Source organism: Mytilus trossulus, chromosome 6 (genome assembly GCF_036588685.1).
Source record: "Mytilus trossulus isolate FHL-02 chromosome 6, PNRI_Mtr1.1.1.hap1, whole genome shotgun sequence".
NCBI lineage: Eukaryota > Metazoa > Mollusca > Bivalvia > Mytilida > Mytilidae > Mytilus > Mytilus trossulus.
The window spans coordinates 64,712,008-64,784,096 of NC_086378.1; the positions used below are offsets into that span (position 1 = coordinate 64,712,008).

The 72,089-nt window shown below is 32.2% G+C and overlaps 2 protein-coding genes across 2 annotated transcripts; both read left to right on the top strand.

The window, feature by feature from the left end:
- Positions 1-17,555: 17,555 nt before the first annotated feature.
- On the top strand, positions 17,556-18,518 carry LOC134722907 (uncharacterized). The gene is made up of 2 exons (XM_063586541.1): positions 17,556-17,667; positions 18,160-18,518. The coding sequence occupies exons 1-2, from the start codon at positions 17,556-17,558 to the stop codon at positions 18,516-18,518; spliced, it is 471 nt and encodes a 156-aa protein (XP_063442611.1).
- A 22,305-nt stretch (positions 18,519-40,823) lies between these two features.
- On the top strand, positions 40,824-42,489 carry LOC134721678 (complement C1q and tumor necrosis factor-related protein 9-like). Its single transcript, XM_063584835.1, has 3 exons — positions 40,824-40,896; positions 41,571-41,651; positions 41,963-42,489. The coding sequence occupies exons 2-3, from the start codon at positions 41,597-41,599 to the stop codon at positions 42,418-42,420; spliced, it is 513 nt and encodes a 170-aa protein (XP_063440905.1). The 5' UTR covers positions 40,824-40,896; positions 41,571-41,596; the 3' UTR covers positions 42,421-42,489.
- The last annotated feature ends 29,600 nt before the right edge of the window (positions 42,490-72,089 follow it).

Below are 72,089 nucleotides of genomic sequence, written 5' to 3' on the forward strand. Positions count from 1 at the left end.
ATATCAAAATTATAGAAAACTTCGTTTGCTCTAACTCAAAATATAGATAATTATATGTTAAGTGAACCCTTTTCAACTGGACCAAATCACTACTTTACTTTAAAATTCATGACCCAATTGGTTTTGACAGTGTCATATCATCCCTTGAGTTGCTATTTGAGGCATAGACATGGAAAAATACATTTGGAAGGGATATACAAAAAAATAGCAAGAAACACACTGTCAACACTAGGGTCTACATTCGTGGACAACGAAAATCAAGGGACGACAATTGTGGTCTCGGACCAAATGGTCGTTTACTTCAGATTTCGAAAGTGTATTTATGTTCACTTGGAAGTAAACACGCGTTCACTTGTCGCGTTAACTGATTGTTTAAATTAAGAAAGAAATTTAGTGTTCATGTACATTTATTTTATTAAAACGATTTCAATCTTTATATTTTACGTAAATGTGTTTCATACCAGAACACATCAAAAACGCTTTTAATTCGAAATATTATCTTTTATTATTTACAAAAAATAAGTTTCAATGAATCCTCTGAGTAGTGGATTGTTTATATTTTGTTTTTTAAAGTTACATGGGCAATCATCGAGGATAGAAAGGTTATCCAACACATCGGAAAAATATTGTTATATGATGGGAATGAACATCATGGTTTACGTTGCTTCGTAACCCATTTTCACAGTCTCTTCCTCAATATAATATTTGCATTCAATACATGGATTTTTATGCGTAATTCACATTGTTTGCCTTGGATTTACGTGATTTAAGATTCTAATTTGCAATATTGGTTTAAAATGAAGGAAATATTTAAATAAAGGGACAATAACTCTTGGACTCGTAAACATACTATCATATACTGAATTACTGATTATTATGCTAATTACAGAACATGGTTATAGTTCCATGTCCCGTTATCTATTCCACTTTTCAAAAAAATAATTTAATATGATCTTTTTAAACAAAAATAGGCAGACATGTTTTCGGCTTTTTTTTTTACTTTGATGCTTACGCCTATTAATTAATTCCCTAAATTTGACAGCTTAACACCAAACTATAAAACAACCTGACATTCTGTAGGATCAATATATAAATGAGATAGCTATACAGTTATATGAAAATCTAAGTTGATTTGAAAAACTTCTAGAAAAAATGAAAGTGACCATCTGAACTTGGTCTAAACATAAAATTGTAGTTTTTTTAACCTATTAACTAAATCCATAAAAATTACAGCAAAAAAAAAAAGAGCACTAAACAGCCTGGCATTCAGTTAGATCAATATAAAAAAGATAAAACAGTAGAGTTTTATGCAAATGCAAGTTGATTTGAAAAAAAATATGAATATATTAAAAAATCACTATCTTGAAATACTAGTAACCAAGAACTGAAACTTTGAGCTTTTTTTTTAAACCTTTTTCTTACATTCATAAGAATGACAGCAACACACAAACAACCAAACAACTTGGCATTCTAGCACCATGTGTTGCTCATGTTATTACAAACCCGTTAAAAAGTCAAAGGGTATCACCAGGCCAGTAGTCTGACATGAATTATCAGTATTGTGGTCATAATTATAAATGTGCTGTTTACAAAAACTTTTTAATTTTAGAAATACTAATGAAGTTTCTTCCTCAGGAAAAGATTACCTAAGCTGTATTTGGAAGAACTTTTAGGAATTTTTGGTCCCCAATGCTCTTTAACTACGTACTTTATTTGGCCTTTTCAAAAAATATTCGAGCGTCACTGAAGAGTCTGTTGTAGACAAAACTCGCGTATGGCATAAATATAAAATTTTAAAACTGATATTTTTTTTTATTGTGAATTGATTCTCATGCTTTTTTTTTTTATCTTGTCTTTCATCATTTATATTTATATAAATAAAATATTTATAAATTTTGTCCACCAGTATTGCTGGGCTATCGGCTATGTATATAGTGTTTAGTATTCATTGAGATGACTAGAAATAGTATTAGAAAAGTTGACACTTATATTTACTCAATTTCAACTTAATAAAAACATTGTAGTTTTCAAACAAGTTTTAGATATTTAGCAAATTAGTAATCAATGTTATTATTCATAAATATGTTGCACAAAATGAATAATTCAACTGATTAAACGTCTATAAGACCAGCTGTACATATCTATTTTATCTTATGACTAAACGCAAGTCAGGTCAATGGCTAATTTTGGCTTTGAAATGTATTACTTCTTCAGATAAATTCAAATTTATTATTTGTTCTGATTCACTTTCATGCTTACAAGCTATACAAAATACTAAAATTATAAAGGCAACAATTCTCAAAGTTTATATGTAAGGAGGAATTAAAAAAATCTTCTGAAAAACATAATATTTCTATGGGTTCCGAGTCATTTTGGAATCCTGGCAAACACAGCTGTAGACTTTTAGGCAAAGAATGCCCTGGGTGACCCTTTACCTAACTGTGATATACCATATACTGATTTTAAATCTAATATAAGAGAATATGTTTTTAATATATTGAAAATTGAATGGAGTAAAAAAGATGATTATAAATTACATGATTTTAAACTAAATTTAGACAAACCTTTTTTTTTTTTTTTTTAAAGATTATATTTTTTATTCATCATTCATATCTATACATACTCATGATACAATCGTTATACACATCATATTTTAAATATTATGAAGATAGTCCAAACAACACTACATACATACATACTCTCACACATTACATCATTTTCATTAAGAATTTTTATCTTTTTTTTTTCTGATCTTTAAATTTAAAAGAAGTTTAATAAAAAAAACTATCTCAAAAACAACAACAATCAATCGAATTCATATTTCACAACATTACTCTCAGTCACAATGGTTATTATAGCATGAACATAAATATTGTATATATATATGCAGATGGTTTTCCAATTCCGTCACATATCAACTTTTTTTTACATTCTAAGCTGTTTACTAAAAGACTTGTTAGTTGAAATATTACAGAAAAGAAAGTTATTCGAAAGCATGGAAATCAATATTCTCAAAATTTTAAATTTATCTGCTATAAACATCAATCATTTCATACAAACGAACAGTTTTTTGTCAAAAGCAAATTTAGCCATCAACAAAAGTTTATCGTTAGTATCATTCGGACGGAATCCATAAGTTCTCACGTCCATAAAGTCATGTTCTACATTTTTCTTATATATTTGATAATCTACATCATTTGGATTCACTTGTTCTACTTTATCAGATCCTCGATCATATTTTATAATATTTCCGGTTCCTTTCAATTTCGCGATGAATTTATCAGAAAACAGTCTACTTTTCTTTATCACCGCTTTTGAAATGATATCGTCGATTTCAACTGCAATTATATCATCATTATGACCATCGTCGTCATCTTCATCATCATCATCGTCTTCATCGTCGTCGTCATCATCAGTATCATTATCATCATCATTGTCGTCGTCATCATCATCATCATCATCATCATCTCCATCATCATTTTTATCAGATTCATATGACTGCTCTGGATTTTCATTTCGAGTTGGTATTGTTGTATCGTTATCATCTGTTATCATAGTTTCGAATAATTGATGCTCACTAATTTCCTGTTGTTTTGTTACTTTGTTTAAATCTTCCAATTCAACTTTTTTGGAATGTATGTTTGAAAAAACTGCATTCTTTTCCTGTAATGTAAGGTCACCATTCTCTACTATAGTGTTAGTTTTTGCGCTCCTTATATTTGCAGTTTCATTTTCAATTAATTGATCATCATCGATATTGACAGTTTCTTGTAAAATACTTTTATTGCTATCTTGACTTGCATCTACTTTTGTAATTTTTTTAATATATTCAGCCATTCTTTTGTTATTTCGGTGTTCCGTAGATTTTGATTTTCGTTTACTTTGTTTATTATCACTTTGTCCGAACATTATTGATATTCGTGCTTTACTTTCATCCCCGTGTATTGTGAATGTTAAATTGTCAAATATACTACATGCATTTTCTATAGACTTCATCAAATAAACAGGTAATTTATCCATATTGATAATAAATCTCAAGGTTAATATCTAGGTCGATGTTACAGTTATAATAACTCGGCTTAAAATGTCTTTGTGAAACAGGGACATCAAAGTTTTCAACATAGAAACACCACTTACTTTAAACTAGTAAGCTCTGCTGCCAAAACATGAATACGGATCCTGGAAATCCTACATATATTGGAGATTTGTTTTCCTGATGAAATTACCGTCCTTGCTTATCAAAGGTGCCTGTGTTCTAGACAAACCTTTTAATAATTTTATGTGCAGAAAAGATCAGTGTGTTATTTCTAGATGTCGTATTGGTCATACTAGAATTACACACGAGTATCTTTTAAAACATGAAGATGAACCCCAATGTGTACCTTGCAACTGCAAGTATACTATAAAACATGTTTTAATTAATTGTATTGACTTTGCTGATATTCGTGAGAAGCATTTCAATGTTAATAATATGTATGGTTTATTCCATTATGTTCCATTTACAAATATTGTTGCATTTTTAGAAGAAATTGGAATTTATTATGGAATATAAAAATGTTATTATATTTAAGTCGTTTTTTAATTTTCATCACGTTATCTTGATGTTGATTTTTATTTGTAAATACTCAATTTGCTAAAGTCTAGAATTTTAGTATAATAGAGGACCTTTGTCTTATTTTTAAAATATGCTCTAAGTTGTAAAAATATTCGAATTAGCTCTCGCCGCGATATAGCCTTTTATTGCAAATGCAGCGTTAAGCAAACAACAATCAAGTCAATGACTTTTCAAAGTTTTTTACTTGTTTTTCAATAACGTACTTTACAGTATTCGTAGAGCTGATAAGTTAAAAAAAATAAAAATACAGCAACAATTGTACGCTGAATGCAAATTGTTCATTGGCTTTTGAATCACTTTTCCTAAGTTAATATTCTTTTTATGTTTGGCAGCTGGCTGAATTTCGAAATCCTGTGAAAATCATAGTCATGCCCAAATCAAGAACAAATAGTGTAATATCAATTGGTTTTCTACCAGTATTGCATTGGACGTGATCTTGTGGTTCACAACTAATTCAACAGATCCTGTTATAGATCATCTTGATTGTGTCTTGCCTTGTCAAAAACCAAAAAAATAGTATATAAAAATTTGAATCAAATTTAAATAGATGTTCTTGATTAAAACACATTTGAACATCCGAATGTTTTAAACCTAATATGTTTAATCATTAATTGAAATTTGTCATAATAGTTATCAAAAGTACCAGGATTATAATTTTATACGCCAGACGCGCCATAACTTAGACATTGACATATCTTTTCTTATTTAAAACATCCAGCTCAGAAAGTGTAATAATGCTACATCAGTGGTTTCGAAATGAAGTATTGTTTATTTTTTTTCTTCTGTCGAAAACCAGATATTTTGCAAATAATAATTTATTCATTATATAACGTGAATATGACATCATGGAAGCATTTTTTCGGGGCAGTTGAAAGACCTGTAAATATATATAGCTTTAGGGTTGGAAATATTTAACTCAATAATTTAACCTTGAACATCGTAGGTCATGAAAAATAAATTCAATTATTTTGACCTTAAGATCAACGGTAAAAATTGATATAAACTGATATCTCTTGGTTTTACACCTAATGCCAAATATCACAGGTCAATGTCAAAAACTGAAACGTCGTATTTGACATGTGTATAACAATAAAACTCAGAAAAGGAAGATAAATCAGATCAGAGAAATTTGACAAATCTATGGATGTTTACCAGTAAAGGGTTAAAACTTTAAAATATAGTATTATGGTTTGTGGCTTGTAACTTTTGAGTTGGATAAAAATTAGAGGATGTTCTCTTGTGCATGTGTACCTTGTCATTTGATAATGTCATCACAAGTAAATGTATTGGCAAAAATTCACATAGAAATATCAAAAAGGTAATATGTCCCTTTCCCCTTTGTTACTACTTCACCATATATTATTTTATTAAAAAAAAAACAATTGATATTTTGTACTTTTCAGCAAATTTTGCAAAGAAAATGCATAATCAACGTTATTAATCTCAAATGTGTTACAGAACATGTGATCATAAAACCAATCCCAGTTGTATAAATTATTTCGTATGTTAATTTCGTCACAAAATTCAGATCAGTCATTGACATTGAAAAGTATTTTACTGGTATTTTTATGGTACACTGCATGTACTTTAAGGTATCCCTGAATGCTGTTTTATGAGGGGTAGTTGCTTCAATGGGAGATTTTTTGTTTGTTGAAGTATTGTCTCTTGCAGGATGTATCTGAAGTATCTTGCAAAAGTACCGATGGTAATTGATAATTCCTATTTATTTATTTTTTGTTGATTTGTTCTCGTCCTGAACATACATGAAACAATTGCAACTGGCCGTTGAGCAAGCAATAACCAATCAATCAAAACGTGAGAGTCGTTTTAAGGTCTTAGATAGTAAAAACATGAGAGTCGTGTTCAGGTCCCAGATAGGTAAAACACGAGAGCCGTTTTAAGGCCTCAGATAGTTAGAACATTAGAGTCGTTTTAAGGTCTCAGATAGTTAAAACATGAGAGTCGTTATAAGGTCTCAGATAGTGAGAACATGAGAGTCGTTATAAGGTCTCAGATAGTGAGAACATGAAGGTCGTTTTAAGGCATCAGATAGTGTGAACATATGAGTTGTGTTAAGGTCTCTGATAGTGAGAACATGAAGGTCGTTTTAAGGTCTCAGATAGTGAGAACATAAAAGTTGTTGATATAATGTTTGCTTTTATAAGGCCAAAAATAAGGACGAATACCAACGAAACAAATTGTTATGTTTATCCTTAGAACAAAACAAGTCTATAGATATTTGAAACCTTTCAAAAACCTTTTAAAATTCTCCTGATTCAAAGATTGAGTAGTAGTCTATAGCAAATCTATATTTTCATTGAGGGAATATGTATATTCAATGTTCAATCTAAACCTGAATTGGTGCCGTTAATGAGATCTTAGGTTTCCAAATGATTAAAACAATTTTTTTTTCAAGTTTCGTGAATATCGATTCACAGTCTTATGGTCATGCCCAAATCAAGAATAAATAGAGTAATATCACTTGCTTTTCTTCCATTATTGCCTTGGATGTGGTCTTGTGGTTCACAACTAGTTCAACAGATCCTGTTCTAAATCATCTTGATTGTGTCTTGCCTTGTCCAAAACCAAATAATTAGTATATACAACTTTGAATTAAATTTAAATAGATGTTCTTGATTAAAACCCACTTGAACATCCGAATCTTTGTCAAACTTAATATGTTTAAGCATTAATTGAAATATGTCATAACTTAGACATTGAAATAGGTTTTCTTATTGAAAACATCCAGCTCAGAGAGTGTTATAATGCTACATCATAGGTTTCGAAATGAAGTATTGTTTATTTTTTTCTTCTGTCGAAAACAGATATTTTGCAGATAACAAACTATTCTTTATATAACGTTAATTTCACATCATGCATTTATTCTTTCGGGGCAGTTGAAAGACTTGTAAAAATATTTATAGCTTTAGGGTTTGAAATATTCAACTCAATTATTTAGCCTTGGACATCGAAGGTTAAGAAAACAAACATCAATTATTTTGACCTGATGATCAACGGTAAAAATTGATATGTATAGATTATTACATGGCATTTTTCATATCAAACCCTTTATCGGCCCAAGGTTGTGATATCAGCCCAAGAGCCGAAGGCTCGAGGGCTGATATCATGAACGAGGGCCGATAAAAGGTCTGATATGAAAAATGACATGTAATTATCTTTTTATCATATACTTCAGCAGAAGATATTCAGACAAGAACTATTAAAACTTAATTTGTCTTTGCACTTTCAAAAAATATTTTCAGACAACCAAAGCAAATTCTTTTCTTTAATTGTTTTATTGATATAACAAGCATTTTAATTGTTTTGTCATGTTCTTTATTAATATTGTCACCTCATTTATATCTTTCAAATCAACTTTAACTTAATTCATGTATGCTCCTCAACTATTTTGGGAAAAGTCTGATCACTTGCCGTTTTCCGCGTTCTGTTGTCGTTTTCAATCAAATTTCCGGAAATGCACGAAGTTGCATGTGATAAACGTCACGGAAATTAACGGAAAGGCATGTGATAACATTCCGGAAGCAGTCAATAAAGGTACCTTTATCAGCCCGCTATGGAAATTCTTAAGAATCTGGTCAATAAACCTAGTAATCCTTTCATAGCCTTTTGATATTTTCAAATGTTATTGAACTGTAAAATTTTAGTAATAATGTATACAAGTATATGATAAAAACTGATATCTCATGGCTATACACCTTATACCAAATATCACAGGTCAGTGTCAAAAACTGAAACGTCGTACTTGACTAGTGTATAACAATAAAATTCAGAAAAAGAAGATAAATCAGATCAGAGAAATTTAACAAATCTATGAATGTATACCAGTAAAGGGTTTAAACTTTAAAGTATAGTATTATGGTTTGTGACTTATCACTTATGAGTTGAATAAAAATTAGAGGCTGTTCTCTTGTGCCGGTTGTACCTTGTCATTTGATATGGTCATCACAAGTAAATGCATTGGCAAAAATTCACATAAAATTATCAATAAAGGTAATATGTCCCTTTCCCCTTTGTTACTACTTCACCATATATTATTTTATTAAAAAAAACACTATGGATATTTTGTACTTTTTAGCAAATTTTGCAAAGAAAATGAATAATTAACGTTATAACTGTCAAATGTGTTACAGAACATGTGATCATAAAACCAATCCCAGTTGTATATATTATTTCGTATGTTAATTTCGTAACAAAATTCAGATCAGTCATTGTCACTGAAAGTATGTTACTGGTACTTTTATGATACACTCAATATACTTTAAGGTATCCTGGAATGCTGTTTTATGAGGGGTAGTTGCTTCAACGGGAGATTTTTTGTTTGTTGAAGTATTGTTTCTTGCAGGCTGTATTCGAAATTATATTGGAAAAGTACCGATGGAAATTGATATAACCTACCTAATTTTATTTTGTTAACTTGTTCTCGTCCTGGACATGCATGAAACAATTGCAACTGACCGTTCAGCAAACAATAATCAATCAATCAAAAGAACGTGAGAGTCGTTTTAAGGTCTCAGATAGTACAAACATGAACGTCGTTTTAAAGTTCCAAATAGGTAGAACACGAGAGCCGTTTTAAGGCCATATAAAGTGAGAACAGGAGAGTCGTATTAAGGTCTCAGACAGTGAGAACAATAGAGTCGTTTTAAGGTCTCAGATAGTGAGAACGTGAGAGTCGTGTTAAGGTCTCAGATAGTGAGAACAGGAGAATCGTATTAAGGTCTTAGACAGTGAGAACAATAGAGTCGTTTTAAGGTCTCAGATAGTGAGAACGTGAGAGTCGTGTTAAGGTCTCAGATAGTGAGAACAGGAGAATCGTATAAAGGTCTCAGATAGTAAAAACATGAGAGTCGTTTTAAGGTCTCAGATAGTGAGAACGTGAGAGTCGTGTTAAGGTCTCAGATAGTGAGAACAGGAGAATCGTATTAAGGTCTCAGATAGTGAGAACAAGTCGTTTTAAGGTCTCAGATAGTGAGAACATGAGAGTCGTTTTAAGGTCTCAGATAGTGAGAACATGAAAGTCGTGTTAAGGTCTCAGATATTGAGAACATGAAAGTCGTTGATATAATGTTTGCTTTTATAAGGCCAAAAAATAAGGACGAATAGCAACGAAACAAATTGTTATGTTTATCCTTAGAACAAAACAAGTCAATAGATATTTCAAACCTTTCAAAATCCTTTTAAAATTCTCCTCATTCAAAGATTGAGTAGTAGTCTAGAGGAAATATATATACTCAATGTTCGCTTAATATATTGAAATGAAATCTTAGTATGAAATGATATACAAATAAAACCCGCATGGTTATAAAATTATCTAAACCTGAATTGGTGCCGTTTATGATATCCTAGGTTTCCAAATGATTAAAACAACTTTTGTTCAAATTTCGTGTATATCGATACACAGTCTTATGGTCATGCCCAAATCAAGAACAAATAGAGTAATATCACTTGGTTTTCTACCAGTATTTCCTTGGACGTGAGCTTGTGGTTTTCAACTAATTCATCATATTCTGTTATAAATCATCTTGATTGTGTCTTGCCTTGTCTAAAGCCAAATAATTAGTATATAAAACTTTAAATTACATTTAAATAGATGTTCTTGATTAAAACCCATTTGAACATCTTAATTTTTGTCAACTTAACATGTTTAATCATTAATAGAAATTTGTCATAACTTAGACATTAAAATATGTTTTCTTATTTTAAACATCCAGCTCAGCTAGTGTAATAATGCTTCATCATGGGTTTCGAAATGAAGTATTGTTTATTTTTTTCTTCTGTGGAAAAACAGATAGTTTGCAGATAATAAACTGTTCATTATATAACATGTATAACGTGAATTTGACATCATGGAAGTTTTCTTTCGGGGTAGTTGAAAACCCTGTAAATATATATAGATTTAGGGTTTGAAATATTTAACCGAATTAATTAACCTTGAACATTGAAGGTTAAGAAAAAATACCATCAATTATTTTGACCTTAATATCAACGGCAAAAATGATATAAACTGATATCTCATGGCTATACACCTTATGTCAAATATCACAAGTCAATGTCAAAAAATGAAGCGTCTCAATTGACATGTGTATAACAATTAAATTCAGAAAAAGGAAAATAAATCAGATCAGAGAAATTTGACAAATCTATGGATGTACACCGGTAAAGGGTTAAAACTTTAAAATATAGTATAATGGTTTGTGGCTTATCACTTTTGATTTGAATAAAAATTGGAGGCTGTTCTCTTGTGCTTGTTGTACCTTGTCATTTGATAAGGCCATCACAAGTAAATGCATTGACAAAAATTCACATAGCAAAATTAATAAAGGTAATTTGTCCCTTTCCCCTTTGTTACTACCTCAACATATATTTTTTTATTTAAAAAAGCCCAAATTGATATTTTGTACTTTTAAGCAAATTTTGCAAAGAAAATGAATAATCAACGTTATTAATCTCAAATGTGTTACAGAACATGTGATAATAAAACCAATCCCAGATGTATATATTATTTCGTATGTTAATTTCGTAACAAAATTCAGATCAGTCATTGACATTGAAAAGTATTTTATTGGTACTTTTATGTTACACTCAATGTACTTTAAGGTATCCTGGAATGCTGTTTGATGAGGGTAGTTGCTTCAATGGGATATTTTTGGTTTGTTGAAGTATTGTTTTTAGCAGGATGTATCTGAAATTATATTGCAAAAGTACCGATGGTAATTGATATAACCTACTTAATTTTATTGTGTTAATTTGTTCTCGTCCTGAACATACATGAAACAAATGCAACTGGCCGTTAAGCAAGTAATAATCAATCAATCAAAACGTGAGAGTCGTTTTAAGGTCTCAGATAGTAAAAACATGAGAGTCGTGTTAAGGTTCCAGATAAGTAGAACACGATAGCCGTTTTAAGGCCTTAGATAGTGAGAACAGGAGAGTCTTTTTAAGGCCTTAGATAGTGAGAACATGAGAGTCGTTTTAAGGTCTCAGATAGTGACAACATGAAAGTCGTGTTAAGGTCTCAGATAGTGAGAACATTAGAGTCGTTTTAAGGTCTCAGATAATTATCTAAACCTGAATTGGTGCCGTGTATGATATCCTAGGTTTCCAAATGATTAAATCAACTTTTGTTCAAATTCGTGTATATCGATACATAGTCTTATGATCATGCCCAAATCAAGAACAAACAGAGTAATATCCCTTGGGTTTCTACCAGTATTGCCTTGGACGTGGGCTTGTGGTTCACAACTTATTCAACATATCCTGTTATAAATAATCTTGATAGTGTCTTGCCTTGTCTAAAACCAAAAAAATAAGATAGAAAACTTTGAATCAATTTTAAATAGATGTTCTTGATTTAAACCCATGTGAACATCCGAATTTTTGTCAACTTAACATGTTAAATCATTAATTGAAATTTGTCATAACTTAGACATTAAAATATGTGTTCTTCTTTTAAACATCCAGCTCAGCGAGTGTAATAATGCCACATCATAGGTTTCGAAATGAAGTATTGTTTTTTTTTCTTCTGTCGAAAAACAGATATTTTGTAGATAATAAACTATTCATTATATAACGCGAATTTGACATCATGGAAGTTTTCTTTCGGGGCAGTTGAAAAACCTGTAAATATATTTAACCGAATTAATTAACCTTGAACATTGAAGGTTAAGAAAAAAAAAACATCAATTATTTTGACCTTAAAAATATCAACAGCAAAAATGATATAAACTGATATCTCATGGCTATACACCTTATGTCAAATATCACAAGTCAATGTCAAAAAATGAAATGTCTCAATTGACATGTGTATAACAATTAAATTCAGAAAAGGAAAATAAATCAGATCAGAGAAATTTCACAAATCTATGGATAAATACCAGTAAAGGGTTAAAACTTTAAAATATAGTATTATGGTTTGTGGCTTATCACTTTTGATTTGAATAATAATTGGAGGCTGTTCTCTTGTGCTTGTTGTACCTTGTCATTTGATAAGGCCATCACAAGTAAATGCATTGACAAAAATTCACATAGCAAAATCAATAAAGGTAATATGTCCCTTTCCCCTTTGTTACTACCTCAACCTATTTTTTATAAAAAAAAAACCAAATTGATATTTTGTACTTTTTAGCAAATTTTGCAAAGAAAATGAATAATCAACGTTATTACTCTCAAATGTGTTACAGAACATGTGATAATAAAACCAATCCCAGTTGTATATATTATTTCGTATGTTAATTTCGTAACAAAATTCAGATCAGTCATTGACACTGAAAAGTATTTTACTGGTACTTTTATAATACACTCAATGTACTTTAAGGTATCCTGGAATGCTGTTTTATGAGGGATAGTTGCTTCAATGGGATATTTTTTGTTTGTTGAAGTATTGTGTTTTGCAGGATGTATCTGGAATTATCTTGCAAAAGTACCGATGGTAATTGATATAACCTACTTATGTATTTTTTGTTAATTTGTTCTCGTCCTGAACGAACATGAAATAATTGCAACTGGCTGTTAAGCAACCAATAATCAATCAATCAAAAGAACATGAGAGTCATTTTAAGGTCTCAGATAGTAAAAACATGAGAGTCGTTTTAATGTCCAAGACAGGTAGAACACGAGAGCCGTTTTAAGGCCTCAGATATTGAGAACATGAGAGCCGTTATAATGGTTCTGATAGTGAGAACAATAGAGTCATTATAAGGTCTCAGATAGTAGGAACATGAGAGAGTCGTTTTAAGGTCGAAGATAGTGAGATCATTAGAGTCGTTTAATGTCTCAGATAGTGAGAACATGAAAGTCGTTGATATAATGTTGCTTTTATAAGGCCAAAAACAAGGACAAATACTAATGAAACTAATCGTTATGTTGATCCTTAGAACAAAACAAGTCTATAGATATTTCAAACCTTTCAAAATCCTTTTGAAATTCTCCTGATGCAAAGATTGAGGAGAAGTGTATAGCAAATTTATATTTTCATTGAGAAAATATATTCAATGTTCGCATAATATAAGAAAATGAAATCTTAGTATGAAAAAATATACAAATAAAACCGGCATGGTTATAAAATTATCTAAACCTGAATTGGTGCCGTTTATGATATCGTAGGTTTCCAAATGATTAAAACAACTTTTGTTCAAATTTCGTGTATATCGATACACATTTCTTATATCATGTATATATAAACAGAACCAGCAAAAATTAAATTTAAAAGTTATGGCAACCGTTTAGAAAGTTCCTTTATATGTTTTATGCACATTTGATATCATAACAAAACCACAATAGATGTTCAGATGTACGAGTAGTCAGCTATGGAAAGGAAGATATCAGTTATAATAGAAAAAAATAAACACACACGAAAAAGGGGAGACCACCCCCATACACTCACATATGATCGAATAAGGCCATATCCTAATATAATGAGCAATACAAAGATAAATGTACACGATTATAATCCTAATATTATTCAATGAATCATACATTTACTAACCGCCTACTAAAACACAAAATCTGCAAGCAAATCATTTAAAATATCAACGTGGTAATCGCAATATGTTGCTCAAACTGCTGTGTACATGGCTATAGAACTGAATGATCTTCTCAGTCAATGACAAGTTCCCACAGGAGCAGATTTATCAACTGAGGAAAATTTTAAGACCAGGTAAGTTAAAAGTATTACAATAGAATCTATCAAAATACTAAAGGCGCGGTATAAACAGTGCTATGCGGTATGAATTAAAGTATTATAGAATATAAATTATATATCAAAATCATTCTTACATTTATATTTATTAAACTTTAAAGACTGACTTTTTTTTATGAATGGCAGACTTTGTTCTTACACATTGTACATTGTTTTAGAAGAAAACCCACTCATACTTCCAGTATGTTTTAAAGCTGTTCATGGCTAAAATGGACATGCAATAGTAAACTTATGGTTGTCCACATGATTACAACATGAATTTTCCATTTTCTCTTGATGCTTTCGTGAAATAAATTGCTTAAAAAGTGTGTTGAGCGAAAATAATGGAATACTGTTAGCACATTGATTGAAACATGAATTGTTCCAAGGTTGAAGCCCAGTCTCATTTTGTGAAAGATATCCGCCTCTGAATTTTTTTAACGATCATGAATATTGATTTGTTTTATTTCAAAATAAAAATCAATAAATCATTTTTGAACAAAGCACTTTTCTGTGAAGAAATATTTTTTCAAGTAAAATAGATTTTTTTCACTAGTACCTTCAGTTTGAAAAAAGGGAAAGTTTCCTCTTTCAGTTCTGAACATTATCGCAAAATACTTATTGATTTTATTTAAAATATTGAGGGGAGGGGGTGGGGCAAACGCCAGTAACAGCAATAAATTATTAAATCTGCAGAGCAAATGTTGACGCCTGAACTGATTCGGATGTGTGTCTATTTTGTGATAAACTTGGGTTTAGTTTTCTGTAATTAGTTAATATTTCAGTTTCATTATGTATATCGCTTTCATATTCATTTGTTAAAATTTACTGGTTGCAATAGCATTAAGTGTTCTATATTATAAGGATGTTCTTATCCCGTGCATAAAAACAATGCCGTGTTTGTCAAAACCTTTTCAACTTTTGATCTTCAGTGCTGTACAACTTTGTACCTTTTTCACGTTCAATCTTTTATATCTAGGCGTTATGTATTCAGGTTTAGTTTTCTGTAATTTTTAATACTTCAGTTTCTTTATGTATATCTCTTTCATATTCATTTGATAAAATTTACTGTTTGCAATAGCATGAATTGTTCTATATAATAAGAATGTTCTTATCCCGGGCATAAACACAATGCCGTATTTGGCGAAACCTTTTCAACTTTTGATCTTCAGTGCTGTACAACTTTGTACTTTTTTCACTTTCGATCTTTTATATCTGGGCGTCACTGGTGAGTCTTGTGTGGACAAGGCGCGTTTTTGGCGTATTGAATTTTAAACCTGATGCTTTTTGTTATCTGTAAATCATGTTTTTCTTTGTCTAATATGTTCTCCTATTTATTTGTATTGTAGTCCTGTAATATTATGTTGTCATTTCAATATTATATTTAACTTTGCCATTAAAGTGAGAGGTTTGGCATGCCATAAAACCAGGTTTAACCCACCACTTTTATTCCCCTTTAAAAAGTGTCCTGTACCAAGTCAGGAAGATAGTCATTGTTATATTATTGTTCGTTTCTCTGTGTGTTGCATTTTAACGTTGAGTCGTTTGTGTTTTCTCTTATTTTTGAGATAATGAGATAAGACGTGGCACGGTACTTGTCTATCCCAAATTCATGTATTTAGTTTTCATGTTATATTTGTTATTCTCGTGGTGTTTTGTCTAATGATTGATCAGTTTCTGTGTGTGTTGCGTTTCGGTGTTGTGTCGTTGTTCTCCTCTTATATTTAATGCGTTTCGCTCGGTTTTGGTTTGTTACCCCGATTTTGTTTTTTGTCCATGGATTGATGAGTTTTGAACAGCGGTATACTACTGTTGCCTTTATGTACATAAGATAGGTTTATTTCATTAACAAAATATTCACAAATTCCTATGTTGGTGACGTGGTTTATTCGTAGTTCAGAGAATAATTATATATTTATGAGCAGAATATGAGCATACGCCTGCGATTGTATTCCAAATAAGCGGATTCTGACAGACCTTAGGGAACTGTGAAACACAACACTGCTTTGAGATACACATTTAAAAAAAAAAGTAGTTATAAAGTACTCAAGATACTTAATTCAAATACAGTCCTATGTTCAATTTGTCAGATAAACTGTCTGTGGATAATATATCAAATAGTATAGTGTCCATGCTTGTTGTCGTATCCGTTTTGACAATAACATTATATAAAATAATGTCCATGTCACCATTTCACTCTCAGATTCTGTTCTTGCCATTTTGGTCCCTGTTAAAAAAAAAATATTTAAATAATTCAATATATGTATGTCGTTCACGTGATTTCCAGTACTATGCAATTGAAGCTTTTCTGTGTATATGTATAACTATAATAACATTAACGGTACCGATTTTCTTGCACCAGATGCGCATTTCGACAATACATTTTTCTTCAGTGATGCTCGTGGCCAAAATATTTGAAATCCAAAGCTTACATAAAAGATGAAGAGCTATAATCCAAAAGGTCAAAAAAGTATAGCCAAATCCATGAAAGGAATCAGAGCTTTGCATGAGGGAGATACATTCCTTAATTTATAATAATTTCTTATATTTTGTAACAGCAAATTTTAATAACACAAAAACTCCGTATTTTCATGCCAGTACCGAAGTACTGGCTACTGGGCTGGTGATACCTTCGGGAACTAATAGTCCACCAGCAGAGGCATCGACCCAGTGGTAGTTATAAAATTTACGGGACCAATTTTCTTTCACCATATGCTTATTTCGACAATACATGTCACTTCAGTGATGCTCGTGGCCAAAATATTTGAAATCCAAAGCTTATATTAAAGATGAAGACCTATATTCTAAAAGGTCCAAAAAGTATAGCCAAATCCGTGAAAGGAATCAGACAGCTTCATAACTTAATTATGGATTTTTTTTGTCATCATCAATCAAATACCAAAAAAAAATATAAAGATATTATAATATCAAAAGTTTAACTTACTACCACACTTCTTTACGAGACCGATTTATTGACCATCAATCTAAAAAATGTTGCTTCAATACACAACCTTTGATCACCTACCTTCAACTAGACAACATTTCGTATTATTCATTTGTGATTTTTTTGTTGTTGATACTATTCTACTGAATAAGATATGTGTAGTTATGTAAAACATATACCTATTTGGTGTTTTGAATCACGGTGAAGTAAATAATAATTCATTTTAATATGACAAAGTCGTATGTATTATTAAATTATTGTTTTGCAGAGACGGTTACCAACTGTCAATTGCAATGATAATGGCTCATATTTTGAACTGCATCTTGGTTGTGTTCATCTTTGGTACAAGTATGGTTAATGGTCAGGACCCAGTTGTACCGGGCCCAGTAGTACCGGCCCCAGTAGCAGGAGGTATGCTTAACACGATTTTAAGTTACAAAAACTCCCCTGTTTGTATTGATAGAATGTCACATGCGATAGCGTTGAAAAAATAGGATGTTGAATCAGACTACATGAAGATAAAATTATCATGTTTAAATAAGTAGCATGACCTTCATTAGGAATGCTGAAACATTTTAAAGTAGATGAAGTTAAGTCCAAAAAAAACGTCTTCCCCAATACAACCAAACGAGACCAAACGAGACCGAAATACATAACATAATTCTTTGAAGAAAAAAAATTAAATCATCAGCGTTCAGTTAATTAGTGAAATGAGTTCAGGTGACCGTCAGTTAATGCAAGCAAAAACTTATTTGTATCGATGATTCGTTACAAAAACAGCTGACTGCAGAAAAAATTATGCAAGAGATTAAGCAATGAATGTTCATTTTACATTGTCTATAAACGGTGTATGTTTATGTTTATATTATACATTTTTAAATTCCTTTATTTTATGTTTTACAGCGGGAGTAACAGCGACACTACCCAGTGGTTCGAATTCATATGCGAAAGATGCAGTAATCTTATACAGCCGAATTCTTTGTCCGGATAATAATTATAATGCTGGAAAATATAAAGCTACCGTGGCTGGTAATTACTTGGTGTCTGTTACCATGATGTCAGGTACTGTTGCCGCTCACACGACTCTTAGGAAGAATGGAGCTATTTATGTGTGGCTATATACTGGTAACCGATATGATATGGCAACCCAAACTGTCTGCATGCAACTGGCAGTGGATGATGAGATTTGGGTACAGATGACCAACGCGGCATCGATTCTCTTTGATGTTTATAACACTTTCACTGTAGTTAAGTTACCTTGATTCAGATGTAACATGAAGTTTTTAAAAATGTTGCATTCCGGCCAAAAAAAAAAGATTAGTGAATGCTTTTAAATAAAGTTTACCATTTTATTATAGTTATACTTTTTAAATGAGTAATAAGCTTACATATGCAATTTGTTTGTTGTTTATTAATAGACAACATATTTGTTACGTTTGGTCGAGGTGTTTTTCAACAGACTGTCGACATTTCAATGATAATGAATCGTGTCCTCATTTTGCCGATTTGTTTCTTTATTATTATGAGGTTGACTTGATACAGGAACTTCAAAGAAGGAAAAATGAGAAATTAGCAATACCCTTTAACTTTACTTCCCGCTATAAAGATGATGTTCTCTCACTGAATAATTCAAATTTGGTGACGATGTTAAACGCAACTATCCCATCGAATACGAGATAAAGAATACACAAGTTACAGTCAAGTCTGATTCATATCTTGAATTACGTCTAGAAATTGACAACGGACGTCGGTTAAAAACAACACTTCACGACAAACGAGACGAATTCAGCTTATCAATTATAAATTTTCGATTTCTATGATGCAACATTTCGGCATATATAGTACATATGTTCCAATTGATACTAACTTCCCGCGCTTGTATTTAAGTTCATGATTTCCTTGATAGAGGGTTGCTACTCGCAAGGAATCTTCTAAACTAAGAGTTCCAAATAGTGAAGTTGAAATCATCTCTTCGTAAATTTTGTAGACGCTATCACGAATTGGTTGATCGTTATTGAATAACCCTTTCACAGATGATATTGGATATGTTTCTTATGCCCTAAATACAACTCCCTTCCCTTTTCATGAACGTGACCTACCGAATTACACTATTTACTGGGTTTTTAATAAATTAAGCAACAAGAAGGGTGTCACATGTTGCGCAGATTCTCCTCACCCTTCCGAAAGCCTGAGATGGAAGCCTGAAATCTACCCCTTTTTTGTGGGGTTCGTGCTGCTCAGTCTTTAGTTTTTTATGTTGTTTCTTGTGTACTATCATATGTATTTTTGAAATTAAGAATGAAAAAATGGAATGTGTCAAAGAGACAACAACCCGACCATAGAACAGACAACAGTAGAAGGTCATCAACAGATCTTCATTGCAGCGAGAAATTCCCGCACTCGGAAGCGTCCGTCAGCTGGCCCTTTAACACATATATATCAGTGATAATGAACGCTATACTAAACTCCAAATTGTACACAAGAAACTAAAATTATATAAGATTTACAAAGGCCAGAGGCTTCTCACTTTGGACAGGCGAAAAATGCGGCGGGGTTAAACATGTTTATAAGACATCAAGCCTCCTTCTATACCTCTAGCCAATGTAGAAAATTTAACGCATAACAACATGAACAAAACGCACATTCAAATTCAGTTCAAGAGAAGTGCGAGTCTGATGTCAGCAGATGTTACAAAAAATTAACAAAATGACAATACTACATAAATAACAACAGACTACTAGCAGTTAACTGACATGCCAGATCCAAACTTCAATAAAACTGATTGAAAGATTATGTTTTTATTTGTCTTTATCAATTTAGCCATGACGTGATTAATGTAGTTTATTTACGATTTTTGAGTTCGTCTGTTCCTCTGATATCTTTCGCCCATCTTTTAGTTTTGCATGTACATCATACTTAAAACAAGATAAAATTCGACAAATGTTTATATTAATTTTATTATCATCTACTGTATCAGGACTTCAACATAATTGTATATCTAAGACGATATGAATTAAAACATATAGATCAATAAGCCACAATGAAATACACATCATGTAGATTTTGAACATTTCACATAATTTTAGTAAACTTCAATTTTCGCGTTTACTATAATTACGTTAACGCGGTCAAAATGTAGTTATTAATGTTTGCCCGAGTAATCGGTCGTTTACTCTGGGTCCGTGTAGTCAGTAGTATAGCGTTTACTTCAGATTTCACAAGTTTCCAACTTTCATAATGCACGTGCACTGTTAAGTAAATGGTCCGAGAGCACAATTATTTCGTAGTCCATTTCTTTTAGACAAGACATGCAAATTAAAAAATCCCACCTGCGCTTTCTGAATATTTTATTTCAAGTGTGTTGAACTACCTTTTGGACAAATTATATCAAAATTATAGAAAACTTCGTTTGCTCTAACTCAAAATATGGATAATTATATATTAAGGGGGTCTTGAAATCTTTTGACAGCTTCCGAAGTGCTAATTGTGAACCCTTTTCAACTGGACCAAATCACTACTTTACTTTAAAATTCATGACCCAATTTGTTTTGACAGTGTCATATCATCCCTTGAGTTGCTATTTGAGGCATAGACATGGAAAAATACATTTGGAAGGGATATACCAAAAAATAGCAAGAAACACACTGTCAACACTAGGGACTACATTCGTGGACAACGAAAATCAAGGGACGACAATTGTGGTCTCGAACCAAATTGCTGTTTACTTCAGATTTCGAAAGTGTATTTATGTGCACTTGGAAGTAAACACGCGTTCACTTGTCGCGTTAACTGATTGTTTAAATTAAGAAAGAAATTTAGTGTTCATGTACATTTATTTTATTAAAACGATTTCTATCTTTATATTTTACGTAAATGTGTTTCATACCAGAACACATCAAAAACGTTTTTAATTCGAAATATTATCTTTTATTATTTACAAAAAATAAGTTTCAATGAATCCTCTGAGTAGTGGATTGTTTATATTTTGTTTTTTAAAGTTACATGAGCAATCATCGAGGATAGAAAGGTTATCCAACACATCGGACAAATATTGTTATATGATGGGAATAAACATCATGGTTTACGTTGCTTCGTAACTCATTTTCACAGTCTCTTCCTCAATTTAATATTTGCATTTAATACATGGATTTTTATGCGTAATTCACATTGTTTGCCTTGGATTTACGTGATTTAAGATTCTATTTTGCAATATTGGTTTAAAATGAAGGAAATATTTAAATAAAGGGACAATAACTCTTGGACTAGTAAACATACTATCATATACTGAATTACTGATTATTATGCTAATTACAGAACATGGTTATAGTTTCATGACCCTTTATCTATTCCACTTTTCAAAAAAATAATTTAATATGGTCTTTTTAAACAAAAATAGGCAGACATGTTTTCGACTTTTTTTTACTTTGATGCAGCACTTACGCCTATTAATTAATTCCCTAAATTTAACAGCTTAACACCAAACTATAAAACAACCTATCATTCTGTAGGATCAATATATAAATGAGATAGCTGTACAGTTATATGAAAATCTAAGTTGATTTAAAAAACTTATAGAAAAAATGAAAGTGACCATCTGAACTTGGTCTGAACATAAAGTTGTAGTTTTTTTTAACCTATAAACTAAATCCATAAAAATTACAGCAAAAAAAAAAAAGCACTAAACAGCCTGGCATTCAGTTAGATCAATATAAAAAAGATAAAGCAGTAGAGTTTTATGCAAATGCAAGTTGATTTGAAAAAAAGTTTTGAATATATTTAAAATAACCAAGAACTGAAACTTTGAGCTTTTTTTTAAACCTTTTTCTTAAATTCATAAGAATGACAGCAACACACAAACTACCTAACAACTTGACATTCTAGCACCATGTGTTCCTCATGTTATTACAAACCCGTTAAAAAGTCAAAGGGTATCACCAGGCCAGTAGTCTGACATGAATTATCAGTATTGTGGTCATATTTATAAATTAGCTGTTTACAAAAACTTTTTAATTTTAGAAATACTAATGAAGTTTCTTCCTCAGGAAAAGATTACCTAAACTGTATTTGGAAAAACTTATAGGAGTTTTTGGTCCCAATGCTTTTTAACTACGTACTTTATTTGGCCTTTTCAAAAAATATTCGAGCGTCACTGAAGAGTCTTTTGTAGACAAAACTCGCGTATGGCATACATATAAAATTTTAATGCTGGTTATTTTTTTTTTATTGTGAATTGATTCTCATGCTTTTTTTTTTATCTTGTCTTTATCATTTATATGGCTGTGTACATTATATATATACAACTCGTCTAAACATTAACCCAACAAAGTTAGATCTGTAAATTTGCTTTTGCAAATTTGTTGTTCTTCCCTCGCCGGGATTCGAACCCATGCTACTGAGATATCTTGACACCTATTCGCCTGCACTGTAGCCGTCCCGCTAGACCACACGACCACCTGGGCTTCATATAACTGAAGATGTGGCTGGGTGTTACCTTTGCACGTCAGTTTTAATCTAGCGTCGTACTACAGTACATGATATATAAGGCATGAAGATGTATATATACATATATTAAAACTAAAATGAATTCACAGGTCTTCATTTTCTGCTTGCTTTGGATCAAGTTTTGTCAACACGCCATAGCACTTGGAATAAAGTGCACATACCAGTTGGCGACATAGCAGTACCAAGTGATAAGTCACTCGGTCTTCAACATACTTGCACATCTTCTTTGACAGGTAATAATAACACGGCCGACAGTCGGCTAACCGAGAGATTGGTCGGTTAATGTATATTGAGTATGCGGATATATCGGGTTGGCTAAAGTCTGTTAATCAGGTGTTATCGAGACAAACATGATAAACTCAGCATGTTTCATTGTATAACCTTTTAACTATATGTTTATAATAAAAAAATATTTATGTCTAACAGAACTATTCAATGTACTGAATTCGATCTATAAAATGAAAAGGCAAGTTGGTCATCAATAAATTTATACACATTTTACACACACAAAATGTACACAAAATGACACTTGGGTTGAATTTGCTTGCATGCAATATTTTGAACATCGAAAAAAGACAGGTATTGTGTGTGTTAACCAAATTGATATCAATGTGTGAAAAATCTGAGGAAAAATCTGTATTTTGGTGACATAAATCAATCTTTATTTAAAACCTGGTCTGTTAATGGGTCGGATGTATAAAACTCGGTCAGTAAATTGGTCTGTTAAGAGTTATGAATGACAATAAAAGTATAATTTTATTACTTTATGGTGTTAATTCGGTAGGCTCAAGACGAGCGGCTAAAATGTACGGAAACTACACTTGTGCAATGGAACATAAAATATATACGGAAACAAACATGAGCAATGAACAATTAACATTTTAGGCAATGGATATTGAAAATTGATAGAAATAGTTTCAAAAAGTGTAAAATTAAAGTAAAATTGATTTTATCCGAGAATGGTCGCATATATCATGTGGATTCTGAATGACACCAATTTGTCATCTACATTTATTAGTAACCAGAATATAAATCAGAGATTAACGTCGTAATGTAACTAAACATCAGTCAGTAAAATATATTGGGATGCCTAAATATAAGGAATAGAGAAAGAATAATGAGTAAGATAAATAAAATGTAGAGAAAAGTAACAACAATTTAAAAAATACAGCAATACACAACACCCCCAATCTGGACCCTCATGGTATACACGATAATCTGGATGGAGATACAGAATATAAATAAAAGATACGGACAGAAGAGAGTGGTGCATTGCTAAAAAAAGAGAGAAAAAAACAATAATTGCTTAAGAATAAAGACATGAAACCCCCTGGGTGTTGAAACAGTAACGTATTACGATGTACTCATATTGGTGACAAATGCTTGAAGTTTACATGTGGACAACTGCAGTTCTCCTCTGCACAACTAAACGGAATAAACTGAATTAAGATATAATACAACCAAATGTAGCTGCATTCGTTCTGTTCCATTTACTTCTTTAGAATGATGTAAACAGCAGATGATTAAGTAATAGAAGAAAAGAACCAATTGGATAATGCTGACGAAATATGGTTAAACGTAAAGTGGCAAATATCATGTGCATATCAGAACGACAACACGTTATTTGTACCCTGTGTTGTATTAGAAAGACACGTTCAGTCGGATTTGAGAACACGCTACTTTGAGCAGACACAAAAATTAAGGCTGATTAAAATCGTTAATAATAAATTCATGCATATTCCAGCGGCCGACCCAGATCGCTCTATATTAAAGCGACACACTCAAGTGATACACTCTTCAAAAAAATGCAAAGAAAGTAAAAAAAAAATGCTTTTACTAGAAGGATAGTGTTGCACCGTATTATCATTTTTTTTAACTCAAGAACATCTCATTCTTAACTTGTTGCAATGGGAAAATATAAAGGTAGCAAAACTATTTTCGTGGCTAAATAACTCTTAACTGACACAATTTCAATTGTCACACCCATTAACAGACTTTATTCCCATAATTTTCACTAAAACGTGGTATTACTCGCGTTATATTACAATTATGAAATATTTACTAATGTAAATTTATATTTAAGAACCAAAGTAGTATTTTGTTTCGCCTTTTATTAATAAAATTGCTATACGTGTTATCATTAATACTACATGCTTGCGCGATGCCTTTTACTTTTACTGAAAACTGCGCAGACTATGAAGTGTTTTTAAGATGGAAAATGTTCTATGATAGATATCATTTTGTCAGAAACTTTTCTTTTTTTGATTTGATTCTTATAATTATATAATATGCCGAAAATCTGATATTTGATGGAGTTGAAAAATAAATTGTGCGTTTTACTCTTAACAGACGTATAGCCAACCCGATTAACAGACTAATCTCCCATATAACAGCATACTCAATATAGATTAACCGACCAATCTCTCTATTAGCCGAGTGTCGACCGTGAATAACGGTTAATAATTAGTGTTATTAAGTCAATAGGAGATAGCAGGCTTTCTCTTGGTAAAACCAAACTACCTTCGTGTAGTATTTTGCCGATAGTTTTTTTTATCAGTTATGTTGTTTCACAAAGTAAGATAAAATGTTCAATGGTTTCATCAGCTTTATTACACATCGGATTTGTTGCCTAATTTTCAATATTCCGCTTTATTAATTGGTTATCAAAAGTACCAGGATTATAATCTAGTACGCCAGACGAGCGTTTCGTATACATAAGACTCATTAGTGACGCTCATATCAAAATATTTATAAAGCCAAATAAGTACAAAGTTAAGGAGCATTGAGGATCCAAAATTCCAAAAAGATGTGCAAAATACGACTAAGGTAATATATGCCTTGGATGAGAAAAATCTTATTTTTTTCGTAAATTCAAAGTTTTGTAAATAAGAAAATTAAAAAAAATACCACATTATAGTTATTCATGTCAACACCGAGGTGTTGACTACTGGGCTTGTGATACCCTCGGGGACGAAACGTTCACCAGCAGTGGCATCGACCCAGTAGTGTTAATAGTTTCGTCAATATAAGACTCATCAGTGACGCTCATATCAAAATAACTATAAAGACAAACAAGTACAAAGTTGAAGAGCATTGAGGATCCAAAATCCCCAAAAATTGTGACAAATACGGCTAAAGTAATCTTTGCCTTTTTATAAGAAAATCCTTAGTTTTTCGTAAAATTCAAAGTTTTGTAAACAGGAAAATTATTCAAATGACCACATTAGTGATATTCAAGTCAACACCGAAGTGGTGACTACTGGGCTGGTGATACCTTCGGGGACGAAACGTCCATCAGCAGTGGCATCGACCCAGTGGTGTTAATAGTTATCAAAAGTACCAGGATTATAATTAAGTACGCCAGACGCGCGTTTCGTCTATATAAGACTTATCAGTGATTGCAGTATGAAGGTTCCAGTGAATAATGTAGAGCAAATCATTAATGTACAATTTCTTATTCTCAGTTTGCACTTGTTGTTTTAAGTAAAGATGAATTCTATCAATATCATATTTGCCTTATAGATAACTTAGTGTTGAGTCCCCCTTTCATTGTGGTATCCTGACAACCTCCCATTACTTGTGAATCTATTTGGTTGTAAACCTCTTCTATTCAATTTTTATTAATGACTTTTCAAGATACTGATCTAACTCTACGATGTCATATTTTCCAAAGATCTTTTTCATATCAATAATTTAAAACCAGCTATTGATTGAGTAAGTTTTAATTTTAAGTTGACGTTCCGCTATTCTAAGGACAATCTTTTAGATCTGGTTATTTTCTCAAAAAGTGTGAGAATTTTGATATGGATCTCTGCTTCAAGTGGGAGCAATCCTGATAATAAATAGACAGCCGGGTCAGCCACATTTAGGTTGAGAGATAAAATTTGTTGAATTCACATTCAATTTTGTTTATGAATAAGACCTTAATTTTACCCTAATGGTATCAATACTTTTAGGCCGTAGGTCAAAACAGGTCGGATATATGAATTTGATAAGGAGATTTATGATTCAGGGTCTGTCTAACTCATTTTCACCATGTTATCCCGTACCCATAAAAATGGACAGAGATCTTCTGGTTTTTTTTATATTTTCAGTGGTTGCATTAGTAGAGTTGAAAGGGGTTGTTAGATATCAAGACAAAATTGTCTGCAAAGGTCATCACACAACAGTTTATATTTCCAAAGTTGGCTCTAAGTCCACAGTTTCTCAGAATTTGTAGTAGAGGGTTGATACAAAGTTTGTAGATATTAGCGCTAATCATGCCGATTTGACATTGTATTGCCCTATTTTAAACCAATCTTAAAAATCTGATCTACAAAATGCTTTTTCCATTCTTCCAATACACATTCAGATGTTTGATATGTTTTATTTTCTTCTATAAGTTCTTCAATAAATATACCCACCCCCCTACTGGGTTCTTGTTATTTTATAAAATAAGGAAGTGTCACTGGATTTTACATCCACGATTTGATGTCGAGTATTAATCTTTTCAGCTCTTGCTCGAACTCTTTTCTACGAAGTTTCCTAGCTTAAGATAGAAGTTACCAGGTTCTTTTGGTCGACTATGATGTTTCCGTACAAGTTAGGCAGTTTTCTTCCTTTTCAGAGCTTGTAAAATGTCATCATTCAGCAATGGTAGTTTCTCTTTTTTGCTTGCCCTTTCGTTTTCTTGAAGCAGTTTTTGAGGTTTTGTCTGATATAATTTGTTTCAGTTCACCAAAGCTTTATAGTCAGCCCTGTCCACCTTATTCCAGTTAACTTTGGAGTTCATTCATTTTCTTATAGGGAATATAACATTTCAATGACAACATCAGTGGAATATGGTCAGAGACGTTTCTATATATTTTCTGTATTTCACTCTTGACAAAATTTCCTTTATAGTGGTCTTGAAATAAATGTAGTATATTGCACATGTTGCAGGCATGGCTTGGACACTCCGGTGTATGAAAGTAATTCCACATTCAACTGTGATATGGCTGTTTTTCGTTGAGAATTTGTTGAACTGTATATGTGTTCATTAAGATATCCACCTATTATCAATTGATGAAAGTTTTTAAAGGTTTCAAAAATGTTATGAAGTTAGTCTAAACATTCATTGAGTTTAGTAAAGTGGTTATTAGAGCCCCCACATGGTAGGTTAACATATACAAATATAGTATTAGGTTTTCTGAAAATTTTCATACATTGAACTCTCAAATTTCCTAGTTGCAACGGCGTTATTCTATCGTCAAACTGAATGGCCACCTTCGTAACCTCGAGGCATTTCATTTGGTGGAATGGGATTATACATATCAACCGCTTTAACAGATGTATGTAGTTATTGTAATAGATGTTTTTCAAAATAAAAAAACAATGTTCTTTTATAAGCATAATATGTATCAACCTTATTCATGTTATTTTCAATCTCATGAATAAGAGGCACAGTAGTTAAAATATTTTAACAATTAAAATCTAAAACTCTCATTCTCTTTTACCGTATTACATCTATTCCTAACATTAAAAGACTGACATAACATTAACATAAATAAAAAATGAATAATGAAGCTTGTTCTTGTTTTTGTGATTTTACTTTTCACTTAGATTTGAACACTTTGATGTGCATTATTTTACGAGTAAAAATAAGACGATGCTTGTAAAAAAAAACTATGAGTCATGCACGTATGTCAAACACTTATCCAGGAATTACTCTTAACCCAGAAATTTACCTTTATCCAAATACCCTTAACCAGGGAATAAACATATTCTGTGATATATTTTCAACAAAGCAAAATTTGTTAAGTTTTTCCTTTTAATTACATTTACATATAGGTAATAAGTATTTATTGGTATAGAGTATTTCGATTATTTTGAATAATGCAATAAAATTTAAGTAATTCTTCTTTGCAAAGGGAGAATATATTAAATATTTAATTTCATGGAATGGGAGACAACTGAAACGTATTACTCTTAAACGGAAACGCGTTTACTCTTATCCAGTTAAAATCAATCGGGTCCAGGACCAATCCAGTATATTTTATCATAATCCTTTGTTTTTAAATCAATTTCATATGTGCATATATCTAGAGTTATTCAGAGCTAGTAAACCCAGTGTATGATAAATATTTCCGGTTATGGAATAAATTCTACTGCATTTATTTCCATATTTTTCTAGAAATTCACAATTGCATGATTGTAGTAGAATTGTTGTGTGTATACTAAGAAAATAGTGTTTCGGTTATGGTCATGTAGATCTAGGCTTATCCTCATCAGTTATCCCTAGCCTATATGTTTCCTGCTTTGTGATATGTGTATAGTTCAAATTTGATTTCTCTTATGGGGATACGACACCTGTTGATACCTTCGTTTTTTATCTTTTTTCTTCTTTCTATTTTTTTGGTATTTTTTCTTCTTTTTTATCAAAAAGGTCTTCAGTTAGTTTATTGTTCTTTATATTTTGTCTTTATTGATTTCGTGTTTATATTTTTTTTCCTTCTTTGAATTAGTTAAATACTCTTTTAGATTATTATGTCTCTTTGTATGTACAATGTTTTCTCATTGCTTTTAATACTCTATTTGAGAGATTAAATATCTTTTTTGTTATTCTATTTCAGAACAATTTAGTTATTAAAGCAGTCTCTATTTGAGAGATTACTTTGTTTTTGCTATTCCAATAATAGCATTCTCTATTTCAGAGATCGTTATGTGTCTTTTTGAGAATAATTTGTATTATCAATATTCAGAGTATCAATCTCTATTTGAGAGATGATTATTACTGTTTTATCAATCTCTATTTGAGAGATGATTATTACTGTTTAATCAATCTCTATTTGAGAGATGATTATTACTGTTTTTTTCTCACAAAAACAAAAGAGCAGTCTCTATTTGAGATAACTTGATTTTTGCTATTCTATTAATTTATCTTTTTGAGAGATTATTACATGTTGCTATTCTATTTGAGAATAACGTATAATATCAAACTCTATTTGAGAGATGATTATTACTGGTTGTTTTTAAAAACACAAGACACAATAGTCCTTTACTTCCGATGTTAAAGCATAAACATAGATCCTGTTCTGTGTGATAGATAAGTATGTGTATTTTATCAGTCAAATATTTCAATCTATCTAATTGATTCCACGTGATTACAATATCGCGTATATTGATTGGTTGATTCTATATACGTCACAGATGCATGCACGTGTGATTTTGACATCACATGACCTAAACTGTATCTTAAAATAGTTCAGTGTCCATAACAGATACACATAATAATGTATTATTTTCTTCTTCTGGATCGATATTAATGATGAACATAAATAGAAAATCCGTTACATGTATTCTATATACATGATATATATATATCGTATCTCTATTAAAATAAAAGTTGTATTATTGGTCAGCTAAATATTTATAGTTTGGTAGTTAAATCAATTAGCATTTTTCTTTAGAAAAAAAAACAATTCTTTGTCAGCGTTTGCACAAATAATTATTGAAATATTTGTAAATATAGGTGGTCGAATCTCCATGAGAATCAAATCTGAACTAGTCACTTGTATGAACATTTAAGTACAGCTCTTTGTAAGAACCAGGCAGGGTGCCATATACATGTGATTTATGAGGGTTTCAGATTTTATCTATAAATGGCCAAAAAGAAGCAGTAACTAAATACTACTCAAAAAATAAATATGAGTGGGGAAAAACGAGTGGTTGCCATGGTAACGGACACTCTATTTTTTGGTTGTTAGACATAGTAAAATCTTTCAAAAATCAGCTAAATCACTACAATTCAGAGCCTGATTAGGAATAGAATCAAGCATTTTTAATTAATTTTCATATGTAACATTGATACAACTTTGTTTAAGCATCATTTAAGTTAAGATTGCATGTAAATTAAATTTGTAAATTTTTTGAAAAATTTTGCCAAAAAATGCATATTTTCAACTTTTCTGAATTTGGGATTTTTGCGAAATTATCAAATTTTCTACGGTGTTTTTCAGAAAAGAGCAACTGTGTATAGCATAGTTAGCACTATAGTTATGAAGTTTGGATACTACTTTACCAAATTAAATAGAAAAAAGCTTGGGACTTTCTTCAGTTTTATCACCATAGCAACCGATTTTTTCCTTGGAAACGGACTTATTATTTGCAAAATATTGCAGTTTTAGAGCTTAAATGTACCGAACTGTTTCATAACTTATTACAAAATTACATCTAAGTTACCATCGTTTATAGTTGCTGACTTCAAAAGCTCCCATGGAAATGCACATTACCCATAGCAACATCTAATTTAAAATGTATCAATAGAAATTTATGTAAACAAATACATATATTATATATAGAAGCTGTTTATTATCAAGTTGAAATATGATTGCATGCTTTGCTTCACTCACAGTCTTGTCTGTTCTTTTCAGAAGGTTCAACATATGTAATATATAATGAAACATTGGGATTAGAACCGAAGGTTAGGAAAAAAGGGGAGGGGTAGGTTTATTTAAAAAAAATCATACATGTAGATTCTTGAAAAGATAACGTTTGGTCGGAAAGCCTGGTTATGAATAGAATAATGATTATATTATGAATAGAATCAATTTTATTTTCAGAAATTTCATATACATGAATAATTCATCTATATAGCTTTGGTTTAGCTTCAGAGCTTAGTTAATATTGCAGTTCAACCCCAACTTTTAGATTTTTTGTTAAAAAATAATAAAAAAAACATTCATTTTTTTCGGAATCATGAAGTATTGTGGAATTGTCAAATTTTCTCATGCGTTTTTCCAAAAATTGAAAATATGTAAATCATAGCTAGCATTAAAGTTACAAGTTTGAATACTACCTGACCAAAAAAAATTGCATGGTGCTCTCTTAAATTCTATCATCATGTTAACGTATTTTCTCCTTGGAAACAGAGTTATTATTTGTTGAATTCTCCAGTATAGCGAATTCAATGTTCTCAACTGTTTCCAAACCTTCATGAAAAGACATGCATTGAAGCATATAAAAGCTCTAAACTACAATCGTTAAGTATTATTACAACAGTTGCCATGGTAACACATATCAACCATACCAGTCAATCAAATTTAATCATATAGTTTATGTAAAAAAATACATATAATTCTGTTAATAGTGTTAAGTTTTCTAAGGGGAATATAACTGCATGCTTTGCTTTTTTCACTCTCAGTACTGTCATGACTGTCTTTGTTTATTGAAAAGACTCAACAAATTTGAATATATATCCTGTTGCATTTCGGGGGAGAAGTGGAGGTTGAGTCGTTTTTGTTTGAATCTGTCATAGATCAGGATCATGCACAGCTAAGGTGTACATAATAATCATTAACTACCTCAGATATACTGTAAAGTTCAAATGTACTCTTAACTGATTCTAACAGTGTAATTCCATAAAATAAAAATAAACAGCGCATGTTACGCCCGTCGCTTTTTCTAAGAATAATAACTTCTCAGTGTCATCCATACTACTAAACGAAATACCTCAAGAACTTTATAACATTCTGCTGATGCAATTAATATTTCTTGTCATTTCACTTTAATTGACATATCCTGTTAAGTACTTCTTGTTTCCTTTTCGTGTGGCACATTTATTTCGGACATAACTATTTGTTACTTCATTGTAAGTTATTGATGCTCCATTTTACTTCTCAAGCTTAATGTCTAATATAGTTGCAATGTCTTTTCCCTCTGGCTTAGAGTTGTTCTTTATAGTTTTTCAAATCTATATTTCAGTTTTTTGTCCCTTATCAGGGTTTTGATAAACGATTTCGGCATATTACTTGCACTAGTATGACGATTAATAGATCTGAATTGTGTGTGCAAGATTGTTATCAATTGAACAATAGCCACAAATAATTAATACATACCTTTTCTTTTTTATCTTTGTGAGAGTTGACATTTTTCATCAGCAAAAATAACAAAAAGTTAAACAGCATCAATATTGTTGAAAACTTTATCTTGATATTACGGATTTTGGAAGTAGCGCGAACTAGAGCTGGTTTCTATTTCAAGTTTTCTAAGGGGGTAACAGATACACGGGAGACATTATTTTAGATCTTGGCAGCTATGATTTTTATTTCGGTATTAATTAAATGAATTTGTAACAATATTAATAGTAAATGCTTGAAAAATACAATTCATCAATATAACTTACGATCTCAAATTATAGAACCGCTTGTTATCACTTTAAGTATATCTATTTAAAAAAAGGGAAATTTCCAGGATAAGAGTATTTCGTAAGAGTATATTACCGGGCTATAAGTAATTCCTGGATAAGTGTAAAACACACGTATAACAAAAAAAAATGGTTACCTCCTCCAATTTTTCACACGACTAATGTATTAACCTTCGTTGCCATTAAACCGTTTGCAGAAAAGTGTTTGCTGTCCAACTGATAATTTGGCCTAGGGCAGTTTTCTTCCATTATGAGGCGAGTAAAATTGAAAGACTTCAATATCAACACAAACAAGTTGTAAACAGTTAAGAAGAGTTAAAATTGTTTTTAGTAAAGATGTTGACAAGGTTGCTAGATGCGGATTGCGAAGGAGACTAAAAAATAAACATCTAAATACACAGTATTGTTATTTGCTTATAATAGCAACAGCATATCAGGAAACATCATTATGTTCTATAACGACACAAAAGGACCTTGATGTCCATCATAGATTAGCAGCCTAATATATATGTTGATTTACAAACTTGGCACAGACATCTTATTATTTACTCTCGTAAGGATATTTGTATTCCCGTATAAGAAAAATATAAAATGGCATGTTATACAAAATGGAGCCATTCTAAGTTGGTACCGTTAATTTTACTACTACCACTGAGTCGATGACTCTGCTGGTGGACTTTTAGTCCCCGAGGGTATCACCAGCCCAGTAGCCAGTACTTCGGTACTGGCATGAAAATACGGATTTTGTGTTATTAAAATTTGCTGTTACAAAATATTAGAAATTATTATAAATTAAGGAATATATCTCCCTCATGCAAAGCTCTGATTCCTTTCAAGGATTTGGCTATACTTTTTGGAACTTTTGGATTATAGCTCTTCATCTTTTATATAAGCTTTGGATTTCAAATATTTTGGCCACGAACATCACTGAAGAGACATGTTTTGTCGAAATGCGCATCTGGTTCAAGAAAATTGGTACCGTTAATTTCATTATAAATCCCGAGTTTTTCATGTTAACCTTTATGTATCTGTCTTTGTTAATAAATTCACCTATAACGAAATATAACTGCTTGATTCCTTCATATAAAAAAGAAGATGTGATATGATTGCCAATGAGACAACTATCCACAAAAGACCAAAATGACACAAACATTAACAACTATAGGTCACCGTACGGCCTTCAACAATGAGCAAAGCCCATACCGCATAGTCAGCTATAAAAATCCCCGATAAGACAATGTAAAACAATTCAAACGAGAAAACTAACGGCCTTATTTATGTAAAAAAAAAATGAACGAAAAACAAATATGTAACACATTATAAACAAACGACAACCACTGAATTACAGGCTCCTGACTTGGGACAGGCACATAAATAAATAATGTGCGGGGTTTAACATGTTAGCGGGATCCCAACCCTTCCCCTAACCTGGGACAGTGGTATAACAGTACAACATAAAAACGAACTGTAAAAATCAGTTGAAAAAGGCTTAACTCATCAGATAGACAAAAAATACAAGTGGACGTGGCCGGGTACTTATACATCCCGACACAAAAAGACAATGAACAGATCTGAGAGTACTCGCAGTTATCTGACAGCTAGTTCAAAGCCACTAACAACTAATAAAAAAAATCATGCCTCTAAGACTAAACACTCAATCCGTACACATCCAACATACAATGGATTTAGTGTAAAGACATCATAAACAGCCAGAGAAGAACATGACCTTGTGCAATGCCAAGTTACAGGTATCGACAGATTGTAGATCCATGAAAATGTATATGTATATAACATACTAGTAATATTTAGTTAGCTTTTAATCTACTGATAACAAAATCAATATTCATACCAATAAAAACAATATTCAATGATCTTAATACAGTGTTGAATATGTAACCTTTTAGAATCAGTTTATTTAAAGGAGCAACAAGTTTACATGGATCATTTCTAAATTTCCGGGCACGGTTAACAACATTTCCGTAAAAATGAGGATGTGCTATCCCGTTTGAAATTAGTTTTCTACAGGTACAGCCAAACTTCGAAACCAAATCTTTATATCTATGGAAAAATTTAGTAAAGGTTTGAAGTAATTTATGGTAACGATATCCCTGGTTTAATAATTTACCAGTAATACATAGGTTGCGTTTGTTAAAATCAAAAACGTCACAACAGACACGGGCATAGCGAACAAGTTGTGAAATATAAACACCGTAAGATGGTGCCAAAGAAACATCACCATCTAAAAATGGAAAATTAACAATAGGGAACGAAAAATCGTCTCTTTTGTCGTAAATTTTAGTGTGTAGTTTCCCGTTTAAAACCGAAATATCTAAACCCAGGAAAGGACAGTTATGACCGAATACATTTGATTTATTTAAAGTAAGTTTCTTGGGGTAAATTTCATCAGTAAAAATTCTTGACTATTTAACGAAAAAAGATCATCAAGATAACGGTAAGTGTTGTTGAATTTATCAATTAAATGCAATTTCGACGGGTCTTTTCTGAGTTTAGTCATAAACTGTGACTCGTTATAGTACAAAAACAAGTCCGCTATTAAAGGGGCACAATTAGTGCCCATGGGGATACCTACAACCTGTCGATAAACTTTGTTGCCGAAACTTACGTTAATATTATCAAGGAGAACATTAACAGCTTCAATCATCTCATCACACCTCCAGTAAGTATATCTAGCATATTTACCTTTCTCATTAGAGAAGAAGGCTTTAAATGAGTTGCAGCAAATATATCTACATACAGCTTTACCAAACGATTATTTAATTAAATAGTAAAACTTTTGTTTAATAAGATAGTGTGGAAGTGTAGTGTAAAGAGTAGAAAAATCAAAACTATGAACAGAATCAAAAGAACCATCAAATGCCCGTAATTTATCTAAAACATCCAAAGATTTTTTTACACTCCAAAAAAATGGTTTATACCATTATGTTCATATATTTTATTACAATAGTTTATGATAAGCTCTTTACTAGAAGTTAATGAACTAGTTAAGAGCACTGACAGATTAGTTGTAGAACACTTACTAGAGGCCGAGATGAAACGATATTTAAATGTTTTTTGGTGTAGTTTATAGGTAGCCAATACATAGTAGGGACCTTCAAATGTTCAGAAGAAGCCTTAAGCTAGGATGTGGTTGTGATATGCTTGTTTACTATATGACTCTCTGTCCAGCGGATGAACTTGAATGTAGATGAATTTTAAATTTCATTCTTAAGAACGTCTGTGTAGTATTTTCGTCATACCACAACCACATTGTTGGCTGCTTTGTCGGCCGGTACAAACACAAACCGCTTTGATTGTATTTGAAGTTTATGCCTTATTCTGGAAATAGGTGTATTATGTACTCTATAATTTACTTCTGAATTATTTTCAAAATGTGATATTCACTTATCTACTTCATTCATACATTTATTTGAATAAGAATCAAGAGATTTTTTATCAGATTTTTCCCGTTTACACCATTTTTTACAAAATGAGGAAAGAGCATCTTTGGTGACTTGACAACACTCTTTCCAATCTATTTTAGATGGAGGACGATATTTTGGTCCTTTTTTCAAAAAGTTTTCAACCTCTCTGTCGTGGACAATATTGAGGTCCCCTGTAATAACATGGCCATAGGGAACATATCTAAACTTCGACGTTTCACAATTTCAAGTTAAGGGAGTATTACTATCTATATTCACGTCTGATGTAACCGACGTATAATTAAAATTTAAACTTCTGCTGTTTTTTTTTATATGTGTATGAATTTATAGGTGGTTCTATCTTATCAAAATAGGGAGGTATCAAATTTTGAACGGTAGAGTCATTAAATATACTAGATAAGTTGATAAAATCAATACCTCTGCTAATATATTTAATTTTCAAAAAATGACGTTTATGATCTTCAGGTTTGTCGATACGTGGGAACAGCCTATGGTGACAAAATGCTGTAATTATACGAGAATATTCATACAGTGGGCTGAAGAATAAGATAGCGTCATACTCTTTGAAAATATCGTGTAATTTATTTATGGGTTTTTGACCCAGTTTACATAATAATTGATGCCTACCATTATTTTTAAATATAGATAGGAGATTATCAAGTGTATAATTTATACGATGTTTAACTCGTTGATTTCGATTGATACGTTTCCCATGAGACCTATTATTTCGTTGTTTTTTATCAATAATATTCATGATATCAATAGAGGAAGTAGTAGATATGTTCCCTTGTCCAAGTATATTGTCATTTAGACCCAGGGGATAAGCTGTTTGAAGTCGTTTAATCCAAGACAGTTCGATAATTTTACGGGAATCTTCAAATTGTTTATGCGACTGCCCTTGTTGTTTCTGGACCGTTTCGAGCGGTTGAAATCTAATAAATTTAAAATTGTGGTTGTATTTACCTAAATGTTGATAAATTATGCTTTGAATATCTTAGGTTTTCGGAAGCGTTATAGATGTGCATTATCGTCCGTGGCATGTATTTCAAACAGAGCTATGTCGAGTATAAATTTCCCGCAAAGACGCTAGGTTTGGTAGAAGGTACAACCGTCATGAATAGTAGTTAAAAATGAATGTCGTTTAGGTGAACACATTTCGGCTTTTATGCAGTATAAATACAGACAACAATAGAATATGAGAGTGAAAAAGAAGAATATAAACCTAATACTTTACTTCAGTGTTATAAAGTTAACCCGTGTTGTCATTTTGGTCAAATCTTTATCGATAAGGTACACCTAGTCTGGTTGAATGTAGGGTTGAATGTGAACAATCGAGTGATGAAAAAGCTGCCAGACACTCTTCATCAGGTACACGATCATACATTTGTTATGGTTTATGATCGTTTTTTTTTTTAAATAAACGCTCCTTTGTTTTTAATTTATTTTGCATTTACACGTACAATTGTGTATAAATTATAAATTTTATCTATTGAGCATTCCATGATATATATATATACAATACATGTACAACAAAATATGTGCATTGGCGGTATGGTTCCCACCTATAAATCACTCACTGCAAGAGTGAATGTTAAACGATTAAATCATCTTTTTTTTTAAATACTCACATTAAAAAACAGCAAGTATTTCCTCGTGATACATTATTCGAAGGAAGTCCTGTCCAGACATTTTTAAATATATTTGTATAAATATTGTATCAGTTACAAATAAATGTATGTAGAAGATTTTATAATGGATATTAAGATGCGCATGCACAGGTTGCAATTGAACATGAATGTGCATACTATGCATGCTTTAAAATTAATACATGTTCATTGTGCATTTTACCCTATGTACTATTTGTAGCCATGTCGGCCATTTTGGTTTACGGGCGGAATCAGGGAACACATTTTTTAAACTAGATACCACAATGATGATGGTGGACATGATGGTGGACATCAAATACTAGATGAGGACGTTAGCCCTATTAGATGTATCGCATTTAAATTGGTAAACCTTATTATCAAATGACAACTTTCCATAATGTTAGAGGGGTCAATCAGCGATTTCATCATATGTTGTTGAAAATCATGATAAATTCAGGGTATCAAATTTGATTGGAGAACATCTTGCTCTATACAACTATGTTTCTTGTGTATGATTCGGAGTTCAGTATGACGTCCATTATCACTGTAATATTATGCATATTTTAGGGGCCAGCTGAAGGACACCTACGGGTGCGGGAATTCTCGCTGCATTGAAGACCCATTGGTTGCCTTCGGCTGTTGTTTGCTCTATGGTCGGGTGGTTGTCGCTTTGACATATTCACCATTTCTTTTCTCAATTTTATTAATCCACCAGTTTCTAAATTTGAAAATGTCTGTACCAAGTCAGGAATATGACAGTTCTTGTCCATTCGTTTTTTATTTGTTTTGTTATTTGTTTTTGCCATGTAATTATGGACTTTCCGAATTGATTTTCCTCTAAGTCCAGTATTTTTGTGATTTTACTTTTTGGTACATATGAATTAATACATATACGTACAACGTATTACTTATTGGCCTGGTGAAAATGATACCTCCCCACAGGAAAATCATCGGATATTTTTATACGTACATGTAAATGTAGGAACTCGATCGGATATGTTTACTAAACTGTTTTACATTTTAAATACGCTTTATTTATATGTTTGAAACTGTGTATTATTTCTATGACCTATAAGCAGGTCTTACTTTGCTGTACATTATTGCTATATACAGTTTATAAAATTGAGAATGGAAATGGGGAATGTGTCAAAGAGACAACAACCCGACCAAATAAAAAAACAAGAGCAGAAGGTCACCAACAGGTCTTCAATGTAGCGAGAAATTCCCGTACCCGGAGGCGTCCTTCAGCTGGCCCCTAAACAAATATATACTAGTTCAGTGATAATGAACGCCATACTTATTTCCAAATTGTACACAAGAAACTAAAATTAAAATAATACAAGACTAACAAAGGCCAGAGGCTACTGATTTGGGACAGGCGCAAAAATGCGGCGGGGTCAAACATGTTTGTGAGATCTCAACCCTCCCCCTATATATCTATCTCTATACCAATAAAGATGATAACCAAAAGGTGCAAAATTTTATTAAAATTACCAATTCAGAGGCAGCAACCCAATAACGAGGTGCCTGATTGTTCTGTAAATATCAGGACAGCTAGATTTGACCTGATGAACAATTTTATTCCGTCAGATGTGCTCTGAATGTTTTGGTTTCAGAGATAAGAGCCAATAACTGCATTGTACCCTATGTACTATTTGTAGCCATGTCGGCCATTTTGGTTTACGGGCGGAGTCAGGGAACACATTTTTTAAACTAGATACCACAATGATGATGGTGGACATGTTTGGTTAAATTTGTCTTCGTATTTTTAGAGAAGAAGATTTTTGTAAAATATTGGAAAAATTTACCAAAAAATGTAATAAAATTACCATAGAGAGCAATTACTCCTTAAGGTGTAATACCACCAAATCATGATACGTCACATCCGGTTGTATACGAAAGAAGGTCGAAAAAAATATGCCCTTGAATTTGACAGTTGTAGGTTATTAATCTTACATTGTATTGCAGTAAAAACATTTCTGTGTCATACATGTAAGCATATGCCTTTGGTATTTCAAAACACCCTTATTTTTTATTTTGGATTTCTATAGAAAATTTTGTATTCTTGAGGTTACATGGTGACTTAACCTTGTACACAGATAAAATAGGGGGAGAAATTTGATTTGCTAAGTTTTCGTAGATCTTTCTGTTCTAAACATCATTGCTGTTTACAGTTTATCTCTATCTTTTATAATATTCAATACAACAACCAAAAATGGCAACATTTCCAATTCAGGGGTGTCAACCCAATAACGGGTTGTCTGGTTCATATGAAAATTCAGGCAGATACATCTTGACCTTATTAACATATTTTACCGCTATGTTCTATTTTTAGCCATGGGGGCCACTTTGGTTGGTTGGCCGGGTCACCGGTCACATTTTTAAACTATTATACCTACTGATAATTGTGGCAAAGTGTGGTTAAATTCGGCCCAGTAGTTTCAGAAGAGAAGCTTGTTGTAAAAGTTAACGACAACGGACGACGACGACGGACGTCAAGTGATGAGAAACGGCCAAATGAGCTCAAAGATATTTTTTTTTATTGTAGCCCATAACTTCTTATATTTAAAATTCAAATGGATTTTTCGTTAAAGAAAAAGAAAATGATTTTGCTGTGCAACTTTTAGAGTCCAATAAAGTGTGCAAATATTTAAAAATATTTTGTAGATTTAGAAATACAAAATACAACTATGTTCTGGCAACTAAGAGCAAAGTTAACTGTCATATTAAATTTTCTAAATTACGCATCAGCGTCATGATATACGTTCTTTGTATATGACAAATTTTTGGCATGTTGTGTCCTTGACATATTCCTAGTATATATATATGGTGTATTAGGCAGTAGACATCAACAAGAATTTTGATAACCTAGTTGGTTGTTCTTGTCAAGGTAAGTAATACTAGACTAAGTATATATTTTTTCCTTTTTGTAGATAAAAGTAGATGAAAGTATTCTTTTACGATTACGGTCAGCATATTGAACAGTCGTGTTTACTAAAAGATGTTTACCAGCATTATCATCGTTTAACTATATTTCAAAAACAAAGGTTTACCAATATAGAGAATACAAAAATAAATAAATTTATCTTTTTTACTGTTTACAGAACTTATATTTTTGAAACGCTAAGTAACCTAAGCTGATTTTGGCAATACTTCAAGGAATTTTTGGTCCTCAATGCTCTTCAACTTCGTAAGTTATTTGCCATTTTAACGTTGTTGATCCGAACGTCGCTGGTGAGTCTTTTGTAGACAAAACGCGCGTCGGGCGCAATTACAAAAAATTGAACTCTGCATCAATAATGAGTTTGTTAACATTTTTTAACATGTAATATCATTCGCTTACTTAATATGTCATGCATAAAATATAAAGAAATTAAGTTATAATACACTGTACAGTAGACATCGAAAATCAAAGGTGATAACTGTGTCCTTGGACTATAACTCAGTTATGTTTTTCTTGGTGCTTTTCAAAAGTTAAGAACGTTTATATATTTCACCTCATTGACACAGATATTATACAAAACAAAACATTTTTACGCATACTAATGTGCTTGATTTTTGCAGGATAAATAAATACAACTAGACGAATAATGATGATGAATGTATTTTTGATTTCTTTTTTGACTGTTATAGTACTGGTCTGCAGTAAGTACATGTATGATATACGTTTAATATTAGTGCATTGAAATTGCATAATTTTTATATATTTTAATAAACATGAGCACAGTTAATTTTCAACACGAATAGCTAATGTAGCTTGAATAAAGAGATTTTTTACATGATTTTACGTCAATGATAAAAAAATTGCACATCGAGATCATTCGGACAATTTTTCCTTTTCATTTATAATTGTATTCGCCAAATAAATATTTGTTATTTGTCATATGTGATTATTGGATTAAATTGTATAATTTCTTTAAAATATTTATATTTTATATTTGTTTTTTTTCCAACAGAATCTACTTGCCTCATTGCATTTTCTTCTTACATGAGCGAAAACAAAGCAGTCTCACAAAGTTATTCAATTGTTGTTGGAAAAACCTTAATCTTCGATAAAGTAGAAATAAATTCAGGGTCAGATTACAACGTCCTCACAGGAAAGTTTACTGCTCCTTCCTCTGGTATTTATGCATTCACTTGGACCATCTGCGTAGATTCACGTTATCCTTACCCTTCTGGAGAATATAATTACGGGGAATATGGTACAGAACTAATGATGGGCAGCACAAAAATAGGTGCTTTACATACAGACACTGAGAAAAGGTACGACGACGCGTGCTCCACAGGATTTGTCATCAAATATGTATCATCGGGCAATCAAGTTTACGTCAGAAATCAATACGATCACCAAGGGCGATTACTTAGCAAGGAGCGCCAGACCAGAACAACATTTTCGGGATGGAAAATGCAATAAAAGGCAGATCCAACGGAACGAAGTTCTCCAGATCTAAAATGTAATATTCAAAATAAAATTTGAAGACAATGTTTTAATTTACTTTTTTTGTGTTAAAGGATAGAAAACAAATAGACATAGGAAGATTCGGTATGAGTGCCATAGAATGTATCAGTTTCTTGTCCAACATTACAAAAACTAAAGAATTCGCGTTACAAACCTAACCATGAACCCGGTTCAATTTATGTTTTATCTCGAAGGGTAGGCAGAATTTATAAGATGCCGCTCTTAGATTTTTTGTTTTGGGGCCTGTTGATGCCGACTATGCACGAGTCTGGTTCTGAATCAACTCTTTCTGTTGAAACACCTCTGACGTTTTATAAATAATAAGTAGCAGCACCATGTTCTTGGATACCGATTGAATTTGAAAATAGTTTTAATACCAGCGCTAAGGTGTGTGTGTTTGTGTGTGGGGGGAGGGGGGTAGGGGGTAGGGAAGTATTTATGTATATGTGTTGGCCTCCGATATGAAATTTGATATTATGTAAAAAAACCTTATTCCCATTATCCCAAAGAATATGCACCGAACTATAAATGATACATGTTGTACGTACAAACATTAACATGATAATGACATTTCTACGGCAGAAGAGTTAGAATTGTAATTTCTATTCCACTGAGCGAAATGAACTTAAAAATATACTGTTGGCCAACAGTTATTTGTTAACAATATTCTGTCAATTAAAAACAAAAGTGCTTTTGCAAAATTTAGATGTGGGGTAGCTCCACTAAAAAAATGAAACTGGAAAGTATGAAAGAAAGAGGGCCACGAGATGACATGTGTTGTAGCTCTACTATTGAAGATGAACTTCTGAATCATGTCATTCTAAAATGCCCATTATATGTAGTTTTAAGACATATATTATACATTTTATTGAACATTTTAACCTATCATTATCAGATGGCGAAAGTTTTATATTTTTATTTAATAACGGCAATGTTGCTGGTTAAGTCGCCAAAACACCAACAATATTTTATTTAAAAGAAACACTACAAATCCTTGGTTGAACTATGCTAGATTATAATTCTTCGCTTATTTGGCCAATTCGTATGCTACTAAGATATTTTTAAATATTCAAGTTTTGATAAATATCATTATAAATATTTTGTCTTAGTTTCTGATGGTCACATGCACGTAATGTTATTCCATTGAGAAAATACAATATACAAAATTGTCGGGTAAATGTGGATTGCGGATTAAAATGTTAAATGTCAAACTTGAATTAACAAGTCAAATTAAACTGAGGTGAATTAACACGAATATGTATATTCTCTTCAAAAGTGTTTGAAATCTCTGTTCTGAATGTCATTTAAACTAAGCTAATAAAATATGTTTTGTGGAAAATTGAATAAAAATAAACATTAGAGTTGTCTCATTAGCACTCACACCACATCTTCCTATATCTATTATATGAAGGAATTAATTAATTTTTTATATAACAAATATGAGATCAGGCAAATATATTATGTATCATCATATTCCTTAAGAAGGATTTTAAAATGAGGAACTTAAAAACTTGAAATTGAATTTACAAGTTAAGATATAATCTTGTTTTTTTTTCTATAAGATTATAGTTTAAAATATGGTATTATCATAACAAGTCTTTATTTGAATGGAATAAACATGGAACACTTTGCACGGATTCATTTTTCATTGTGTTCATGCATATGGTTGCCCATCAATGACACCGTTTTTAATGTATGTCTAAAAGATTATTATCCGAAAAAATAATTCACAATAGTGTGTTGTTAACTAGGTTGGTCCCCTCCGTAAAACATTCAGTATTCCTTCTGAATATACAAATATTAAGGTATTGTCGAGAATTTCAATTACGACCGGGAAACAGACTACATGTAGTTGTCAACCTTGTCTTCTATGATTATTAAAGAATGACGGATGTTTTTTTCAGTACATCTAAACACTGCTAAGAAGTCCTTAGTGCACTAAGGCCTTGACAACAGGCGCTTGGGTCTATGATACAGATTTTTTTATTTTTTTTTATTAAAATATTCAATTTTCTATATTTATGATACATATCTATCACTTCTATGCATGTCTCACCTAGTTTCGAGTGATTTAAACGACCCAGAGAAAATACCAAATTTTACTATCCATGGCTAAGAAACAGATATGGATAGTAGAATTTGGTATTTTCTCTGGGTAGTTTAAATCACTCGAAACTAGGTAAGACATGCACAGAAGTGATCTATAGATATGTATTATGCATATACGTGCGCCGTACATTTGTATACTATAATACATCCCGTCAAAATGTTGACGGGCGTATAATTTTTACGGGCGTATAAAAAAAAAAGTGTAGTGCGCCCGTTTGTCAGAAGGAAATCTGATTTGTATGTTTTTTGTCGAGTCTTTGACTTTCGTCGAAAAAGCGAGACTAAGAGATCCTACATTCCGTCGGCTTCGGCGGCGGCGGAGTCTACAAATATTCACTCTGTGGTTAAAGTTTTTGAAATTTTAATAACCGTTTCTTAAACTATCTTGAATTTCTACCAAACATGGACAGAAGCTTATTTATGATCATAAGATAGTATCAAGAAGTTTTTAAACATTTATTAGATTCATAAACTGTTCTGGGTTTTTACCAAACTTGGTAATAACAGAGACATATATGTGTATATATGTCTCCGGTAATAAGTTTCTTCCAATGAAAAGATAGTATCAACAGGAATATCTTATTGATTTATTTCCTAATTTTTGTCGAGCCTGCAATTAACAGAAAGAATAGGCGAGACACTGGGTTCCGCACAACACTTACAATTTTTTTTAAACAAATTGTCTGTTTAACATATTGTTTGAGATAATTTATGAAGTAATGACTGTGGTATGTTAATTACTCACTGTTGAAGGCCATGGGGTGACTTATGGTGAAAAATTCTGTGTCATGTTATTTCTTGCGATGAGTTGTCTCATCCCCAATCATACCACATCTCTTTTTTTATCAAAACTTTAACATGTACTTTCAAAAACTTAATTAAAGAACGATTGTACGATTGTGTATTACCTCGTAACTAGCTGCAACATGTTTATTTGTGGACAAGTATCATTTGCGAATCTATAAAACACGTATTCAAAATGGCAATTAACTGGAAACCACAATGTATACCAGAATTTGTGAAAACGCTCCACGAACAAGTCAAACTGACGACGGACGACGACGAAGTAATACCATTATACGAATTCAAAATGTGTATGCGGTCTTTTAGATACCAACATTAGAGAGGGGGGCAAGGGGTTTAACTGTTATGCTGTTATGGGGCATTTTAATTCTTTGTTATCTGTTATTCTGAAAATATATTTACTGTTAGCTGTTATTGTCTTATTCTCTGTTAGCTGTTATAGGACTATTATCTATTTTGTTATCTGTTATTGTGAGAATCTTTTTGTTGTTAGCTGTTATTGAAAATTAAAATGTCAGCATTTTGACAGCCAATCTTCCGTAGAAATTGAAGATTATTGAAAATTGTGCTTTGAATGGATATATATAATAGTCTCATTGGCACGCTTACCACATCTTCTTACGATGTATATCTATTTTGGGTCTTTCTACTGGTAATATCAAGTGGCCCTGTATTTGCAGAAGAATTTCAGTAACATTCATCAGAATAAATTCCGTTGTCTGTGAACATGTAACATTTTGTACAAATTATAATTCACTTATTACTTGTACAATAACTTATAGTATGGATTTTGTTATAAAAAAACATTGGTCCCCATTATAATCTTTATGCTGTACTATAACACCACTGTCCCTGATAATGGGAAGGATTGGACACCAACTAGCATGCTAAAGTTGCCGCAATGTCACATTCTGTATGTGTCTATTTTCAAATCAGGCGCCTGGATTCAGTGGTTGTAGTTTGTAACTGTGTTACTTAGTTTCTCGTTCACTATTTTGTGGATAAAATAGGCAGTTAGTTTTTTCCTTTGGATTGTTTTACATTACTGAGTGATGTGGGTTTGAATTATGGCTTTGGGAATTATACAACATTTTTTTCTTTTAGCATTTATATTATAAGTGCTACTCCCTCTCTTTTCATTTACATAAAAGAGAACCATGACCACCATATTTTTCAAAAGCTTTTTAACTGCTTCACATGGCGAAAATTGAAGCTCAGAAACCATATAAAGATGTGTCTTCAGATTAATTTTTCGACAAATACCCTTTTTAAAATCCTACAGCTTCTCCAATGCTGTACCCAAATTTTCCATATTCTATAATTTCACATAAGATAGATATAGGACGATGTGGTGTGAGTGCCAATGAGACAACTCTCCATCCAAGTAACAAATTAAAAAGTAAACCATTATAGGTTAATGTATAGCCTTCAACATAATTGGTGTTTCACTTGGTGTCATCCAAATTTTCACTAGGTTCAATTTCTATTATACTATCAGAATTGTCACTCGAGTCAATTTCTAATATCAGAATAACAATAACTGGCATGTGTGTGTCAGTTACATGTCCTGTTTCCACTGATCTGGGTATTTTTGCATTTTATAAGTGAGTTTTATCATCATGATCATGAGGTCATTAAATAAAACAAAATATATTGTGCATCAATGTTTTTTTTTTATTACTTGTAAAGTATATATATTGGTTTTCAGAAATAACAAATCTATAAATCAAATTGATAATAAAGTGTCACTGGCTGCACTACTTTCAAAAATTAAATAAAAAAACCTAAATCAATAAAAATTGATCCCTCAAATGCCTTAGATTAAAAATATCCGTATATAGAAAACAGAAACTAGTAATTTCTTTCAGAAAAATTCAACATGAATACTAAAACTTATTGTACAAGTTATGGATAAAATCAACCAAGGCAGAACTGCCTCAATGGCCGAAACGTCTTATTTACACAAATTGCAATTGTCTAGGTCCATACTAGCTGCGGAACCGTAGCTCATAAGTCCTTGTGTTATTTTTTCACTATTTGCGGACCGCAAATAGTCAAAAAATAATATAAGGACCTACGGTTCCGCAGCTAGGTCCATACCACAAGTTATATACTAAGATCTACGAGTCATCTACTGTATTGGTCCTGGACAGATTTATTTTCATATTTCATTTACTGTTATCTGTTATTGTCCCTTTTCAATTCCTTGTTATCTGTTTTTCACCAAATCAATTCACTGTTTTGCTGTTATGGGGACCCCCCTTGCCCCCCTCATTAGAGATATTGCTTTGTTGACAAATTTATTATTTACATGAAATATTTACAAAATACACTTGAGAAAATACTTCTATGTTCTGATTTTTTTTAACAACTATTCATTTATTATATATATACATTTGTAGTATCCAACCTTAATCGATCAACGTTAACACAACCAAATAGGAGGATCCCCGTGTAATCAGACCAGACAGAAGCTAGCGAACAATAAGCCAGCGAACAATAAACGACAGAACCACCATACAAGCATTTATAGTCAACACAATCAGAAAGAATTCCCATCGTCGGACGTGGAATATAAAGGCTTCCAAGAATGAACAAGTGACATGTCTGACTCTGAACAGTTAGTAAACGGATTATCGACATCGACCGCTTGTTCTTGGTATTTTAAAACTGCATGCATATACTTATACGTTTATGATAGTGATGAGCTTTTGTGTCTGCCGAAAACTAAATTCCTGCATGGTTATATCTTGCCATACGCTTATATTGGTTTGGTAGGTGATCACTCAAAATCGCTTTTTAAAAATCCTGTTTGTGAGATGTAGATTCACTTCAATACCAAAATTTCGGTTATATCTTTCACAAGTTTGTAACATGGAGAAGCTTTGAAGGTACATCACTCCCATTTTGTTTGGGTGTAAACCATCGATGTTTACAGCAATATCAAAGAAAAAGATGATGATGGTAGAAAGAACTATGGGCGTCATGTAGCAAATATTACATGCATATCGGACCATGAGTTGTCAATCGGTAATAAAAGATTTCAAATACAACCATATTGAGAAGGAATGTTTACATGTTATACTCTCGTACTAAAGTATGAAGGGGTTCTTGTGTCGTTCACCTGCGAAACTCCCATGGTCTTGTCTTTAAAAAAAAAGACATGTGAAAAACATGTTTTGTCAGTTTGATGTTGACATCAGTTTTCTGTGTGAGCGTCTTTACTCGTAATGTTATTTTCTTTTTAACATCTAAAATGATCAAAAAGAAATCTTAAAAATACAATCAATAAAAACGCGTACTAGTTTTTAGTTCTCTCTTATTAATACGAAGAATATTATTTTTGTAAGACGGCGTTTGTACTGGAAGAAATCATAATTTTACATTTACAATGGTTGGTTAACCGATCAGTTGATATATTATAATTCCTTGTATTATAAATACAAATTTTGAGGCGGAAGACTAGGGGTTATAGTTTAGCATACCTTTTCGCGATTCTAAATTGTTTTTAATGGTTCTGAAGCAATTTACATGTATGACGCATTGTGTCGCCCATGTGTTCATGTCTGAGTTATCTTTATTAACTTTTACTTAATTTCATCTTTAACGTTTACGAATAGTACACTTTAAGGGTAAGATCGTTACCGGTTTGTTTTTACATAAAGTAGCTTCCAGTTTGTTTTTACATACAGTAACTTCCAGTTTGTTTTTACATACAGTAACTTCCAGTTTGTTTTTACATAAAGTAGCTTCCAGTTTGTTTTTACATTGTAGTAACTTCCAGTTTGTTTTTACATACAGTTACTTCCAGTTTGTTTTTACATACAGTAACTTACAGTTTGATCGTTAACAAGTTAATAACCACACATGTTGCTAAAGTTTCTACACCGACCATTATTATAGGTTTAGATCAGGTTTTTTTTATTCAACACCATCATGTCAGTGCATGAAATAGTTCATGGTCACCGTGAGTGAACGCGTATTATTTTTTTGTCCTTGTGAAACAATATTTCCCCACAGGAAATTTAGCAAATATTTTGTAGAAAATAATCGGAAGTTAACTTATTTATTTTACATTTTAATTACGCTTTATTCATATGTTTAATAGCCAATATATGTTGGTTTATACACTTACAAAAAAAACCCATCTATTCCTCCCTGATCTAAAGACATTTTTTTCTTTCTATTGCAGATGCGTAACGAAGAAGAAAAGAAACAAGGGGACCGCAAAATGTCCACTCATTTTTTTTTAACTTGAGCTTAAAATCTGACAGATTTTACAACCATGTATTACATAGACAATTTCAAGAACAATTCCACGTTATAAACCTCTGGAAAACAATGGGCGAAAATGTTTGTTGCGGACTTATAAATAAAATAAGACAAAAAAAGATGTACAAGGGTTTTGACAGTCAACTATTGTGATGCTTCGTCGATGATACAGTGTACAACAACTCACTGAATTTTAATAGATTATTACATGGCAACTTGCAGTGTAATACATATCTTTGTTATTGTACATCATTATCGGCACGAATCTGAATTAAACCTCTCATCTAAGACTCGAGAATACTTACACTGAATTAAATATTTTGTTTCTCGTGTAAATATATGCATGGGAGCAAGTAAATGCTTGGTAGCAAAATCTGTTTTTGAAAAATATGCTAATTTAGCGTCTTTTTGTTAATACTTTAGTGAATCTGACTTTTTTGTGTATTCATATCCTGGGTTAAGTTAGGTTCACACTGCCGATCAGATCAACTCGATGATCCCGATTGTCGAAATTTGCACGACCAAGCGTGACCAAATTCTTGATCGGGCCTGTTTATGACTTCTACCCGACTGCTATCCGACTGTACACGACCTTTACCCGACCATTCACGACTTTTAACGACTCCATCACGACCCAAACCCGACCACTAATTGAATACATATTCAACAATTCCGACCAATTCCCGATTTCTACACGATCTTTACTCGACTAGGTAGACCAAACCAACTATACTCGATCTCAGCCTGGTCTTGGCCGCCAAGATCGACTTGATCGTATAGGGGTCGATAGTTAAATATTTCAGTATAAAAACTCTCATAATGTTTTGTTATATCACCCGCTGCAGCGGAGAAGGCTTTTAGTGTTACCCTTGTGCGTCCCAACAATTGGTTTCCGTTCTGTAATTCTATTTTGCCTCAACCAAATTTAATAAAACGCAATAGCATTAAACACAGATAAAAAGCGAATTTGGGTGGTGTCACTTTTACCGTGCGTTCTTGCATGAGTAATGATTCTTTAATAATAACGTTATATACAAGTTGGTTATTTGGTTAGATTCAGTGTTTCACAGAAGATCTGAGTAAAGTTATACATTTAAAATATCTAAAATATCAAAAGTAGCAGAGACTTGCAGGAGCTAAACAAAGAGGACCCCAATGGTTATAAAAACTTCCTGAAAGTGAAGTAGAACGCTGATTTGTAATGGGAATTCTATTGCTATTTTTTTTCAAAACGAGTTATGTCACTGGATTAGTACTGATGTTAGATAGCAATATACATAAATATAACCATCCCCTTTTCCTTGCTTTCTTACAAATTAAGCTTACTGTGTCGTATACATGTATGTGCATATGTCACTATGTAATCAGTATGTAATCAGTATTTTCCATAGATCTGATACCCAGTAGTTGAATAATTCTATATATTTCTTTTTTGTGTATCCATGGCAACACCTTCCATTTTCAATAATAATATTGCAAAAGGGGGGTAAAAATGTCACATATTCTCCCAAAATTTTGCCAAAAATAGAATTTTCATCTGCTTGAGGATACCTTTTCTAAAACTGTATCTATATATCTATCACGAATTCAAATAAAAATCATTTGTCTTTCGTCTCATTATTTTTCTCAATAAAATTGTATCAAAAAGCGTATGAAAAAGTCTTTGTAAACACTCGACCGTACGGTGACTTATATTTGTTCATTTCTGTGTCATTTGGTGTCCTGTGGAGAGTTTTCGCATTGGCAAATATAACACATCTTCTTATTTTTATAATATAAATTTTTTTTGGGACATACGGAAAATACGTAGACTTCTGTGTGTCTTCTCGTCGGCTTCGTCTTTTGCTATGGCAGTGTCGTTTTGACCTTTGAGATATATTTTTCATTTGTTGTATATAATAAAGTTATTGGAACGGATTTTTATCTTCTAAATTCTAATGTGCCCTTTCTGCAGTGACGTCCTTTAGAACTGTTCTACAGTCCTGACTGATTTAGTCAGCTCTGCTGACAGTTCTACGGTTAGAACTGATTTGGACAGTTTTACCTAGAACAGTTTTAGACAGTTCTACCCTAGAACTGATTTAGTCAGTTCTACCTAGAACTGATCCTGACAGTTCTACCTAGAACAATTCTAGGGTAGAACTGTTCTAGGACAGATTCGAACAGTTCTATGACAGATTATTCTGACAGTTCTAATGAAAGGTTAGAAGTGATCTCCACTGTATCTCTGTTCTGTTTTTTGAAATTTTACACCTTGCAAAAGTACATACGCGTACTGTACATAGAGAAGATGTATAATTTAAAAATGTATTCTGTTTGTATTATGAACTATGTTGTAATTAATATTGTGTATATAAATATGCTCCTGTTACGCAGTCTTCTGCGGCTGAGTTTTCTCTAATAAACTAATTATAATAATAAGAAAGTGTACAGTTGAAAAATAAATAGTGACAATATATTTTTGCAGAAACAAAGTTATGAGAGTTAATTAGGGCTGTACACATATTTAGAGAATCGTGTAGAAGTCATGTGTACTCCTGTATGTGAGTAGAGATCGATGAGTGATCGAATGTGGTCGCGTAGAGATCGGGTTTTGGTAGTTTTAGTCTGGGATGAAAAAAATTCAGAAGTCGCAGTAATCATGAAGTGATCGAGCATTGGTCGAGCTAATCTTGACCACATATTACACAGGTTGTCGTTGATCGGGAAATGATCGGATATTAGTCGGGCAAAGATCGAAATGATCAAGTACTGATCGGTAAATTATTCCGACCAAACTCGATCTCGTCACGATCCTTTCCCGATCAATTCGATCGCTACTCGACGAATTCTCGATCTCTTCTCGAATAACTGGCTTCAAGATCCTTACTCGAATTTTTTTGACATGTCAAAAACTCTCGGGTAGAAAGTTAGATCGATGACGACCAAGGTAGAGCACCCTGAACACTTTTGTCGATTGTGACAGACCAGTCTCCCGATCGCTTAATTTGTCCTGATCGAGATTGATCGAGTTGGTCAGATCGGCAGTGTAAACCTAGCGTTAGTCATTTGAACGAACTGTTGATGAGTTTATGCACAAAAAAAGAGTTTTCAACAAGAAAATATACATACCTAGTTTAAACAGTATTAATTAATGAAAAATTAAAAGATAAAATATTATAATGTTATATAAAAAGTTATAAAGTTAACATAAAGATGTACTTAACAGCACTTATATAATAAAATATATAAATACACTACATGTACTTGCATTTTACATATATGCAATACTTTCAAATACAGATTGACGATGAATATACTATATTTGTACTATTCGAAGAGATAAAACATAGGATTTATACATTCAATAAACTGACTACTTATATAAATTAAATCTATCAATCTTTTAATGATAAATGTGCATTTACATAGTTGAATTTCTGATTTATTCCCCTTAGAACACAATCATTGTCTCAATAAATCGAATTGGTGTTCATTGTGTAAATCGTAAGCCTATAAATACCAAACGAATCCACAATACATTTGGAACTACATGGCGATCGGTGACGAGTGTTTGAAATTCATGTACTGCTTGTTTTCTTCTCTATGTACTTTCATCACAGAGAAAGGTCTCAGTAAAAACCCAACACATCAGTACAAAATCTTAAATGTACATGTAGACAAAAAAAGCAACAATTTGATGATACCTGAAAGCTCATCTCTAGAATTGTGTATTAGGGAACAATTTCACACAAGGGGAACGGGTTAAATTTAATATCAAATATGGATGAACTTTAACGGAGAAAACTGTAATTTTGATTTATTTTAAACACAATTGTTTAGATGTATGGCATTTATAAAAACTTTTTGACTAGACAAAATTTAGTGTCGACGCACAGGTTACTAATCTGACAATACCCATAGAAACTAACATACTATATACTAGCCGAAACATACAGAATATAAACTAGAGGCTCTGAAGAGCCTGTGTCGCTCACCTTAGTTTTATGTGCATATTAAACAAAGGAAACAGATGGATTCATCTAAAAATTGTATTTTGGTGATGGTGATGTGTTTGTAGACCATACTTTACTAATCATTCTTGTTACTTACAATTTTTTTCTATCTGTAATGAATTTGGCCCTTTAATTACAGAGGAAAACACTTTGTAAAAACTTACCAAAATTTACCAAATTAATGAAAATTGTTAAAAAATGACAATAAAGGGCAATTACACCTTAAGGGGTCAACTGACCATTTTGATAATCTGACTTATTTGTAGATCTTACTTTGTTGAACATTATTGCTGTTTACAATTTATCTCTTTCTATAATAGTTTTCAAGATAATACATTGTAACCGAAAATGGACAAAATTTCCTTAAAATTACCAATTCAACCCATTGTCTGATTCATCTGAAAATTTTAAGGCAGATAGATCTTGACCTAGTAAACAATTTTACTACGTCATATTTGCTCTAAATGCATTGGTTTCAGAGTTATAAGCCAAAATATACATTTTACCCCCTATGTTTTATTTTTAGCCATGGTGGTCATCCTGGTTATTTTGGCGGGTCACCGGACACAAATTCCAAACTAGATACCCCAATGATGATTGTGGCCAAGTTTGGTTAAATTTGGCCCAGTAGTTTCAGAGGAGATGATTTTTGTAAAAGTTAACGACGTCGGACGCCGGACGCCGGACGCCAAGTGATGGGAAAAGGTCACTTGGCCCTTTGGTCCAGGTGAGCTAAAAATAAGAATGAAAGCCAATGAGACAGCTTTAACCTTGAGTTCAGGTGAAATGGCAGTAAGCAATAACTTCATGCCAACGTAGAGCATTCAATAATTAGAATATACAAAACCATATACCGATAGTCGGCTAGAAAAGTTTCCTTCAGAAAAAAAATGTAAAACAATTAAAACGAGAAAACTTACTGTCGTATTTTATTACTAAAAGTTAGCAAAAAATAGATATGACCATGAACCAACAACAACTTCTGTACTAAGTGTCGGTCCTGACTTCGATCGGGCGATTATAGAGTGTGGTGGGGATAAACATGTTCCCTACCTTGTAACAATGGTGAAACATCCCAACATAAGAACACGTGATAAAAGTCATTTGCAAATTTAACTGCTGTGATAAATTGATAACCGTAAGGAATAATTTTAATCAATGGATCAATTGGTAAACCTGGTTCATATCTAAATTTACGGGATCTATATCCAACATTACTGTTACCGATAAAGGTTTTCTGAGTAAGCGGAATATCAGAAACCGATGAGAAACGCCATTATTTTGAAGAAAATGTATAACATACACATGATATTCAAGGATACCATGTAGAGAAAGAAGACAAAATGTTACAAGCTACGCACGGGCATATTTTGCAATACCCACAAATGAACAGAAAAAGTCAATTATATTTTAATATACAAAGATTGCTGCTTATTTTTCCTGTTCTGTCGAAGGAAATTATCATAACATTTTTTGTTTGGGTTAACTAAGATTCAATCACGTAACACCGAACATTAAAAAAAGACGTGTAGTTCGGTCTCCACCTTAGCAAGTTCAGAATGAGAGGTACGTGTATGGATATTCGAAGCTCGTATAATCAAATTTGCAGATACAGTAATATATGCACTTTAGAAAGTAGTATATAGCTAAAATATCAATAACGTTGGTTAAGTTGTCTTGTGCTTTCATATTTTCGTCGTATTGTTGTACACCTAATGCATTGATATGCATCCAGGTTTTATGATTGAGTAATTGCAGATCGGGACAAGCATCCAAATGTCAAATGCTTACTAATTTTACTCTTACATGAATGGTACATGATTGTGTAAACATTTGGATTTTGATCCTTTGAATTTCAATAAAACATGAAGTTGGTATCTATCTATAATACTAAAATAACGAGGTACAATTTGTACTAAATATCCAGGCTGAAATAAGGCTACACATTGGTATATACTTTAATTCGATCACGGACCAGCGATTTCCCGGGTGTGTTCTAGTGGAACTTATAATAGATGAAGATGAAAGACACTGAATGGAAATGGGGAATGTGTCAAAGAGCTCGAGACAACAACCCGACCGTAGAAAAAGACAACAGCAGAAGGTCACCAATAGGTCTTTAATGTAGCGAGGTATTCCCGCACCCGGAGTCGTCCCTCAGCTGGCCCCTAAATAAATAGATACTAGTTCAGTGACAATGAACGCCATACTGGTTTCTACAGATAACACACTGTTCTATGTTTTTATATATAAAGCAAACGAGACTCTGAATTAATGATACACACTATAAAACCTATTTAATACGACCAACCCAAAATATTTCTGTGAATAGCCAAAAATAGTATTATTTTTGAACTGGAAAAATAATAATCACCTACAGTTTTGTTTGTGAAGTTAACTTGTATTTTTAACGCTACCAATAGTATTTTTTTGCATGTCATTTTTTTTTAGATATTTGCCACTGACCGTTCTTTAAGCTACAGGTCAACCAACACTTTAATAGCACAAATATGTGTGATGTTATGAAAGAGATCTTTAAGACACCTAACGGTACAGCTGGTAGTAGTATATTACACGATTAAAGGACAGATTTAAAACAAATATCGAACAAATATTGTCACTCGATACTGTATCTTCTTTCCAATCAAAATGAATATCGGAAGTATTTAAATGCAACCAATCGATTAGCTGAAAGCGTAAATTATACATTCACTAACACAGTGAGAAGCTTAGAATTTGTCAACCAATAAAATGTCAGCAGAAATCTATATCAATCAATCAGAGAGCAGGTACATTTCAATTTATTAGAAAATATCATGAAATTGCCATTATTTGACTTGTTATAAGAATGTTATAAATATTGAAAGATGTTGATTTTTATGAATGGCTGTTTAACAAGTGATATTATTCATTTGCGAATATAGAGCGTATCGAAAGGAAATATTTAGGAATTTAAAGGGAAAGTAAAGAAGCATCTTATCAAAGAAAAATTATGCATCATAACTTGCAAGAGGTTGAAGAAGGAAAACTTATGTATTTTGATAAAATGAAACGTGTTCCAAGCCCATTGATTGGAGATCATAATTGCAGTATGTACAATGAAAAATTTATAAATCCAAAACCAAGAGCGCGATCCACCTCTATGAAGAAAGCTAAAAATAAGACGTTTGAAAGTTACGAAATTGATGGAATTCGACCAAGAACAAGCAGTTTACCAACGAAAAATAACTACAGGAGGCCTTTAATAAAGAACTTGAGAACAAACTACGAAGACCAAGATCACGACTTGTATAGACTAAGAACTTTTCAGATGACATCGAAAGGCATCGTCAACCGAGGGGATTCCATAAAATCTCGAAGTACAAACAGTATTGTTTCTTCCGAGGGTGATGGATATGCCTTATCAATTGGATCTTCTTCTTGTTCACAAAACAGTTTAGCTAATAGTGATGGTTCTTTACAAAAACCTAAGCCTTATAAGATTGTAATATTGGGTGCCTTGGGTGTCGGGAAATCTACAATTGCCCAGCAGTTTTTGACATCGGAATATCGGTTCGATGTCAGCATCGGTAAGTCTTTCTAAAATATCTTAGTGTACTATGACATTTTATATTATGTCTTTCAATTTTAGTATGTTACACTTTTGGTTCAATCTGGTTGGCACCTATTAAAACTTTTAAACCCAGTGAATTTTGTTATCAGTAGATTAACAGCTAACTAAATATTACTAGTATTATATACATAAACATTTTCATAGATCTACAATCTGTCGATACCTGTAACTTGGCATTGCACAAGGTCATGTTTTTCTCTGGCTGTTTATTACGTCTTTACACTAAATCCATTGTATGTTGGATGTGTTCGGATTGATTGTTTAGTCTTAAAGGCATGCATTTTTTTATTAGTTGTTAGTAGCTTTGGACTAGCTGTCAGATAACTGCGAGTACTCTCAGATCTGTTAATTGTGTCTTTTTGTGTCGGGATGTACAAGTACCCGGCCACGTCCACTTGTACTTTTTGTCTATCTTTTTCAACTATTTTTTATAGTTCGTTCTTATGTTGTACTGTTATACCAATGTCCCAGGTTAGGGGGAGGGTTGGGATCCCGCTAACATGTTAAACCCCGCCTCAATTTTTATGTATGTGTCTGTCCCAAGTCAGGAGCCTGTTACTCAGTGGTTGTCGTTTGTTTATGTGTTACATATTTGTTTTTCGTTTATTTTTTTTAACATAAATAAGGCCGTTAATTTTCTTGTTTGAATTGTTTTACATTGTCCTATCGGGATCTTTTATAGCTGACTATGCAGTATGGGCTTTGCTCATTGTTAAAGGCCGTACGGTGACCTATAATAGTTGTTAATGTTTGTGTCATTTTGGTCTTTTGTGGATAGTTGTCTCATTGTCAATCATACCACATCTCCTTTTTTATATTTATAAAACTACATTTTTAGCTCACCTGACCCACAGGGCCAAGTGAGCTTTTCTCATTGATTGGCGTCCGGCGTCCGTCGTCGTCCGTCGTTGTTAACTTTTACAAAAAAATTCTCCTCTGAAACTATGGGCCAAATCTGACCAAACTTAGCCACAATCATCATTAGGGTATCTAGATTAAAAAATGTGTCCGGTGACCGGACGGCCGGATGAACGATCGGACGCAAAGACCAGAAAACATAATGCCCCTCTACTATCGTAGGTGGGCATAAAAATCATTTAAAAATTATGCTTAAATTTTACCAACGTAAATCATATTAATATCCTCATTATTTTTTTTTCTCTTCGTGTCTTTTCATTTGTTTCACCCTTTCAACATTTTGTTAAGGATTTAAGAGTACCCACTTTTTAACCACCTCAAAATATAACTTAATACACATCATGTGTATGCGCATCTTCTTATTGTCCTAGGTAATACGTAAAAAAATTATTTGCCCCCATACTCCAGAAAGTGTCTTTCTTTGAAAAAATACTTTCATCTCAAAAGGCATTTCTAGTAAAATATTAAAATTCTGGTATCCGTTTTAATATATTCTTTACACAGCATTTTTCCGACGTAGTCGGTATAGTTTCGGTTTGTACCCTTTAAACTTAAGGACGCTTTACTATGGCAACAGAATACGTATGCTCGAAAATCCTTTCTGTAATTGGACAAAATGCTGTCATGGCGGGTGATTTGGTTGTGTTTAAAAAAAAACGTCTCGTAAATTATATCGTGATGGAAAGCAAGTGAAAAACTATACATTTTTGATTTAGATCATACAAAGATTTATATTTTTATTAAAATGATTGTTTCTCCAATAGCTCTCTGCATCCATGACAGCTGTTTATTCGGGACTACTATAACATTTTTAATGTAAATTTGTTAAACGAACGTACATGACGTTTAGAACGCACCTACGCATGTGAGATTTCCGCGGGGTTTGTGTGAATGTAAACAGAAAGATACGAGGACCGAGAATACTGAAGATTTAATTAAAGAGGTCCGTCACCATTAAGTCAGTGTGCTTCTGAACTTCAGAAGGTTATCGAAATGATAGTTTTAAACATATATTCAAATTTGAATACGTCGGATATCTTTTTTAAAGATAGTTCTTGTTATCTATACCTTTTACATGACAATTTTGAGACACCTTCTAATTATCAAAGATTTTGAAAGTTTTATCACTAATCTTGTAGTCAGAACTTTTATGTGCACATGCATTATCAAAGATACGTCATATGTCTGTAATTGATAAAATGATAAATGCTGGAAACTGCGACATAATTCCAACAGTATTATATTGTGCATAGTTTTACAAAAGACTGAGCAATTGGTTAAATGTATTGTAATTGTAATACACATTTTCAAGACCCTAAGCTAATAGAATGCTTAATATTGGAACCCGCTTTTCTGCTTGAAAGTTAATTTGCTTTCGATTTGAATATCAATAAAATATTTGCTAAATGACAAACAATTGCCAATCAACCAGAAAAACAAGTGCAATTACATGCAACCAATTTCATATAATATATAAAACAAAGATAATCAAAAAATGAACTTGTTTAGACATTTATTTGCATTTCGGAATAACAAGAAGTTGATGCAGTTGTAAAAACATTAAATCTATTTACTAAAAGAAATACCCAAATCAAGCAACAACAAACATTATAAATCGTAATTTTTCAATCCAAATCACAATTTGTAAAAGTAAACCATAATCATAATGTACATTTGCAACCCAAATAACGTAGATAATGGCATCCTGTATCAAGTTTTTATTACTGTAAACACAAACACCTTCGCATTTTATGTGGTATATTTGCTGTGGTTACTTAAAACTCAAAGGGAATTTAAACTCATAAATCGAAGACAAACTGACAACGCTTTGCGTAAAATGAAAAGACACATAACAGTCAACAGAAGCACAAACCGACTAAGCAAATAATATTAACAAATCTCTTTGACATAAGATATATTTAACTATAGACATCCAATTCATTTGCACTTCCGCGGATAGTTGTTTAATTGGTAATCATGTCTCATCTTCTTATTTTTTGTTTATCGATACGTAAAAGTGAGAGTAATTTGTGTTTTTTGTTGTGAATTATGCAATTACTTCACGTGACAAGACTTGAAAACACGTGTTATGTTTTATTCGTAGTATGTAAAGTAAGCAACTGAAGTTAGTTACCTCCCGTTAAAATGCTCATTTCAATTATTTTGAAATATTTGAAAAATAAAACATATTTACTCTTTTAAACTTATAAATTCAATAGAGTGATGCAATTTGTATATACAAATGAAAGTAACATATCACGAGTTGCTTTCTTTCAAAAGTTTAACTGCAAGAATGATATATAAAAAATACCGCAACTTGCATTATTTTGATTTTCATAAAATGATTCATTTCAAGATGTAGGTTGCGCTCTTACCTAATGAAGGTAACTGAAGGTTAGTGCGCCAATCTTTCCAAAGTTCTGGTAGGCAGTGGTGTTCTCGCTGACGGAGGAGAACCCATTACTGCTTTAGCCGTGCACCTTTTACAAGGTGTATTTTCTTATGGGTTAGTAATAGCCCTAAAGAATTTACTTTGGAACGGATCCCTGTCTATCTTTCTTCTTTTTCATTCTTTTTTTTTTTTTTCTTTCAATCTTCGTTTCAATCTCTCTTATTTTCTATCACTGTATATTTTTTACACGTTCTCTCTCTTTTACTTTCAGTTTTACTTTAATCTCAATTTTTTTTTCTCAATCTTTCTTTCTATCTCTTTTACTGAATGTGAGAGACAGGATGAGAGAGACAGGATGAGAGAGACAGGATGAGAGAGACAGGATGAGAGAGAGGATGAGAGAGAGAGGATGAGAGAGAGAGGATGAGAGAGGATGAGAGAGGATGAGAGAGGATGAGAGAGAGAGGATGAGAGAGAGAGAGAGAGAGAGAGGATGAGAGAGAGAGAGAGAGAGAGAGGATGAGAGAGAGAGGATGAGAGAGAGAGAGAGAGGATGAGAGAGAGAGAGAGAGAGAGAGGATGAGAGAGAGAGAGAGAGAGGATGAGAGAGGATGAGAGAGAGAGAGAGAGAGGATGAGAGAGAGAGAGAGAGGATGAGAGAGAGGATGAGAGAGGGAGAGAGAGGGAGAGAGAGAGGGGATGAGAGACAGGATGAGAGACAGGATGAGAGAGAGAGAGAGAGGATAAGAGAAGAGAGGATGAGAGAGAGATAGGATGAGGAGAGAGAGGATGAGGAGAGAGAGAGAGAGAGAGAGAGAGACAGAGAGACAGGATGAGGAGAGAGAGAGAGGATGATAGAGAGAGAGAGGATGATAGAGAGAGAGAGAGGATGAGGAGAGAGAGAGAGACGATAGAGAGAGAGACGATGAGAGAGAGAGAGAGGATGATAGAGATAGAAAGATAGAGATAAAGAGGGAATGTGAGAGTGAGTGAGAAAGAGAGACAATTAGTGAGAGTGTGGGTGACTGAGAGAGACGGTGAATGGTAAGAGGGTAAGAGGGTGAGATATTAAGAGGGTTAGAGGGGCTGAAAAAGTAAGATAGTGTGAGAGGATGAGAGTGGGAGAGTGAGAGAGGTTATGACAGTGACAGGTGATAGGGTAGGAGAGGCTGGCAGTGTGAGAGGGTACTAGTTTGAGAGAGGGTTTGAGTGAGAAAATGTGAGAGTGAGAGAGAATGCTAGTGTGAGAGAGTTTGAAAGAAGACTGTTAAAGAGAGAGTTAATGGATAAGAGAGGGTGCGATTGTTTGAGAAAAGGTGAGACCTAATGTGAGAGGGTAAAAGTAAGATATATTAAAAATCCAACAATACACGAGACTGCGGCGAGAGAGTGACTTTCGTGAAAACGTTTTTTCCAGTCTTATCACGTGATAGTTAACATAACTAGCAACAAAACATAACATTACTCTCACTTTTATGTATCTATAAACAAAATATAAGAAGATGTGACATGATTACCAATTAAACAACTTTCCGCGGAAGTGCAAATTGGATGTCTATAGTTAAATATATCTTATGTCAAAGAGATTTGTTAATATTATTTGTTTAGTCGGTTTGTGCTTTTGTTGACTGTTATGTGTCTTTTCATTTTACGCAAAAGCGTTGTCAGTTTGTCTTCAATCTATGAGTTTAAATTCCCTTTGAGTTTTAAGAAACCAGGCAAATATACCACATTAAAGGCCACGAACGTGTGTGTGTTTACAGAACTAAAAACTTGATACAGGACGCCATTATCTACATTTTTTGGGTTGCATATGAACATTATGGTTTACTTTTACAAATTGTGACTTGGATTGAGAAGATCTAATTGACACTCATAAAACAAATGATTTCAACGAATAATTACAATGGTGGAACATTCATAGTTTACACTAGACAACGAATTGGTAATGGTTCAACACCACTGATCAGACAACGTTAAGCTCTGACGGATTTTTACGTTTTGTTCAATTCATCTAGGTTTTTAAATAAAGACAACACACATGTAGTATACCTCTGTTCAAAAAATTTAACGTATGCGATGAATGATATTATAGGACAACTTAGCGTTTACACATAATTATCAATGTTGCAAAGCTTGAATAAATATAAACAATGTTCTGGAAGGGACTTAAATAATACATTGTCAAAGTCTTGCATGTGAATCACATGCAGTTTTGAAATTCTATTGCAAAAACAAAATATGGAAATGTTTCGCCCAAACTAAATAACAGAACACAAAGCACAACAAAGAACATTAAAGACTTAGCAATACGAACTCCACTACTAGTAAGGGGTGATCTCGGATGCTTGGAAGGAAAAGTTTATCCTTCTCGTCATATGGTAGCCGTCGTGGTTATCATGTATGTACGAAACCGGTGACAAGCCTAATTTGATAGGTCACATTCTTGAAAAAAATGGACGGGGTTGTAATTTAAGACAATAAGAACATATTAATCGTCATCTGAGAAGCAGATATCACTTAACGGTCAACCAACTCGTGATGGTTACCGTAAACATTACGAATGGGTGCTTTTATACAGTTACTAAATAATAATAATTGTTTACATTTGTTTGTGTAATGTTTTCTGTCAAAGTTTAAGTAAGTGGTTAATTTACAATTTTTATATTTAAAGATCAATAGATTAATGTGAAATTTCTTTTTGTGACTTAAACAAAATTGACAACAGCTGTTTTTGTATTGTTATTTTATGATATTGGTTTTGTATTATTATTATAATGGCTCCGATATCAATTTTGTCACACATTTACAGCAAACACCAACAAATATCTATTTTCTACTTTTAAGATGTTTGTACGTTTAGCATGTTTAGTTCTCTATTATGTTGCTGTTTACAGCACAGATCATTTTATTTTAGTATGCTCACCGTAACTACAAATAAGAGTATATAGTCGTCGCTATTGTCGTCCGTCTGTCTGTCTGGCTGTTTCGTCAGTTTACTTGCCTGATTTGGAAGAAAATGCTAAAAACAGAGATAAGCTAAGAAGTTTATGGCTACTGCTTGTTAGGTCAATAGGTCAATGTAAAAGGTAACTGTTACTAAAGTTTAGATTAAATGTTTTGGAAAATGATGTCCAGATGGTACATTTAAACTTTTTAGAATGAAACTTGTACAACCGAAAAATATTACAAAGGGAGAGACGCCTATTTATTTCAGAGTTGAAAATAGTGTCTGTTGAAAAGATTGATTTCCTTGAAATGTAATATAGTTTTTATAGTTTTTGTCAATATAGCTGAATATATGCTCCGTATCTGGCAGGTTATATATGTCAGATTGATGAAACGTTTGCACAATTTGTTACCAATGAAACCAATACTAGTACATGATATATCTATATATTCGAGCCTTGGAGAAAGTGCTGATACAATTTGTGCTTCTAGATACTTTACTTTTTATACTTCTTGGAGCATTTGATACATAATTTCTGATATGTATGGTATACTAATTTGCGAATATGGATATTAATTGTTCGAATTTAGCTGATACAAATTTGAATATAATTTTAGATTAAGGACTATTTCTCCCTCATGCATAACTAATTCCTTGTCCGAATGTTGCTGTAATTTTCTGTCTTATTTGTTATATTAGCTCTCAAACGTTTGTTATATTTTTGGATTTTTAAACATATTTTGGCCTCGAACATGACTAAAGAGACATGGAGATCTGATGAAGTAACATTGGTACCGTTTGTTATCATAAGCCTTGTATCTTAGATGAAATTTGTTTTAAAATTTCATAGCAGGTATACATCTAAGTATTTAAAGAGCTTTTACCATCGTAAAAGAAAACAAAATACTGAAACACAATATGTTGATTTACGCAAATAATAGTATAACAAATGTTCTTTAATCAACTGATAATGTCCATATAAACTTATACGTATGGTTTCCATAAGACAGCAATGATCTAACATTTTATGAGGATTAACAAATCATAGCATATTAAAATCATTGTGATAAGACGAAAACCTTTAATGCTGTCACCAGAAAGGCGGAAAGTTACGACCTGATACAATCACTGAGACCTCATTTCCGGCTCCAGTTGAGGTTCCAAAATAGAATTGTTTATACAGATATCCCTACGCGTGTGAATAAAATGACAGAACTTCAGTCATGAAAAATAATATATATATACAACTTTGACAAACTGATATTTTACTATCATGACAAGATTTTTTGTGTTTTGAAGCAAAGGCAATATGAAATAGAATTATTTTGAAATTTTCTCCTTAGAAATTATTTGTTCAGATCTCTGAACTATTAGTTCAGTATGAAATTGGCATTTATTGGTAGCATTATTTAAAAAAAAATCAAAAAAGAAACAACCGATAATTACAAGATCGTTTATGGTTTCGCTATCGTGTTCAACATTTTAATAATGGAGATCTGACATCCAGTTCACTAGATGATATTTGTCTGAGTGTATAAAACATCCACGAAATTCGCTTAAAGGACCAGATAATATGGGATACCTTTTGGTGGAAGTTTTTAACGACCTTGACCTGCTATATATAGCACTCGCACGGTCGGATTAGGTGTAGCTAAAAAGAGCATACAAAAAATAGCAAGACAGTCTACTCTAAAATATGTCTGAAGGGATTCAAAATACTCTATAATAATGATTCCACATTTATTGGGGTCATTCTTTGTTACGTTAACTATTGCAAGTGATGAAAATGAACTACGTATTCATTTGAAAATACGACACATTTACAAATCCCGCGATAAAACTGACTAAAATTGTTATGGGGTTTTATAAAACAGTAAACCTTGCATAGTCTATCTACAGTAATATTCTTGCAAACATTTATTATATTATATAAATAAAATCCTAACACGATTATCCTGCAAATATTGTTTAGATTATAATCTAGTTTTGATATAAAACCTATGTATGATATTGATATAGCAATCGAACTTTCTATCACCTTTGCTAAATAAACAGTATTGAAGTATAAAGCCTGGTATAATAAATTGAAATGTTTTATTAATGAGTTAACTGTTTAGCAACGATGTACCACTTCGCTTTTTGAATAGCGTGAACGGTACATTACACATCGGATATTAAACCATGATAATCTACGACAGATTTTATAATAGCAATCTATTGACAAGCGACAGAAAATTGATACTTAAGTGATAAAATGAATATTATCTATGGATAATAGGGAAATCTACTTCCTTTTTTTTATATACAATCAGCATGCAAAAGTATTGTTTTCAGTTCATGTGAAGTAACTCTATAAGGTACTGCAGTCAAAATTAAGTTTTTTTTATCTGTAGCAAGTATCGAGTATCATTATCAGCTATTTTCATTACGATCTTACAAAAGAAACACAATATGTTTATATCAATTCTCGAACCGACAATTACTTGCGTATCAGTAAACTATACATAGGATGTAAAAATTAAGAAGCTAAATAGCACTAAAAATTTTCATTCTTTTTTTCTTTTTCAATACATTTGTGCAAACATAAATAACAGTGATTTTCTGGATTAAAGTAATGCATACAACGTGAATGCACAAAACAGCTTGTAACACGGATATGAAAGAAATCTTTTATATTTCAAATGAAGCTTGAAAGGCGTTTAGTTTCACACTTGTGAGCATTACGCTTTATGCATAATTGAAAAATCATCTTTTATTTACACTCAATTTACAATAACCTTGACAAATCTCACTACATGTACTAGCCTTGTTTATAGTCTGATCGACTGTCTTCTCTACTACTCTACTATCTATTATTGTCATTTGTACCCTAATGTTTTCCTTAGACAATTATTTAGTAACGCCGGGCAAATTCGTTTGTTTGGTGTATAAATCTCATCAGTTACTTGATTAGACTTTGTTGCTTAATCTTAGTTGCTAATGAATGACATGTTATTCTTGACGACAATTTTGTTTCATGTTAAAATATTTCATATTTTGTAGGGCCCTTTATAACTCACGGCAAGGTATTTTGGGCCAGTTTCACAAAGCTTTGTTAGGATGGTCTTACGACACATATAAGTCCTAAGTGTGTTTCACAAGTCGGTCCTTACTCATGAAATCTCTTTAAATTGGTCGTAAAGTTAGGACAACGCGAGTGGAGTATCATGATGGTCTTAGGATAGCCATAAGTTTATTTATAAAAATTACGTTATTTTTTATATCAATTTTGCAAATTGTGTTAATATAATTATTTAATTTACTGATCTCCTTTTCTTTCTTACAACTATGTTTTTTTTTTAGTTTGACAGACTACTATGATCTATGGTTAGGACTTAAAAATAAACAACCTCGCCCAAACCGAATGAAAATGTATCTTTTAACAAACACAATGCAGTAAATAATGGAGAAAAAAATAACAAAAAAAAAACAACGTTTGCACGTCAAAACCGTACAAAAGTTGAACATATTATATTTCTCTCAGAAAACAATTCACCTTCCCCTTAACATAACAATTGGTTGTCCCCTTAGTTTTTTCGTTGGCAATCATAGCATATCTCCTAATTTGTATACGTCTTTCAAAGAACCAATGCAACAAATTACAACATACCATAATTGAAAGACAACGGTTATTCTTATCCGTGAAAGATTCTACATACTGCACTATGTTAAATAAGAAGGACGAAAATGACGATCGACGAAGGGGTACGGGTAGATAATAAACTATATATGATAATTTTACATTATTTATTTATGACATTGGCATATAGATACTAGTATACAGACGTTCATAATGGACTTACATATTCTTTTCATCTAGAAATAGACTTAACGAACATTCAACAGCAAGGGAAAAGACTATCGAGTTACACAAATGTGCTTCCAATGCCACGCACACGGAAAAATCTTTCATGGGCCATTTGGAATTTATTAGTTTTATACTTTAGGCAGACTGTTTCAAATGGATTTTATGAGATTGATTTGGAAAGTATTGCTTACGTCTCGGGGACGCTGTTGACATGAACTTCCACTACGATATATTCTCCGCAAATACCCTTATTTATTGTTGGACACCGTCATAGAGATTTATCATATCAACTTCAATTAAATTAAATTTGTACACGTGATTATTTTCTAAAGTGTATTTTTTAGAGGAAGGGCCATGGTACATAGGTCTATTGAAGATCATTGAAAGTATAATAGGGAAAGGAACTTCACACGGTCGCTTATCTATAAATCTGACATAAGGTGAATACTACATGTACTATGAACAAACCAGTTAGATATAATAACATTTATAGTCAGAGGCTATTTATAATAAAATATTGACTTATCAACTCATTGAAATGTTTATATATGCCAAACCAAACTATTTAATTATCTCGTATTCGAAGCGTTACTAAATAAATTAAAAAAAAAATCATTGGGGGTACAAAGAAGACAGTCGAACAGACTACGCACAAGGCTAGAAGCGAGATGTTTCAAGGTTATTGTAAATTTGGTGTAACAAGACAATTTAGAATATGATTCAATATAAAATGATATTATAAAAACAAACATTTACATCGCAATGATGAAATGTATCCATCAATACCATGAAGACATATTTTCTAAACATATAAAGCTATTTACCAATTTTTAACCTTAATGACTATTAGAATCTATGTTTTTTTGGTTTGACCATTGAGCAGTGCAACATATTACAATGCAAACACTTCAGGTACTCTTGAAGTTCACCTACTACTCTGACTGGTTTTGTGTTAGTCAATCTCTTTTTGTGCAGTCTTTGTTGTATTTTCATAACTCTTATTGGTGGTCGTTGAATTTTGGTTTGACTTGTTTGTTTGGATGTATGTAGCGGTCGGACAAGCTTGGTAACGACTAAGTTCTCGCTATTATTCTATCATTTAAATACTTGTTGGTGTTTTAAATTTGTTTGTAGTTGTTTTACATATGCTTTATTTTTTCAAAAGGATGGTTCTCTGTTTCGTCTGATATCAATCAAATATAATGGTTGTTACAGGCAAACTTTCCCCGGTTTTGGAAGGTTTCGTGTTACTTCATCCTAGTTCTCTGTATACTGTGTGTCGACAGTTTCATTTTTATAGCATTTCCTCAAAAAATAATTTTGAGATTGCCCTCTTTATATCATCTGACTATTTTTAAAACAACTAGTTGCTTAAAATACACTCATAATATAATCTTTCTCTTGAACGCTCATTCAAAACCTCATTAGATATATAAGTTAATATCTGGGGCAGGGAAACAATTATTGCAATCATGTCTAAGAGAAATCCAAAACGAGAATCTTTCTAAATGTTCTTTCCTGTTAATTACCAGTCTATAACTCTTATCGTGTCACCTTTTGGACACTCGAACAGACGGCTGTAATCTTGATGACCTTGGAAACAATATTTTTGTTATCAACATCTGAAATATATTTCTGACAGCTCTGGTGAAAAAAGTTGTCGCTTTCATTTGCATCATATATTGGTTAGCTTTTAACAAGTATATAATGTCATTTTTGATAATCAGATTTTAATTTAAAAGACAAATAAAACCTTTTAGTATTGCATACGACAGTAAAGAATCATATAATAGTAACAATTGAGTGTTTAAATAGTCTTTGTTTTTTAAAACAGAACTTTAAACTTTAGAAATAGGAAAAACCGACTACACAAAAGAAAAACGACAAACCAACGTCAACAAAACTGTAATCATTTTGAAAAAAACCCATCTACTAACAAAGTTACAGAACACTAAAATCAAAATTCAAAAAAGGGAAATCGATATAAATTAAAAAAAACTCTGTCAAACCATATCTCGACTATATCAATCATATAAATGAGAATATGATTTTGTTTCTTTTTCTTCTTCTCAAAAATATAAATGATCGAAATTAATAAACAAAAAACACAAAATTAACCATGGCCAGATGTTCCTGGCTTGTTATAGCAGGCGCAAATTTGCAGCCGGGTTTAACATGTTTTGTAAGATCTGAACATTCTCCCTTACTTCTAACAAATGTTGAATAACAATCACATATCAATTCGAACAGTTCGATGTAACAAAAGATAATAGAAGAAACTAAGATAAATGACCATAATCAACATAAATTAACAAAGGACTACTATCGTTTACTGACAAGCCAGCTCCTGGCCTTAATTAAACTATTAAAAAAGATGATGTCTTTCTCATATTAGAATCAAGCACAATTCCTCCCGTTATTGGGTACGGTGTCCTATCATTCTATACTATACGAGAAAAAAATAACCCGTATCGTGCTAAAAACTTTGCAAAGACCCGATGAGTGAATCTTCTCGAAAATACCAAATTCATGTTGCTTATTATTTAGTTTTCTGTGTTGTGCCATGTGTTCTATTGCTTTTTCATATTTAGCCAATGCGTTGTCAGTTTATTTTGGACTTATGAGTTTGACTGTCCCTCTGGTGTCTTTCGTCCCTCTTTTATATTGACCTGACAACAGTATCGTAACTATATCACTTCTGAATAAGTCTGTTTACGGTTTGGTAAGTGAATATTGATAAATTGGTGCCTTGTTTAGAATTTTACTATGAAAAATGGAAGTGAAATACCTGAACGTATTAAAGATGTCTGCACTCTCCTTTATATTTTCAAATAATATCTTTGTACCGATGATAAAGTTTAATGAATGATTTGACTGGTTTGTGATATTGAAAACCCTGGTGGAATAGTTTTCAGTAATATAGAGTTTTTAACCGTTAAAATCAAAATCATTGTTACATACACGAGCGATTCGAACAAGTTGAGAGATATATATATTTATATATATAAACAACATAGTATGGTGCCAAGGGGACTTCACAATCTAAAAATGGAAAATTCACAATATGAAATGAAGTATCATCTATTAAATATACGATGTAGAAAACACGATCTGATTCATTCATTGTTCACAAGATGATCCATGATAAACTTCTACAGTCGAGAATCATTGACAAAGGATGACTGATTTTCTAAAATTGACTTTTTATTCCCCAGCAGCGATATACAAGCTGACATTGTTTATTGAATATGTTTGTCGCAGCTGATACCACACGTCAGTCTGAACGTAATAAGCCAAGGCCTTTCTTGATAGAATATTTTTGACATAGACAGCGGTTTATAACTCAATTTAAAGCCTTGTTTCCCATTTGTACTGACAATATCATGTCGATCACTTAATAGTTGTGTATATCTACCCATTATCGTATTAATTCCGAGAAATAACCTTATTAGATTCCAAAGAAATTCGTTTTCACAAGTTTTCACAAAATCTCCAGCAAACGTGAGATTATGTTTGTTTAGTTTTCTGATACATTTTACTCCTATTGACCGTGCCCTAATTTTCAAGTTAGTTTGAAAGTTTTTATAAAATCAATCTACATTTACTTTCTGTAAGTAATTTCGAAATAGCTATATCGATTAATTGAGAGATCTGAACGTGAAATATCTTTATAAATTTACTTTATTTTTCTTTATCTCATTAACACGCATCTTAAAATTAAAAAAAAATGTGTTGAATTCTTACAGCGTTACACTATAAAAAAACGTGTTATCTCTTTGCTAGCTCATTAGGTTTCGACTCGCTCAATACTAAAAGCTTTCATAAGATAACGCAAAAAACGCCATGACAAACAAAGGATTTTAAACAGCATTGTCTTAAATAGGATCGACCTTGAACTTTCTGAATATCGATACGTTTCATTTATTTCAGGTAAAAGAACAATACTGCTATAATCGATTCTTGTTTTATATATAACATTTATAAATATGAAAAAGTGCACCATAGTACGATTTCGAAATGGTGTAATTTTTTATAGGAAAGAATCTATACTAAATTTTGACTTTGATTTTCTTAACTCAAATGGCACGCCAAATTACCGCCCTTCATGAATCTGGGGTTTACTAACATAACTTAGGCCGTTTGTTTTCTCGTATGAATTGTTTTGCATAGTCATTTCGGGGCCTTTTATAGCTGACTATTCGGAATGGGCTTTGTTCATTGTTGAAGGTCGTACTGTGACCTATAGTTGTTAATTGCTGTGTTATTTTTGTCTCTAATGGAGAGTTGTCTCATTACCAATTATACCACATCTTTTTTTTTTGTATTTACTGTTCAGAACTGACTTTTTGGATTTAAAGTTAATCTGTTCTCTTTTGACGATGCATGATGCGTCACACAAGACATCCGAAAAAAACATGTTAGAGAAATTACACCATATTCGATCATTGTAAGCTTCAGTTTATTACAAATATTACAGACAAGATAATTGAATGTCATTTAGCCTGATGACAAGTTACTCTCTAACAATTTACAGACTCCTTAGCAATAAAGAGACCTGGACAGTTTCGTATTGCTCTTTTAAGAGCAGCCTCACAACTTTACTATAGTTTCTGACTGAAAAAAAAATCACCAAAAAAACATATATTTATTTACTTTTAAAATTTGTTATTTGGATGTAGAGTTTTCTCAGTGGCACTCATACACCAAATCTTCCTCTATCTATA

What these genes read in the sequence shown, in the direction of transcription:
- LOC134722907 (XM_063586541.1), top strand. Translation starts at nt 17,556, where the DNA reads ATGGCTCATATTTTGAACTGCATCTTGGTTGTGTTCATCTTTGGTACA. An exon ending in ACCGGCCCCAGTAGCAGGAG is followed by an intron (nt 17,668 to 18,159) that starts GTATGCTTAACA and finishes TATGTTTTACAG; the next exon opens with CGGGAGTAACAGCGACACTA.
- LOC134721678 (XM_063584835.1), top strand. Translation starts at nt 41,597, where the DNA reads ATGATGATGAATGTATTTTTGATTTCTTTTTTGACTGTTATAGTACTG. An exon ending in TGTTATAGTACTGGTCTGCA is followed by an intron (nt 41,652 to 41,962) that starts GTAAGTACATGT and finishes TTTTTCCAACAG; the next exon opens with AATCTACTTGCCTCATTGCA.